Consider the following 72,089-nt stretch of genomic DNA (forward strand, 5'->3'; position numbering starts at 1 on the left):
ACTCCTCACTGTCTTTAAGTTCACTAAGCCAATCCAATAGATAGACATTTATCCCCCTCGAGCCCCCAATTTGTTATGGACCAGGGTTTAGTGAACCCCAAAGTGTATCATGGAGTTCACCTGACCCACAACATTTAATAGAATGTGGTAAGGGGAGCACACGGCCCACTCGACAGGTGTGGTACAGCAGAAATCGAAAATTATTTTTTTAAGGAAAACAATGTTTATTCTATGAACTCAAGTTAACTTTTTAAAAAAAACATACATTGAACATCTAACAACCATCAATTCAAATACAACCCCCAAAGAATACAACATTCTAAGTAATACTTAAACTTTCCTTTTAACATCCAAAATACTTTTTAAAAAAAACTTTTAACAGAAGCACATCAGGTTTAAATTCACTACTGAGAACAGTTATCATTCTGAATTCACCAAATGATCAAGAGATAGTCTTTACATGGCAGAGGGAACAACATTACACCTTCTGTGGCTGACTGCAGCTCCAACACTGAAAGCGAAACCAAAGAAAACACGGACACACTCAAGCTTTTCTCAAAGTGAAACTAAAAAGCAGAGCCAGAGCTCAGCTCCACCCACACTCTGACACCACTGCAGTAACATGACCAGACAAACATTTCTTAAAGTGACATTCTCATGACACATGCTTTCCCACCTATTTTAGTATCATCTGCAAATTTTGCTCTGTTACACACTGTCCCTGCTTGCAGATCATTTATAGATGGTAAACAGTTGGGGTCCGAGGACTGAACTCTTCGGCACCCCAGTGGTTACAGTTCGTCAGCCAGAGAAGGACTCATTTAACCAGACCCTCTGCTTTCTGTCAGTCAGCAATCCTCAATCCAATCTAGTATTCTACCTCCAAACCCCTGCGATCTCACCTTCTTGATTAGTCATTTATGAGGCATCTTGTCAAACGCCTTCTGGAAGTCTAGATATACCATATCCACTGGCTCCCCATTATCCACCTTGTTGCTTACATTCTCAAAGAACTCGAGCAACTTTGTCAAGCATGACTTACCCTTGGACTTCCGATGGCAGCCCTGGTGTGAGTAGTTGCACACAGATAGGCTCCTGCTTGAAGACGTAGAAAGGAGCTCTTTTTACCTGAAATTGGGGGCAACTTCAACAGAAAAGTGTAGCTGAAGGTCGGAGGAGAAGTTCCCCCTGGCTGTGGTATGTCTGCTGGTTACCAAACCCGGCAGAAGATTAAATACTTGGCCAAGGAGTTGGAAGAGACCTGTGGCGCAGCAGCCAGTGGAAGGATGACGGAGGGGGAAGAGCTAGTGCAAGTTGAAAGCCCCAGATGGAGCAGTTGATGGCCTTCATCAAGGAAGAATTCCACCAGCAGAGGAAGGAGATCCAGGAGGATCGACCGAAGGACCCTGAAGGGTTCGATGGAGAGGGTGGAGAAATGTTTGGAGGCACAGGGGTCGCAGATCCGAGAGAATGACAGGATGATGTCAGACTACAGCGATCGGGTGGTGGCATTGGAGGCAGAGGTGGGGCTCTTAGGAGACCTTTGCAAGACATTGAGAGCAAAGGTGGAAGGTAAAAGTGAAGTGTTCCCGGTGAATGAGTTGGGTTGGAGAGCCAATTCAGAGAGGGTGGCATTTCAGATGGCTAGAGACAGGTTTAGATACCTGAGGATTCAGGTAGCGCGGAATGGGCGATGCCTCATTCGTGGAATTCAACAAAACTGTGGAGGAGGCTAGGGGGGATCTCAAGAGGTGGGACATGCTGCACTTGATTTTGGCAGGGAGGGTCCAAATGGTAATGATGAACCTTCTGCCGAGGTTCCTGTTCATATTCCAGGCACTCCCGATCTTTATACCGAAGGCCTTCTTTCGGAATCCTTTAGGAGATCCAGTTTAAGGGCTATGGTGACAGCAGAATTGCCAATGCCACCGAGCAGATACTCAGGGAGCCTGGTGGTGCAGTCCACGGTGAAGATCCGGAACCATCTGAGGAGGCACTTTAGGACAGAAGGGATGTCGGTGTTAACGCCGTTATGTGAAAACCACGGATTTGTGCGGGGGGATAGATGGCACGTATAGTAAGTGGAGAGTAGGGGGGCTGGTTAAGGTGAAGGATTTGTATCTGGAAGAAGGGTTTGCCAGTATAGACGAATTGAAGGAGAGGGTAGAGCTCCCGAAAGGAAGTGAGTTTAGGTACCTGCAGGTAAGGGACTTCTCGCGGAAGGTTTGGAAAGAGTTTCCCAGTTGCCAGGTACACCCAGCTGGAGCAACTGTTGCTTCCGGATGTGGAAGGGGAGGGCAGGATCGGAGACATAGACAGGTGACTGGGAGAATAAGGAGGTGAGTGGTTGGTGAAGATTAAAGAGAAGTGTAAGGGGATCTGGGAGGGAAGATAAACTGGGGAGAATTAAGTGAGGCACTACGAAGGGTAAATGCGGCCCACTCATGCGCAAGGATGAACCTGATACAGTTCTAGGTCGTACACAGGGTACATATGACTCAGGCAAGAATGAGTGGGTTCTTTCAGGGGGTGGCAGACGAGTGTGAAAAGTGTGTGCGTGGACTAGTGAATCAGGCGCATATGTTTTGGGGCTGCGAAAATTGGAGAGATTCTGGGCGGGAGTGTTCGTGGTCCTAGCAAGGATTGTGGGGGAGGAGGTTGAGCTGGACTCTTTAGTGGCGTAATTTGGGATATCGGAGAAGCCGGAGCTGATGGAGGGGAGGAAGGCCGATGTTATGGCCTTCGTCTCTCTGATTGCCCGGTGACGCATTTCATTGGAGTGGTGGTCAGCAACGCCACCGGGGTTAGCGGCCTGGCTGGGTGACTTATATGACTTCCTTCGGCTGGAAAAGATCAAATACGGGCTAAGGGGTTCAGTGGAGGGTTTCGAGGCAAGGTTGGGGATGTTCGTGACTGTGTTTAAGGAGTTGTTCATCGCGGGGATTGGGGGAGGGGCAGGGCGAAAAAGGGAAAAAACTTGTACAAACTGTATAGTTGTTTGTTGGGAAGTTTGTTCCCGAATTGTTTGTATATTGTAACTTTTCATATGCGTTTGCAATAAAATACTTTTTTTAAAAAAGCATGACTTACTCTTCATAAAACCATGCTGACAATGGTGGATTCTTTTTAAATGTTCAGTCATCTCCTCCTTAATGATTGATTCCAGCAACTGCTCCACCACATAGGTCAAGCTAACCGGTCTATAGTTTCCTACTGTTTGCCATTCTCCCTTTTTGAATAGGGGAGTTACATTAGTGTGTTTCCAATCCACCGGGACCTTTTCTGAATCCAGGGAATTCTGAAATATCATGACCAATGCATCCACTATCTCTGCTGCCACCTCCCTCAATACCCTTGAGTGCAGGCTATTCGGTCCAGGAGACCTATCTGCCTTTAATCTTATTAATTTATTCAATACCTTCTCCCTAGTGATGGTTATTTCACTAAGTTACTCTGCATTAACTGCAGTTCTTGGAAAAGTTTTATTATCCTCTACTGTGAAGACAGAGGCAACATATTGGTTCAGTGCCTCCGCCATCTCTGTGTTCCTCATTATTACCTCACCGGTATCGTCTTCTAAAGGGCCAACATTTACTTTAGCTATTCTCTTCCTCTTTGGATACTTATAAAAGCTTTTGGTATCAGTGTTTATGTTTTCTGCTCGTTTCCTTTTTGTAGTTCATCTTAGCTTTTTTGCCTCCAATTTTAGAATATGTGTTCCACTCCAACAATGTTCCATCCTCTGGGATATTTTGATGCAGTCAGTGTAAGGTTTTGTACATGGCATGCCAAACTAAGCAGCACACACTCTTCATGAAAATATTAAAATTTGTTTGACCCAGGACATTGGGAGGTGCTGTTTAAGCAGACGCAGTCAGAAAATCTATATTACTCTGTCAACTCTGCCCATACCCAAAGTTAGCCTTAGTTTTATGTAATCTGCTGACCTTAGTGTTTGCTGCTGGTGAGCTAGAACTTCAACCCAAATACAAGTACGGTAAATCTTACTTTTCCACTATGGATAGCAACCAGCATCTCTCTCCTGCTCCTCACAGCTGCTATGAAGGTTTCATCGCAATTACTAGAACTGTTGTATTCATTGTTGGATTTTTGCCAATCGTTGAATATCACCCATCAGAGGTTTTAGACTGCATTTTAATTGCACTGGTGGCCAATAATTATTAAACTTGTTAGTGATATTGCAGGGAGCAACTACAGAATTGGAAAAACTATGTTTGCTTCAACACTTTTTGGCAGTCCTTCAACCGTTATAATTGTAGAGAGTTCCGTAATGCGCACGATGAGCCGACGCCGGGAAACACCATGCTATTGAACGGCAATTCGGGGAGATTGGGGCCTCAGCAGGGAACACGTGGCCGAAGCCACACTTCGTCCCGTTTTCTGCACTGAGGAGCTCTATGAAGTCCTGATCTCATGCCCCGCCTACGTGACCCCTGAACCCCCTGGGCCCGACCCCCGTCACAGGAAAAATGGCAGCCTGACATCCTGGCAGTGCCCCTGCCAACTGCAGTGCTATCTGGGCACCTTAGTCCAGGCTGGCACCCTGTTGACACTGCCAGGGTGCCACCCTGCCCAAAGGGCAAGCACCTGGGGCCTCCATTCCCCTGGGAGACCCCCTTGAGTGCCGTTTCATCTGGTCCCCATTTTTGGAGACCAACACTGACCAATGCTCGTCCTTGATCTGCAAGACGTGGTGGTTCGATCATGGGAAGCATATTTGAGCATGAGCAGCTGCCTGACTCTAATATGTAGAATTGCTAAATTGCGACATCTGGTTAGGTCTCGCGAGGCGTGGTGAGTCAGGTAGATCCTGGAAGAGGGATCACCTGGTATCTATCGGCTGTGCCGTGCCACGCTGCAATTTGGGCACAATGCAGCCGTTGGATATCGCCCAAGGTTTAACTCTACGGGCACGATCTAAAGGCATGCCGCGCTGGGCGCGAATCCGAGCGATCTGATTAACGGGAAAGATCTCATAGCCAACAGCCTCCCATGACCTACCCGGCTCCCCAGTGAGCAGTCACACAGGCACGAGGGGCTCACCGTCCACTGGCCTGCCACCCCCCCAGGTTGTGTATACCCATAGCAAGGGCACTTAAGCATCTGCCTGTCCGTCCTGCCGAACACCTCCAGGACAGAGCCACGTCCGGTGTATGTGGTGGTAATATCGTGCAGGCCACTTTAAGCCCCACTGACTATGCCGGCCTTTGGCCGCACAGCTGAAGGTTGGCAATGTTAACAATGTGAGCACTTCACAGCTCCCAAGCAGATTCTCATGGGTAGACGTGCCATGTCACAGGCGGGTGTGACTGCCCAGCATCCCAACCAGACTGTGAGGCCTGGACACTTTGCCTGAACACTGAAGGCTGCGCCATAGCAGCAGCAGCAGCCAATAATCAAATACCGTGGAGCTGTGCTGCAGGAATGGGGATACCCCTGCACCCAGAGGGTGGATTGAGAGGGAGGTACCTGAGCGTGGCCGCTGGGTTCGGTCCTAGGGGCCCATGCTGTCACCGGGGCTGCGTGTGCAGGGCAGGGTTCCACAGCATAACCAGCTTACTAGATGGCACCCTGAGAGATGGCAGGGAAAAGAAGGTTGGAGGAGGCTTGGGAGACTCAGGGATGCTGATGTGGAAGCCCAAAATGATTGTCGGTCTCTCCAATTCCTTACAGATACCACATTATGGATGATATTGTAGACCCTGCAGCAGCTGCCCTCGCAGTGGCGGTGGCAGTCCAGGTGGGACAACATCTGTGGGAACAAACTGAGAGCATTGTGAGCCGCATGCTTCACGCATCGGGAGGATGAGGGGGGCGGGGGGGGGGGGGGGGGGGCGGGGGGCGCGGCATGAGCCATTGGGAATGGATGGGATGTGCAGATGGGTGACTGGGTGTGTTGGAGCACAGGCATATTATTGTGCTGGGGGTGTGGGATGCAGTGCCAACCACAGGGCCGTTGAGCGGGAGTGGTGGTGGCAAGTGCAACTGGTGTGGGGAGTGATGCCAACTCACCCGTGAGGCCGGTCATTTAGCTTCTTGCGGCACTGGGTGAAGGTCCTCTTGGTGACACTCCCTACGCTGACGGCCACTGCCTAGCAGGTGGCATTGGCTGCCCTGTGGCTGACCGTCCCACTCACTTGGGGGAACAGGGTATCCCATCTGGACTCCACCACGTCCAATAGTCTGGCCATGGCTGCATGCTGCCTGGCGTTTGCTCTGCCGGGCTGGTCCAGGCGAATCAGCTGGTGGGACAGTCTTTTCCGGCGTGAAGCCTGTGGGGAGTAATGCCCTAATTAATGTTAGATACCGGTGACGGCCTAGCCAGGTCGGCCATCGAGAAAACACGTTCCTGTTCACGACCAAACTTAGAAACGCATCCGTTAGATTGTACCCTACATCCTGGTCCTAAAATAGAACTTATTTAAGTTTTAGTTAAGAATGGAATTAGTAAGATATGGATTTTTATCTCAACAATATTGTTTGCAAATTCTATGCTAAATACTTTGACTCAGTGAAGCACGTAACAACTTTGGCACTTGTGTCAGAAGTGCTATATTTTACATTTTTCACACATGTAATATTTTTGTTGGAATTTGTTTCCAGATATTAAGATATACTTCTGTAAAATTAATTTCAGTTTCTGCAGCGTGCCACCAGCCATATGGGTCCCATCACCTCTGCACCCCAGCCCTTACACTCCACCCCACCAATCCACAACCATGCCCCTACCCCTATCCCATCCTCTGCCTTACCACCCTCAACCGGCCTCCATCCACTGGTGGGCATCATCATGCAGCCCGCCCAAGGGCAACACCTTACAGGGGGTGGGGGGGGGGGGGGTGCCGCATTGGGGATGTGAAGCGTATTGCTGGCATGGGCGCGTCAGCTGATGGGATGCCTGGCAGCAGGGACGGGCGCCAACGTCAGAGGCCCGTACAGTGCTGGGAACTGACGGGGCCAGGATTGTGGGGATGGAGCGGGGGGACATGCGGGGGCAGGTTCCTCAGTGTCAGCCGCGGCCATCTTGTAGCTCGGTTGACCTGGTTGGGCATGGGGGTACGCACGATGCTAACATGTTGGCCTTTCACCCCATGCAGACAATGGATATTGGAATACAATCAGCAATGGTGGCCTTCCTCCTAGTCGCCGCAGCACTGGGGTAGGCACTGTGGCTGTACAAGCTAGATCTGCTCAAAAAGGAGGAAGCTGCAGAGGCAGAGCCTGCCCCAGAGGAACAGGAGGCAGCCGCTGAGGATGGAGATCTGGCCGCCCAACAGGTCGAGGAGGAAGTGCAAAGGAGGCGGCGCATGAGGCCTCGTGTGTACTGGCTGCACCTGTCATTCGAGGACCTGCCGGACAGGGCATGCCGTCGAAGACTCCAGCTGAGCAGGGGGACAATGTGACATATCTGCCCAATCATGGCACACCCGGCACCGCGGGGGAGGATACCCGTTTCCGGTGGCCGTCAAGGTGACGGTTGTCTTGAACCTTTACGCCACAAGATCGCTGAGTGGGGATATGTCTGGAATTTCACAGTATTTGGTTCACAGGTGCATTTACACCGTCACGGAAACCCTATATGCCCAGTTGGCACAAACATCTACAATACATCTATTTCAATATGGACCGAGCCCACCAGGTTCGCCACCGTCGCTGACATGCCCCGGGTCCAGGGGATGATCGACGGGAAGCATGTCACCCTACGAGCACCTGCAGATGACAGGCTGCTCTACAACAACTGGTGTGGGGAGTGATGCCAACTCACCCGTGAGGCCGGTCATTTAGCTTCTTGCGGCACTGTGTGACGGTCCTCTTGGTGACACTCCCTGCACTGACGGCCACTGCCTAGCAGGTGGCATTGGCTGCCCTGTGGCTGACCGTCCCACTCACTTGGGGGAACAGGGTATCCCATCTGGACTCCACCACGTCCAATAGTCTGGCCAGAACCCAACTGAAAGGGGTTCCCACTCAATGAACGTCCAGCTGGTGTGTGACCATCAGCTGTGCAGTGTGCACACGCCTTCATCCTGGCACACCCGATGGTTCCTGACCTCTTCAAGACCATAAGACATAGGAGCAGAATTAGGCCACACGGCCCATCGGGTCTGCTCCGCCATTCAATCATGGCTGATATTTTCTCATCCTCATTCTCCTGCCTTCTCCCCATAACCCCTGATCCCCTTATTAATCAAGAACATATCTATCTCTCTCTTAAAGACACTCAGTGATTTGGCCTCCACAGCCTTGTGTGGCAAAGAGTTCCACATATTCACCACCCTCTGGCTGAAGAAATTCCTCCTCATCTCTGTTTTCAAGATGCAGCCCCAGCTGAGGGGTTGATTCCGAGTGACAGTGTTTATCCGCTGCGGTCGTGGCTGATGACGCCTATCTGGAGGCCACAGACCCGCTACAACGATGGCCATGCAGCAACCGGGGCGTGATTCAGCAGTGCTTCGGCATCCTGAAGATGAGATTCAAATGCCTTGACCACTCTGGAGCGGCCCTTTGGTATGGCGCTGGGAAAGTCGCCTGCGCCGTGGCGGCCTGCTGTGTTCTCCACAACATCGCACAGCAGAGGGCTGACGTGCTGGAGTTGGGGGATGAACGTCAGTCCTCGTCCAACGAGGAAACTCAGGGGAGGGTGAGAATTTTCAGGACATGGAGCCTCGGCAGGCACGGGAGGCCACCAGGGCCAAGGTGCACGGGATACTTTGATTGCCTCCAGATTTACTGACCAAGCAGGGGACTGGCCAGGGGCTCGGGCACTGCATTCCCGGCCGACCACCCATCCGCCTGCAACCCGCTCTGTGATACATACATGCCGTATTACGGTGGGCCCTGGGTAGGCAGTAACAGCGGGTCTGGTTCATGGGATGGACGATGATGATAACCCCTCTGTAATGAGCTCTGATGCTCCGCATCATCTGACAACTCCTCCGGTGCTGGATGCTCGGCGACAACCCCTCATGTAGTCTCTGGCTCTGCGACTGCATCTCCAGGATCGATGGGACTGTCCGTTCCAAAAGCCTGAAACCCGTCTGGGCGGCAGCTAGTCCCTGGGGTCGGCCCGCCCTCTGATTGTCCGCCCCCTCGGGAGTTCCCACCTCCACCTGCTGTTCCGGCATGTGTGTGGTGCACACCAGATATTGCCCCAGGAGCTCTTCACTAATGTGCCCAACCGAGGTGAGTGTCTCTGGATGGTGGAGGCTGTTGGAGACAGCTGTGACAGGAAGGCACTTTCCACCTCGGACCCGAGCTCCAGGTTGTCCTGGGTCTCAGGTCTATGGCTCGTTTCCATGTTGGTGTCCCTGTCTCCGCTTGGTACTTGGGGCTCTGGCTGTGAATGTGGCTGGGGGCAGGGGGCACTAGAAGGATCTGCCCCATCACCAACAGCTTCTGCAACAAACAAGACCGGGGGGAGTGGCTGGTGGGGTTGGTGGAGTGGTAAGCGAGGGCGGTGTGGGTGTGAGGGTGGGTGTGGAGATAGTGTGGGTATGGGATTGGTGTGAGGGTGATGTAAGGGTGGTGTGGGTGACTGGGTGGTGGAGGTACGAGGGTGGTGTGGGTGGTGATGGGGGGGGGGAGAGGTGACACACATGTCACAGGGAACCGCAATTCAGCGGGGGCCTCACTTCCTCACCTGGCGCCGATCTCCACCCTGTCGTCTGCTGTTTCCTCGGGCCAGCCGACCATGTCCAGATCCCGTTGCTCTGCTGCAGTGAGGGGCCGCAAGTCTGGCAGTTACCCGCCAGTCTTCTCCCGCTGGTTATGGCCGGCCTTCACCTGCGGTGGGGGGGGGGGGGCGGGGAGGGGGGAGGGAAACAGAAAACGACAGTATTAGATAGCCATACAGTCCAGTAGGTGGGTAGCTGGTGGCTTCAGAGGCCAGGGCACCCATCTGGTGCAGGGTGGGGGTTTGGCCGGGTTGGGGAGGGGGGGGCGGGGGGGGCGGGGGGTAGCAGGTGTGTGGGATGGTGGTTGGTGCCAGTGTCAGGTGGATGTACCTTTAAGAAATGGGTGTTTATTAAATAGCTGCAGTGAAGTCAGTGTGTGGGTGGAGCTGGGCTGTCTATCTTTCACTTTTGAGCTGGGAGCTGCAGTGTGGTTTTAGTTTTGTTTTCAGAGTTGGAGAGAGCTGCATTCAAAGCAAGCAGCTATGTAATGATCTCTCTCTCTACAAGCTAAAGGATGTCTTCAGCTCATTGATGATTTCAAAGTAATACCTGTTTCTGTAGAGAATTTAAACCTGTTGTCTTTATTAAAAAAGGGTTTAACTTATGGATGTTGTTTGGGAAGTTATTAGGAGTTACCTACAGAGTACTGTATCGTTTGGGGGGGTGGTCAGGGTTGGTAGTTTATAAACTGTTTACTGTGTGTTTATAAAATGTTAACTGGATTCATAGAATAAACATTGTTTTTGTTTAAAAATACTTTTAGTTCTCTGTTGCATCACACCTGTAAAGTGGGGCCCTTGTGCCCCCATAACCAAAATCTATTTAAAGTTGCGGGTCAGGTGAACTCCATGGTATACTTTGGGGTTCTCTAAATCCTGGCCCGTAATACCAGGGACACAGTAATGTCTACTCACCCAGGCAGCGCTGAGGAGGTTGTGCAGTTTCTTTCTGCACTTCTGGCTGGTCTGGATGGTGTTGCTCACTGCACTTACAGCCTCTTCCACCTGCACCCAGACATGGCGAATGGGCCAGGATACAGAGTAGCCCCCTCTCCTCCACCACGTCCAGCAAGGTCTCGAGCTTGGCGTCCGTAAAGCGGGGTTCCGCTCTCCTCGCTGCCACCTTGTTGGCTGGGATGGTGTGTGTGGGGAGTGAAGTGTGTACATGTGGCTGCAGCTTGTCAGCCTGTTGAGTGTCAATCGCAAATCTGGCGAACCCTAGCACCATTTTTCATTGGAATAGAGTGTGTTTCTCCTGGCGCCGGTGCTAGCCCCTCAATGGTCATTGAATCGGTTCAGGTGCAACGCCCATTTTGCTGTCGTAGAAGTGCACAAATCCTTACCTCGTGTCAACACTTAGTCTCAGGGATGGAGAATTCTGCCGCATATCCCAATCGGGGTTTCTGTCCAGTATCTGAGCAACTGTTGTGGTCTACTCAAGGATTGTTATAGAAGAGCCATGTGCAAGCATGGAGACAGCTCCGAGCTTGAACCTTTTAGTGTATATATTTCCCCAATTCCTGTTGTTAACAAATGCATACAGTTAACTACTTAAGACTACGAAGACTTCATTAAGACCTACTGAATGGTATCTAGCATCCAACTATTTTTAATTGCCTTAATTCAGTGATCCTTCCCGAAAGGAGGCAATGCAGGGCTCTCTGCAATACCCCTGTTGCTTGCATTTAATACGCCTCACTGTGTCAGCATCTGAATGTGCATCATGCAGTTAGAGTGTGCTGGATTTGTTGTACGATGCATTCTTAAGATTTTGGTGGGACAACAGTTCTCAAGGCAAAAGATATCCTGTAAGACCATAAGACCATAAGACATAGGAGCGGAAGTAAGGCCATTCGGCCCATCGAGTCCACTCCACCATTCAATCATGGCTGACTTCAACTCCATTTACCCGCTCTCTCTCCATAGCCCTTAATTCCTCGAGAAATCAAGAATTTATCAACTTCTGTCTTAAAGACACTCAACGTCCCGGCCTCCACCGCCCTCTGTGGCAATGAATTCCACAGACCCACCACTCTCTGGCTGAAGAAATTTCTCCTCATCTCTGTTCTAAAGTGACTCCCTTTTATTCTAAGGCTGTGCCCCCGGGTCCTAGTCTCCCATGCTAATGGAAACAACTTCCCTACATCCACCCTATCAAAGCCATTCATTATCTTGTAAGTTTCTATTAGATCTCCCCTCAACCTCCTAAACTCCAATGAATATAATCCCAGGATCCTCAGACGTTCATCGTATGTTAGACCTACCATTCCTGGGATCATCCGTGTGAATCTCCGCTGGACCCGCTCCAGTGCCAGTATGTCCTTCCTGAGGCGTGGGGCCCAAAATTGCTCACAGTATTCGAAATGGGGCCTAACTAATGCTTTATAAAGCTTCAGACATACATCCCTGCTTTTATATTCCAAGCCTCTTGAGATGAATGACAACATTGCATTTGCTTTCTTAATTACGGACTCAACCCTGCAAGTTTACCTTTAGAGAATCCTGGACTAGGACTCCCAAGTCCCTTTGCACTTCAGCATTATGAATGTTGTCACCGTTTAGAAAATAGTCCATGCCTCTATTCTTTTTTCCAAAGTGCAAGACCTCGCACTTGCCCACGTTGAATTTCATCAGCCATTTCTTGGACCACTCTCCTAAACTGTCTAAATCTTTCTGCAGCCTCCCCACCTCCTCCATACTACCTGCCCCTCCACCTATCTTTGTATCATCGGCAAACTTAGCCAGAATGCCCTCAGTCCCGTCATCTAGATCGTTAATATATAAAGAGAACAGCTGTGGCCCCAACACTGAACCCTGCGGGACACCACTCGTCACCGGTTGCCATTCCGAAAAAGAACCTTTTATCCCAACTCTCTGCCTTCTGCCTGACAGCCAATCGTCAATCCATGTTAGTACCTTGCCTCGAATACCATGGGCCCTTATTTTACTCAGCAGTCTCCTGTGAGGCACCTTATCAAAGTCCTTTTGGAAGTCAAGATAGATAACATCCATTGGCTCTCCTTGGTCTAACCTATTTGTTATCTCTTCAAAGAACTCTAACAGGTTTGTCAGGCACGTCCTCCCCTTACTAAATCCATGCTGACCTGTCCTAATCCGACCCTGCACTTCCAAGAATTTAGAAATCTCATCCTTAACAATGGATTCTAGAATCTTGCCAACAACCGAGGTTAGGCTAATTGGCCTATAATTTTCCATCTTTTTTCTTGTTCCCTTCTTGAACAGGGGGGTTACAACAGCGATTTTCCAATCCTCTGGAACTTTCCCTGACTCCAGTGACTTTTGAAAGATCATAACTAACGCCTCCACTATTTCTTCAGCTATCTCCTTTAGAACTCCAGGATGTAGCCCATCTGGGCCCGGAGATTTATCAATTTTTAGACCTCTTAGTTTCTCTAGCACGTTCTCCTTTGTGATGGCTACCATATTCAACTCTGCCCCCTGACTCTCCGGAATTGTTGGGATATTACTCATGTCTTCTACTGTGAAGACTGACGCAAAGTACTTATTCAGTTCCTCAGCTATTTCCTTGTCTCCCATCACAAAATTACCAGCGTCATTTTGAAGCGGCCCAATGTCAACTTTTGCCTCCCGTTTGTTTTTAATGTATTTAAAGAAACTTTTACTATCATTCCTAATGTTACTGGCTAGCCTACCTTCAAATTTGATCCTCTCTTTCCTTATCTCTCTCTTTGTTATCCTCTGTTTGTTTTTGTAGCCTTCCCAATCTTCTGACTTCCCACTACGCTTTGCCACATTATAGGCTTTCTCTTTTGCTTTGATGCATTCCCTAACTTCCTTTGTCAGCCATGGCTGCCTAATCCCCCCTCTGATAACCTTTCTTTTCTTTGGGATGAACCTCTGTACTGTGTCCTCAATTACTCCCAGAAACCCCTGCCATTGCTGTTCTACTGTCTTTCCCACTAGGCTCTGCTCCCAGTCGATTTTCGTCAGTTCCTCCCTCATGCCCCTGTAGTTACCTTTATTTAACTGTAACACCTTTACATCTGATTCTACCTTCTTTCTTTCAAATTGGAGATTGAATTCGACCATATTATGATCACTGCCTCCTAAGTGCTCCCTTACTTTAAGATCTTTAATCAAGTCTGGCTCATTACATAACACTAAGTCCAGAATGGCCTGTTCCCTCGTGGGCTCCATCACCAGCTGTTCCAAAAAGCCCTCCTGTAAACATTCAATGAATTCCCTAATGAATTATTTACCCAGTCCACCTGCATATTAAAGTCCCCCATGATCACTGTGACCGTGCCTTTCTGACATGCACTTTCTATTTCGTGGTGCATTTTGTGCCCCTGGTCCTGACCACTGTTAAGAGGCCTGTACATAACTCCCATTATGGTTTTTTTGCCTTTGTGGTTCCTCAACTCTACCCACACAGACTCCACATCATCTGACCCTATGTCGTTTAGTGCTATTGATTTCATTTCATTCCTAATTAACAAGGCAACCCCGCCCCCTCTGCCCACCTCTCTGTCTTTTCGATAGGTTGTGAATCCCTGGATGTTTAAATGCCAGTCCTGAACCCCCTGCAACCATGTCTCTGTGATGCCTACCACATCATACCTGCCAGTCACAATCTGGGCCACAAGCTCATCTACCTTGTTCCGTACACTGCGCGCATTTAAATATAGCACCTTTAATTCTCTATTGACCGTCCCTTTTTGTTTTCTTAGTGTGGTGGACCTTGGTTTACTGAGCCTTTCCATACACTGTGTCATATTTTGTGGGATGGGGACAATCGTAACCACTCTTGAGTTTTGTCTGTTCGTGTTTTTTTGTATTCCTAAGCAGCTACGCTCCCCGCTGATTACTTCACCTCTTGGTTCCCTGGCTTTCCCTTCCCCCCCCAGTCTTTAGTTTAAAGTCCTATTGACCACCCTATTTACTCTTTTCGCCAGAACACTGGTCCCAGCTCGGTTCAGGTGGAGACCATCCCAACGGTATAGGTCCCCCCTGTCCCAAAACTGATGCCAGTGTCCCATGAAAAGGAACCCCTCATTCCCACACCACTCTTTCAGCCACGTGTTAACTTCCCTTATTCTTGCCTCCCTATGCCAATTTGCACGTGGCTCGGGCAGTAATCCAGAGATTATGACCCTTGAGGACCTGTTTTTTAATTTGAATCCTAGCTCTTTATAATCTCTGAACAGGTCCTCTTTCCTAGACTTGCCTATGTTGTTGGTACCGACATGGACCACAACAACTGGATCCTCCCCCTCCCTCTCCAGTATCCTTTCAAGCCGGTCAGAGATGTCCCGCACCCTAGCACCGGGCAGGCAACAGACCATGCAGGACTCTTTATCCTGCTCACGAAGGATTCTATCTATCCCCCTGATAATAGAATCCCCTACAACTACAACTTGCCTATTTACTCCCTCCCCTTGAATGGCCTGCTGAACCATGGTGCCCTGGTCAGCTGACTCATCCTTCCTGCAACCCTGTTCGCCATCCACACAGGGAGCAAGTGCCTCATACCTGTTGGACAGAGTCAAGGGCTGAGGCTCCTGAGTTCCTGACTGCTAGTTCCCTTTACCTCCCTGACTTGCAGTCACACCCTGCTGTCCCTGGCCACTGGCAGGATTTAAACTACTTACTCTGACAGGTGTGACTGAAACACAGTGTCCAGGTAAGTCTCCCCCTCCCGGATGTGCCTCAGTGTTTGAAGCTCAGACTCCAGCTCATCAACTCTGAGCCGGAGCTCTTCGAGCAGCCAACACTTACTGTAAGCGTGTATTGCTCCTGTATAGCCGTGCTCGATAAACATAGAAAATTTCAATGACAGCTTTTAAAGGGTGAGCAGGTTATGGTCTGCAACCTTTGAGCACATATTTTGTGGCAAGTATACTTGGGACAAATGATGAAGCAATCTGCTGGAGATCAGCTATTTTGTCATATTTTCTCATCATCTACACTTTCAGCCACTCTATCATCATGCACCATCCAGTTAGTACAAATGATTTTCCTAGGGAGGGCAAACCTCTTTGCCTCACTGCGTACATCAGCACAGTAGCATAGTGGTTAGCATAATGGCTTCACTGCGCCAGGGTCCCAGGTTCGATTCCCGGCTTGGGTCACTGTCTGTGTGGAGTCTGCACGTTCTCCCTGTGTCTGCGTGGGTTTCCTCCGGGTGCTCCGGTTTCCTCCCACAGTCCAAACATGTGAAGGGGTACGTGGATTGGCTATGCTAAATTGCCCTTAGTGTCCAAAAAGGTAAGGTGGGTTTACGGGAATAGGGTGTAAGTGTGGGGATAGGGTGGAGGTGTGGGCTTACGTAGGGTGCTCCAAGGACCGGTGCAGACTCGATGGGCCGAATGACCTCCTTCTGCACTGTAAATTCTGTGTTATGTACTAGTGTGCTTTCGGGAATTCTCTACTGGTGTGAAGTTATATGAAAGTCATCTGAAATTGAAGTTCAATTCATAGTCCGTGATTTTGCTTTCAAAATCATTCTTTCATTCATTTATTCAGTCTAGTTATTTAAATTATCAGGGGAAAACCTTAGATAATATAAAATAAAGCTGCAACTTGCTCACCATCACCTGCAAACTAATGAGGTGTTTTGTATACCTCATCATGTGCAATTTAAATCTTTATATTCTGTTTTACAATATAACATGTAGAGAAGTTGTGACCCTGGTATAGAGATTTAGCTGCAAGAATTTTAAAATTAATTTACGTGATGCGGATAGCGCTGGCTAAGCCAAAACCTGTTGCCCATCCCTAATTGCCCTAATTGAAGGTGGTGTTAAGCTGCCTTCTTCAATTGATAAGAGAATTAGGACAGAAAATACTGGCATTTTCTTGATTGAAACTTTAGGCCAGAATTACAAACTCGCAAAATTTATTCTTGAAGAAAGAGAACTCTTAGCATGATTACAATACAGGATGCTTTCGCTCATTATGCTCACAACGTGGTCATTTTTTACTTGAATGTCGGTAAAACTGCACTCAATTGCCTTTTTGTTTATTCTATTTATGATCACCCCACATGACATTTTCCGCCACTCATTTCTCATGATAATTGTTGAAAGTTGCAATATTTTTTGTTGGAAATTTTTCCTTATGTTGCACATAAACGTGCACACATGATGAATTTCCATCTTGTGCTACATTTTTTTTTGTTTTACATTTAAAGTGTCATTCTTTTTTCCAATTCAGAGGCAATTTAGCGTGGCCAATCCACCTACCCTGCATATCTTTGGGTTGTCAGGGTGAGACCCACGCAGACCCAGGGAGAATATGTAAACTCCACATGGACAGTGACCCAAGGTCGGGACCAAACCTGGGTCCTCGGCACTGTGAGGCAGCAGTGCTAACCACCGTGCCGCCCCTCATCTTGTGCGACATTGATCACTTTATAAATATTGTGTACTCAATATAACTGTTTGACCTCCCTAAATGCATTACTGCACACGCTTCTGTGTTAAAATCCATCTGCCACTTTGCCGTCCAATCCACCAAACCATCGATATAGTTTTGGAGAGCTTTTCTTTACACTATCCAACGTCAGAAGCAAGGGCACTCATTTTTCATCTCATATTAATCTTCTTTTTATTTTTCCCCTCCCTCTGCATTTGTATCTCTTATGTGTGTTTAGGTAGAGAGTGGGACGGGAGAAGAGGGGAGTAGTGGATTAGCTGGCCGTTATTCTATTATAATTATTTCATGTCTTGTCTCTATTTTTGTTATTGAAGAACAATTGTTGTGTTTCACTTACAAATCTGGTGACTGTAAGTCATTGGAGGAGTAAGCGCCAAAGATCTCAGAATTATACAAATTATTAGTTAATTAACACGTGTTGGGACTCTGGGGCCTGTGGGGCTGGAATTGACCGTGCACCAGCCCAGTGTGTCGTAATATAAATTGGGGACTTGTCCAGGAGTTATCAACTTTCAAAGATTCCAACCCTTGGAATACTTCCTCTCTCTTTATGATTCCCCCATCCAATATTTCACAGTGTTCCTCCTGGACTATATATCTGTATCATCCCTTTCCTTTGTAAATACAGAGACAAAATATTCACTTGAACCCTTCCCACAGTCTCTGCATCTATACACAAGTTCCCTTCTTCATCTCTGAGAGATCACACTTTTTCCTTAACTAGCCTTTTACTATTAATATATTGGTAAAACATCTTTGGGTTTTCTTTAACTTTACTTGCTAATCTATTTTAATGCCGTCTCTTTGACTGTCTTATTTATTTTTGCACTTTACAGAGGAGTATCTTCCACTTTAATTCTACGTATTTATTATATTTTCAGATATAGTAGAGGCCTACCAAGTTAAATTTTGGTCATTGTGTTATCCTCTGGTTGCTTGCCTATCCACCAGGAAAAATTAACATTTGCTGTACTGAGACAGGGCAAATAACTGTTGTAGATAGTTGAACTCTGGAAAGTAATTTCCATTCTTTTTCAAAATATATCTCAATTTGACAACTCAAGCTGACAAATGCTTTGACACTGTTGCTGGAGTTGATGTCAGTCGTAACTCATAGCATGAGATTGTTGCATAATTCATTTCTGCATGCAGATTGAATGAAGGAGGAATATTGTTAGGTTATCTACCTTAAGTGTAACCTTGCTCATTCTTCGATCACAGTTTAAATTCTACGTACAAAACTTTCTTACTAGCTGTCACAGTTTTTGAAATGTTTAATTTCCTGTTATTTGGCTCCCTCACTTGCTTCGCCGCCACACCAGTCGGGGGCCGTTGACAGCCACCCACCGGCGGTTCCCTGGGTTCCGATGGGCTGAGTGGCCGACGAGTTTGGCCCAGTCCCGCCGGTGTGGATTACTCACCTCACACATGGCGGGACCTGGAAGGTAAGTGTGCAGGGGGGGTGGGGGGGGGTTGCGGAGGGACGTGACCCCGGGGGAGGGGGGGGCCACGTCGGGCTGGCCCGCGATCGGGGCCTACCGATCGGCGGGCGGGCTGGTTCCGTGGGGGCCTACTTTACTCCGTGCCGGGCCCCTGTAGGGCTCCGCCATATTGCCCGGGGGCCGGCACGGAGAAGGGAACCCCCGTGCATGCGCGGAAGTACGCCAGATGTTCAGCGCATGCGCGAGATCACGCCGGCCGTTCTGCGCGTGCGTGGACCCGGCTCCGGCGGAGAATTAGCCCCCTAGAAAGGTGAAAATTCCTCACTTTTGGGGGCCGTTGACGCCGGAGTCGTTGGCACCAGTTTTCCCACTGGCGTGGGGACATAGCCCTATTTTTAGAGAATCCCGCCCTTGTTTCCCAAATGAGACAGCTAGTAAGAAAATGAACTTTTGGAAGAATACATTATTACATGATTCATGCTATGTTAAACTTTACAATACGGGATTGTAATTTTGTACCACTAAGTAATGAGTCTTAAGTTTCAGTTCCTACTGTTAACACTAGGTTTGTGACTCAAGTATATTGATGTTAATTCTGTGATAACTAGTTTGAAGGAATCAGGTATTGCACTATGACCCTTTTAGTTTATTGTTGAGTAATCTAGAAATATCATTGGTCTTTAAATATCTTATTTCCTGTACCACAGTAAAATGACTTGTACAGTTACACTTATGAAGTTCTATCTTGCTAAATTATTAATTTCATTTTTTTAGCTGGCCTTCAATCCTTTGTCCAGATAGTTTTACTGGAGAATATGTGATGTATGACGAAGATGGCTTTGTCGAACAATATCACACAGAGTTCTTGGGAAAGCCGCACACCAGAGCTTGGATTGCAGTGAGATATGTTGAGCCCTATTGCACAGGCAAATTGGTATGCAATATTTTGAAATTGTGGAGGCCTGAAAGACTAACTTAATTTACATATTTTTCATCTCCCCAGATATCAGTTTAAATTTGTTCAATGTTCTCTGAATCCAGGGTTTTAAATAATCAGAGTTTAGGAACAAGTAACTTTCAAAATTCAACATGTGTCGTTCGAAAGGTTAAAAATGGCAGTTTTAATGGATTTGTACCAGAAACATGGGGCAGGAATTTCCGATCCCATCAGCCATGGGTGTCAAAGCGGGCGGGAGGGAAAATGTAGATAAAAGCAAATTATTGCGATACTGAAATCTAGTCGAAAAGTCAGTTTCTCATTGACACAAAAATAGTTTCCAATTTTCTGTTCCCAACTTTCATAGTTTCAACTTTCCATGTTGAGAACTGCATTTGCACTCACTTGAATATCATGAAAACTCATTAAAAACCCAACTTACCAGAATTGCGTCCGCACTTCAGATCTCAAAAGGCCACATTGGCAGCTATTCAGACCGGTGTGATGCACTTAAAAAATATGTTGATTGAAAATGTTTAATTATAAACAAACTTATTCAAGTTGCAATGACAAAGAACACGACAAATAATCAAAAGCACAAATTAACTTAACCCCCCAACATTAAATTAAACCCCTTAACAACTGACAGTGACTAGCTCTTTAAAAAAGGAAATGAATGGCTATCATTTTAGGTAGGACCCTTCTACCAACCCCTCATGGTGTACTTGACCTCCTCCAAATGTAAGACTGACATGAGGTCACCCAACCAAGTCAGGCACTGGGCGGAGTAGGAGACCTCCACCAAGCAGAATTCGTCTCCGGGCTGTTAACGAGGCAACGGCGAGGACATCAGACTTCACCCCCGCCTGCAGCATCGGTGAGTCTGATACCTTGAAAATGGCCACCAGCGGACATGGCTCCAGATCAACATTAAGTATCTCTGACATGGTGTTGAAGAAAGAGACCCAACAGCTTACTGATTTGGGACAAGACCAGAACATATGAGTGTTGTTAGCTGGCTCCCGAGAACAACGCTCACACCTGTCCTCAAACCCAGAGAAAACTCTGCTCTTCCTCGCCCTGGTCAGATGAGCACCGTGCACCACCTTGAACTAGACTAAGCCGAGAACAAGAGGACATGGAGTTGATCCTGTGAAGAGCCTCACTCCATACCTCATCATCTAGAATAGGACCTAATTCATCCTCACATTTCACCTTTACCTCTTTCAATGAACCTCACTCTGCTGATAGGATCTGGCCGTAAATGCACAAAATAATCCCCCCCACCAGATCTGGCCAATAACAAAATCCTCTTCAGGGAAAGAGGAAAAAGCCTTTTGCAAAAAATCGTGGATCTAAAAGTGTCTAAAGTATCCAGGGACTTGAAATTTCTTCAAAAACTTAAAGCTGGCAAACCTTCCCTCCACGAACAAGTCCTCTTCAAACTCTTTCTCTCATTGTGTCTAAACTTGCTGGCAAAAAGAAGTGATTATTGCAGATAGGGGCCAGCAAAGACGTGGAACTAAGTTTAAAATGCTGTCTGAACTGCTTCCAGATTCTCAGGATGGACACCACTACTGGACTCAAGGAAAATCTTGCTGGAGAGAACAGCAGCGATGTGGTTACTAATGCAGGAAGACTAGAAGCCTCACAAGAACTCGCCTCCATTTTCCCCCATGGCGCACGTATCAACCCCCGCCTCCCATCACCACACCAACACCACCCTCATACCCAAACCAACCCCCCCCCCCCCCCCCCCCCACTACACCCCCCTCCCAAACACAACACCCTCCCACCTCCACTATACACCCCCACCACCCCCTGGACCCGCGATGCAATCATGCAACTTGTCTTGTGTCTTACAGGAGCTGTTGTTGATGGGGTAGGCCTGTCTGGTGTCCCCGATCCCAGCCACAGCCAGAACCTCAGGTGCTGACCAACAACGATGACAACTCCAACATGGGCGGGAGCCAGCGACCCGAATCCTAGGATACCCTGGAGCTCGAGTCCAGGGATGAGACTGCTGTCTCCAAATCTCATCCCAGAGGCGCTCATCTCGGCGAGGCACTTTAGTGAGGAGGCTCCTGAGAATCTATCTGGTGCGCACCACCCACATGCTCCGATACAGCAGGTGGATTTAGCAACTCATGAGAGTGCGGATAATCGGAGGGCGGGCTCACCCCAAGACTAGCAGCCGTCCAGACGGGTTTTGGGCTTCTGAAACGGACGGTCCCATCGATTGTGGAGATGCAGTCACAGAGCCAGTGACTACATGACAGGTTGTCGGTGAGCACCCAGCATCTGCAGGTGCAGTTGGAGGAGTCCAACCACATGCAGGAGCAGGAGGTGGTGCCGACAATGTGTGCCACGTAGGCCAACACTGCACGGGTGGCGTCTGCGGCGGAGGCCTTGGGGGCAAGGGTGTTTACCATGGCCAAGGCCTGGGGCACACTGTGCAAGCAGTGGCTGAGACCCAGGACAGGGCTGCCCTCTCACAGGCAGCCATGTGCCAGGCCCACCTGGAAGTTTCAGCGGCGCTCATCACATTGGCCAGTTACAGAGGGTATTGGCTGAGAGCATCGCCGGCATTGTCCAGGCGCTGGCCAACGTGGCACTGACACAGGGAGGTGGCCCAATCCCAGAGGGAGATGGCGCCATCACTGGCTGATGTAGCACAGGCCCAGAAGGTAGTAGCACAGTCACAGTGTGATGTGGCACTGTCCCAGAGGGAGCTGGTCCAGTCACTGTGCTCCATGGCTGCGAGCATGCAAACTCTGGTCAAGACGGCATCGGGCCTCCAGGATTGGCAGTGCCAGGTGGCGGGGAAGCCAGCTCTGCTCGCCCCCCCACCCCCCCACCCCGTCCCATGGAGTAGCCCTGGGCTGGGCTTCCTGAGGGAGGAGGAAGTGATGGGGCTCATGCCGGTGACTCCCGCAGTGGAGGTGGCGGAACACCGCAGCATCTTGGACTGCCCTCCTCCTGTTCCTGATGCATCTCATGGGTAGTGGGCAGAACAGGGTGGCATCATGCCACCTGAGACACCCGAGCAACCGCTGAGCCCATCCAGGCCTGGTCATCCCAGAAGACGGCCGGCAAAGGGGACCAGATTGCAGGGTGGAAATCACAGCAGGCTACCTCCACTCCTGATGTACCATCTGGGGATCCACCTAGGCATAGCTTTAGGGCCTGTAGGGCAAGAAAATTAGACACCCGTTAAGTTGGCCTGGCTACTGCCCGGCTGTCATGATGTTACTGTCCTGTTCTGCCCGCTGCCATGAGAGCAGTTTATCGATAGGGGCTAGGGCACTAATCTGTACATATGTTTTATTAAACACCTGTGCACAGAGTTACTACTTGCCTTGGTGCTCTGTCAGAAGGATGTGAGGGATCTAGGCATACAGGTGGCTCGAAACTGGGATGCCCTGCACATGCTTAACTTATCCCGGCTGGTAGAGCAGGTGGAGGGGGACTTTAAAAGGTGGGACATGCTCCCGCTTTCTCTAGCGGGGAGGGTGCAGACCGTTAAGATGACGGTCCTCCCCAGATTTTTGTTTGTCTTCCAGTGCCTTCCCATCTTCATCCCTAAGACCTTCTTTAAGCGGGTGAACAAGATCATTTCGGGATTTGTATGGGCAAATAAGACCCTGCGAGTAAAGAGACTGTTTCTAGAGCGCAGTCGTGGGGGGGTGGGGGGGGGGGGGCAGGTGGGCTGGTGCTGCCGAATGTTTGCAGCTACTACTGGGCGGCTAATATAGCCATGATTAGGAAATGGGTATTGGGGCAGGGGTCGACGTGGGAACGGTTAGAGGCGGCGTCATGCAGAGGCACCAGCTTAGGGGCACTCGTAACGGCACCTCTGCCATTCTCACTGGCGCGCTACTCCTCAGGTCCAGTGGTGGCGGCGGCACTAAGGATCTGGGGTCAATGGAGAAGGCACAGGAAGGTGGAAGGAGCCTCAGTTTGGGCCCCGATATGCAACAATCACAGATTTGTTCCGGGCAAGATAGACTGAGGGTTTCAAATCTGGCATAGGCCAGGTATTAAAAGGATGGGGACCTGTTCATAGATGGGACTTTGCACAGCTTGAAGGCGCTGGAGGAGAAATTTAATCTGTCCCCTGGAAATGCCTTCAGATACCTTCAGGTACGGGCCTTTCATAAAAAAAAAACAGGTGGTGGCATTTCCGTTGCTAGCTCCACGAAGGATACAGGATAGGGTGGTCTCTGGCACCTGGGTAGGGGAGGGGGAGGTGTCAGACATCTACCAAGAACTACAGGAGGCGGAGAAAGCCGCAGTGGTGGAAATAACGGGCAAGTGGGAGGAGGAGCTAGGCGGGGAGCTGGATGCGGGCCTATGGGCTGATGCCCTAAGCAGGTTTAATTCCTCCTAATCATGTGCCAAGCTTAGCTTAATTCAGTTCAAGGTGGTCCATCGGGCACACATGACGGCAGCGAGAATGAGCGAGTTCTTTGAGGATAGATGTGCGGGGAGCCCAGCGAACCATGTCCACATGTTCTGGGCATGTCCGGCTCTCAAAGCATTCTGGCAGGGATCCGCTAAGGCAATGTACACGCGGGTGGTGCCGAGTCCAGAGATAGCGATCTTTGGCGTGTCAGACGATCCGGGAGTTCAGGAAGCGAAGGAGGCCGATGTTCTAGCCTTTGCCTCCCTGGTAGCCCGGAGACGGATCCTTTTAATGTGGAGGGGCTCGAAACCCCCGAGTGTGGAGACCTGGGCCGGTGACATGGCTGGGTTTCTCAGTCTTGAGAAAATAAAGTTTGCCTTGAGAGGGTCCATGATGGGGTTCTCTCGAAGGTGGCAGCCGTTCCTTGACTTTCTAGGAGAGCATTAAAATGTCAGCAGCAGCAATCCGGGGGAGGGGGGAAGGTGGGGAAATATTTACTTTCTGCATATTATTTTTAAAATATATAATGTTAACGTTCACTTTGTTTTGTTAAATGTTATTAATGGTTATGTAAAATTTTTGTTTCGATAAAAACCTGAATAAAAATAATTTTTTTTAAAAAAGAAGAATGTGAGGGGTGGGCTGGTCTGGGCTGGCTGCAATGGGGCACGGAGGGTGGGGAGATAATGGGCTTGGCCCAGGGTCCGTGGTTCCAGTCCGTTCATATGAGCCAGTGCACAACGATCCGGTCTCCCACCCCAACCCCCCACTCCGACTCCACCTCTGCCACCCCAGGGATTCAATTGGATGTTGCAATGGAATGGCCAGCTCACATGCATGGATCACCCAGGTGAATGGTGGAAAGTGCTACCGTGGGAAGGAGTCAGGCGTCTGCAGCAGAGCTAATCGCAGAGTGGGTTGCCACCTGTGGTAGTCACCACTGTTTGTATAATATGTATATGAGAGGTAATACGATAAGGCTCCTGTACTACAGCTGCGTAGCTAGATCCGGATGCTGGCTCCGCCCAGTAGGCAGAGTATAAATGTGTGTGCTCCCGAGCTCAGCCATTTCGGCAGCAGCTGCAGGAGGCAACACATCTCTGCTTAATAAAGCCACGATTACTCTCATCTCGTAATTGATAGTGCATCAAATTATTAAGCAGAGATTTTACAGCAATGGAACTACACATCAAGCCAGATCGCCTACAGCTGCACCCTCAAGCAGACAACGCCACGCTGGCCTTCGACCATTGGCTAGCTTGCTTTGAAGCCTACACCAGATCAGCGCCAGAACAACCCTCAGAAGCACAGAAACTCCAGACCCTGTACTCACGGGTGAGCTCCGATATTTTTCCACTTATCCGGGATGCGCCCAACTACACTGAGGCCATGGCACTTCTGAAAGGGAACTACATCCGGCCGATCAACAAACTCAATGCCAGGCACCTCCTGTCCACGCGGCAACAACTCCCTGGTGAGTCATTGGACGATTTCTGGCGTGCCCTGCACATCCTGGTGAGGAACTGCGATTGCCAGGCAGTTTCGGCCGTTGAACATACTGAACTCTTAATCAGGGACGCTTTCGTTATGGGCATGGCATCGGCGTACATCCGCCAGCGCCTTCTAGAAGGGGGTGCGCTCGACCTCGCGGTGACCTCACTAACGGTAGCCTCCCGTAATGTACAATCGTACGCCCCCGACCGCACGGCGCCCCCCCCTCATGGACATCGTGGACCCCACCAGCGACCGCCCCCAGCCAACCCCAAGCCTGCGCCGTGCGGCAGCCAGCCATCCCCGGGGGGCCCAAGTGCTATTTCTGCGGGCAGACAAAGCACCCCCGGCAGCACTGCCCGGCGCGGAGCGTAATCTGCAAGGCCTGCGGGAAGAAGGGACATTTCGCTGCGATGTGCCAGGCCCGGTCGGTCGCCGCTGTATCCAGGCCCATTGTTCCTGCACACCCCACGTGCGACCCGTGGGAACCGCCATTTTCATCCCCGCAGCCAACGTGCGGCCCGTGGGCGCCGCCATCTTCCCCTCACCAGAACACGTGCGACCTGTGGGCGCCGCCATCTTCCCCCCATCAGACCTCGTGCGGCCCGCGGGCGCCGCCATCTTTACCGCCACCCGCCGTGGGCGCCGCCATCTTCGCCGCCATTTTGGACCGCCTCAGGACTCCTCGTCGGGCACTTCATCTGGCCACTCATCGCCCGCGACCACCGCCAACCAGCCTGGGGCCCATTAACACCAGCCACAGCTCGCCTCCATCACGCTCGACCAGTCCCGGCCGCGCAACCGCGACAACGACGGTGAAAGTCGATGGCCACAAGACACCTTGCCTTCTCGACTCCGGGAGCATGGAGAGCTTTATCCACCCTGCTACGGTAAAGCGCTGCTCCCTTGCGGTACACCTCGTTAACCAAAGAATCTCCCTGGCCTCCAGATCCCACTCTGTGGAGATCCGGGGGTACTGCATCGCCACCATCACCGTCCAGGACGTAGAGTTCAGCAACTTCCGGCTCTACGTCCTCCCCAACCTCTGCGCTGCCTTGCTACTCGGCCTGAACTTCCAGTGCAACCTCCAAATTCTAACTCTAAAATTCGGCGGACCTCTACCACCCCTCACCGTATGCGGCCTCACAACCCTTAAGGTCGACCCACCCTCCCTGTTTGCAAACCTCAGCCTGGATTGCAAGCCCGTCGCCACCAGGAGCAGACGGTACACTGCTCAGGACAGGACCTTCATCAGGACGGAGATTCAGCGGCTACTGCGGGAAGGCATCATTCAGACCAGCAACAACCCCTGGAGAGCCCAAGTGGTAGTTGTAAAGACTGAGGAGAAACACAGGATGGTCATTGACTACAGTCAGACCATCAATCGGTACACGCAGCTCGACGCGTATCCCCTCCCACGCATATCTGATATGGTCAATCAGATTGCACAGTACCGGGTCTTCTCTACAGTGGACCTGAAATCTGCCTACCACCAGCTCCCCATACGCAAGGTGGACCCCCAATACACTGCATTCGAAGCAGATGGCTGCCTTTACCACTTCCTTCGGGTTCCCTTCGGCGTCACTAATGGCGCCTCGGTTTTCCAACAGGAGATGGACCGAATGGTTGGCCGGTACGGACTGCGGGGCACCTTCCCGTACCTAGATAACGTCACCATCTGCGGCCACGACCAGCAGGACCACGATGCTAACCTTTTCAAATTTCTCCACACCGCCAAACTCCTGAACCTCACCTACAACAAGGAGACGTGCATGTTCAGCACCAACCGCTTAGCCATCCTTGGCTATGTTGTGCAAAATGGAGTTCTAGGGCAAGATCCTGACCTCTTGCGCCCCCTCACGGAACTCCCCCTCCCCCACTGCCCCAAGGGCCTCAAACGATGCCTGGGGTTCTTTTCGTACTATGCTCAGTGGGTCCCAAACTATGCGGACAAGGCCCTCCCACTCATACAGTCAACCCATTTTTCCCTGATGGCTGAGGCACAACAGGCCTTCGCCCGTATCAGAGCCGATATCGGCAAGGCCGGGATGCATGCAGTAGACGAGACACTGCCATTTCAAGTAGAGAGCGACGCATCAGACGTCGCCCTAGCCGCCACCCTCAATCAGGCAGGCAGACCCATGGCATTCTTTTCCCGCACCCTTCATGCCTCAGAAATTCAGCACTCATCTATCGAAAAAGAGGCCCAAGCTATCATTGAAGCTGTGCGGCATTGGAGGCATTGCCTGGCCGGCAGGAGATTCACACTCCTCACTGACCAATGGTCAAAGAGCAAAGAAAATTACAGCACAGGAACAGGCCCTATGGCCCTAGGTAGCCTTCATGTTCAGTAACACACTGCGAGGCAAGATCATGAATGATAAGATCTTGAGGTGGAGTATTGAGCTCTCCACCGACAATTACGAGATTTTGTATCGCCCCAGCAAGCTCAACGAGCCCCCAGACGCCCTATCCCAAGGTACATGTGCCAGTGCACAAGTAGACCGACTCCGGACCTTGCACGACAGCCGTTGTCACCCAGGAGTCACACGGTTGTACCATTTCATAAAGGCCCGCAACCTGCGCTACTCCGTCGAGGAAGTATGGACAACCACCAGGGACTGCCAGGTCTGTGCGGAGTGCAAGCCGCACTTCTACCGGCTGGACCATGTGCGCCTGGTGAAGGCCTCCCACCCCTTTGAGCGCCTCAGCGTGGATTTCAAAGGGCCCCTCCCCTCTACCGACCGTAACACGTATTTTCTCAGTGTGGTCGATGTGTACTCCAGATTCCCCTTCGCCATCCCATGCCCCAATATGACGTCTGCCACCATCATCAAAGCCCTCAACACAATCTTTGCTCTGTTCGGTTTCCCAGCCAGCGGACGTGGGCATTTCTCCGGACCTGGGATGTAGGGGATAGGGGGGTGGGGGAGAGGTGTTATGATCCTCTTGGGGGCCAAGGGTTATGCTCTGTACGATTCCCCCCTTTCACCTCAGAGTATGAACTCCCTGGTAATTGGGGGCGGGGTTTCTCCTTAACAGGGGGGAATCCTCTCAATATGTAAACCCTGACCTGGTTGCGGCTCGGGGTGGTGGCCCTTCGGAGAGAGGAGTTGTAGCTTTTGTAATTATTGTGTATATATCGTAATAATCCTTTGTTCATTCCTATCCTACTGTGCGTTCCTGCGTCTCTTCCATTGGATTCTACACTTCACATTTATTGATGCCTGCATCCCTTGGACTTAAGGATGCAGAGATGAGACCCACATCAACAGAACATTCAGGATGTGAGAGGGAAATGGTTTTAATGGGGAATAGGATTAAAAAGTGGAGGTGAGGACATTGTTAATCACATCAGTGCCAGGAATATTAGGTGCGATTTTCTGGCTTCTCCACAACGTGTTTCACGGTGTCAGGAGGTGGCCCACCATTGGCCGACGGCGGGATTTTCTGATCCTGCCATTGGCTATGGGATCCACCGTGCTCAGCTCCTTCATCACTTACCTGATGAAAGAGCTGCACTCTGAAAGCTAGTGATTTGAAACAAACCTGTCGGACTTTAACTTGGTGTTGTAAGACTTCATAATGTACCTTCTTACAGACAGCAATCCTATTCAGCATGCCTGAAAGTGCCTAACCTTGCCACCCCAGTCCAATGCCAGCACCTCCACATCATGTAAGAAGGTAAAATGAATGCGTTGGTGTATCCCAAGAGAGACACAGATCAAAGTTGTTATCTAAGAGGGAGTCAAGCCTGGAACAGCAGTAGAAGAAGGGAAGTTTTGGATTGAGTTTTGGGAAGCACCATTACTAAGAAAAGAGAAATGAAAAGAGTTGTGACTCGGAAGGAAACTGGGGGTGGGAAGAGAAAGTGAAAAAGATAAAGGAAAAAAGTAGCAATAGAAGTAATGGACTCGGACCCAGAGCAGCAGCAAAAATGCAGATGCACATGGACACAAAAAAGTTATATAGGCTTGGTTACGGCGCTCTTATGAGGATATATATAGCACGTGGAATACAAAGGAGACATGAGGAGGAAATCCAGAGTAAAAGTCAGATGTCCTTTGGTGGGATGGAGCATTAACGAACTGTTGTCCAATTTTGGAGAATGCCAGAAAGCGTTTGAGTGATGTCTAGAAGATTCTTGAAGGGCAGAGTACTGAAGGATGCGCTCACTGATGGAGGAATTTACGTGGGAATGAAGATGCAGGTGGTACGTAGAATTGGCTGTGGCACAGAAAAAATACAGTGCGAAGTTGGTTGTCACTATGACATCCAAAAGCATTGGAGAAACGTGCTTTATCCCAGGGCCGTGAAACTCCCACCAGTAACCACCTGTAGCTGAAGGACCTGTTAGCTAGTCACAGGCTCAGCAGTAAAGCAGGAGGGGACTGTAAATTGATCAAAGTTACATTAAAATTTAAGCAATTGAGTCTTAACAATGATATCTAATGCAGAAGTATAGTCTTGATATTCAGAGTTCAGGAATTTGAAAGCCAAATTAGAGAAAAGATCCAGAGTTCGCTGAGAAAAGTAGAGAGCATACATGGCAGGGAATGGGTATTGGCAATTTAAAATGACAATGAACTTGTATTTAAGAATAAAATCTACCGTAGTAATAGAGCCAGAATTATTTAAACAGTGGGAGAGGAGATTGGGGGATAAATGGCAAAAGATGGCCATGGAGAGAGGTGCAGAAGAAGGACTACCCGAGGGAGCTGACTACCTATAAACCATCTTGAATGCTAATCGACTGCAGAAACCCCAGCAAGATCTGGATGAGAGATCACCGATAGGTTGCCATTCAGATTTTCAAGTCCTAAGTGTCAAAAGAGATCCTATTCAAGGAGGAACCTAAGAGCATAAGGAAAATCAAGAATTCAGCAAATTCTTTCAGCCCAACAAAGACAACCCCTCTTGAATGCAAACCTTCCCATTAAACCATCCATTTGTATTTTGAATGATGTTATGCTTTTGGTTTCACAACCTGACAAATTATTCAAAGTATTTTTCAACTTTCAAGAACATTCTTCCTAAAATTTGCCATAAATTTACTTTCTTTTGATCTTAACTATGTCCTTTGCTCCAATTCTCCCGGCTTTAAAATATTATTAAGAGTTTATACCCATGTATTCCAACTATATTTTCTGTACCTCAATAAGGCCCTTCTTAACTGTTGCCTTTCAAAAATGTGTTTCTCCAGTCCCTCATACTCTATCGTGCTTACCCATAGGATCAGTCTTGTTGTTGTTTTCTGGAGCCCCTCTAATACTTAAGCCCTTTGTTAAAATGTTTAGAAACAAAATTATTTTTCTGATATTTTTATAATGAACCCTTTACTCCTACAGCCAGAAAGTTTAAAGAGAAGCAGACAGTGGTATAAAAGTGCTTTGGAAGAAGCAAAGATGTTGTCAGGACTTACTTCTGACGAAAGACTCAAAAAAGGGTGCCAGCTGAGCAACCAAGGTAAATCCCCCCCTGCAAGATGTTCACCAGGTATTAGAAATCAGATTCTGGGTAAATTTGGTTACAGAATATTGTACAGTGAAGCATCTATATAATCACAGTCCAAGGGGCCCGCTAGACTGACAAACAATTATATATTGAGACTTCTGCTCGATCACATCCCACTATATCTTAGCCTTGACACCACACTACATTTGCTACCTTGGGTGAAGCACAATAATATACATTAATAAAACAACTTTAAAACCTTTGGAAGTAGATGGAAATGGACAGCATGCCAAGAACTGTGAGATTAGAACCATAGACCATTGAACCATTGATACTCACAACACAGCTTCGACCCATCATTTCCGTTCCAGTTGTTTGATAGAATAATCTGAAAACAATCCCACTGCTCTGTCCTTCCCCAAAGTTTATTTGCCTGTTTCAAAGATTTATTTCCTTGTCCCTTAGAAGACATCTACTTGTCCCTTTGGCAAAATGTCGCTGTTCCACTAAGTTTCCAGCAAAATAGGTTAGCTTATTTGTATATCCTTTGGAAGATTTCCAGCACAAATACCTTCTAAAGCGGTAATAATTTGTATGGAAATTAAAATGCAATCTTTAGCCAAGTTTGGTTGACAATTGAAGCAGACTGGAACCAGCTGGAAAATTTGAAAGCGGATTACTGAGGTCACTTCAGGTAGCTGCACTGGAGTGGCTCTTTTCCCACACTTCAGCTTTGGAGAACAAAAACCTGTAGTTTCTTTAGAAATATTCCTTTAATTTCAAAATTAAACCAGGAAGCATTCTGAAAGAGAGTAATTGGACTTGCCAGCGAGCGTTTTAATTCCGAGAAATGGCCATGTGGCCTGAGGTTGCTATGAAAGTTAAAATGCAAAAAGTAAATAGACAGCTAATTGAGAGGTCAAATTAGAGCTTGTCTCAGAATCTGCAATTCAGAACAGAGCCTGGTGAAAGCAGGGGGAGGATTCTGAGCATAGAGCAGGGTTTGTGTTACTGTTTATGTTATACAATTGGAAAGGATAGAGGGTTGAAGACAAGGAGAGCAAGAATTGTGGATTGGACATGTCCTGCTCTGCTGACGTCTCAGCAGTCAACCGGACCGTGCCATAGGGTTGGAGAAGAATATCTATGAGGATTCTGTGCCATCACAGAGGCTATCTGGGGAGATTCTGCAGCAAGGTACTTGCAATGCGGGGAGCCGAAAAAGCAAATCCTGTCAAGTTTGCTTGTAACTGCTTGTAGGGAGTGGGTGAGGTGTTGGGGGGGGGGGGGGGGGGGGTGGTGGTCCCTTGTTGTCAGACAGAAAGCACCTTCTATCCCCCCAGCCCTTGTTGCCAACCCAACTGATTCCCGAAAACTACACTGCTACCCGCATTCAGCAGGCATTCACTTTTGCTTAGGTCCCTTGACAATCCTGGGCTACTGGTGGTTACATTACCTATAGTTATTACTGCTATCCCAGTGGTACTGACAACAATACACAGCTGCCAACTTCTAGCAGCCCTTGGCGGATGGGATTTCCATCTCCAAGAGCCTTACATTTTGGGGAAGGCCAGCTACTGTTCTCCCAGATAATACTGCCCTAGTGGAAAAAGCTTATGACAAGCCAATAAGTTCTTCTGTATTTACTGATGGAGTAAATCAGGGTGCAGTAAATGATAGACATTTTCCACCTCGGGGTGAAGTGTCTCCATTTATGTCCAGTGGGCAGGCAAGTTGATTGTTATCCTTAGAGATACAAGAGAAACATCGATGGCAGGTGACATGAAATTATCGACAAACGGTTCAATGGATAAAGAAGGATATTGAGGAAAATAGTTTACCTATTCCTTTGTATGAGGTTAATTTAAAATGTGGCTTAGTTGTTGATCTAGCAAATGTTGGTTTTGTTCTTAATTTTCCAATTGGAGGGGTGGATTTCTTACTGGGAAATGTTTTGGCTACCAATATGGTTTTGATGTCTCTAGCAGGTTCAGGAAAGCCTACTGAGGCTGATGAAACTGAGATCTTGAAAAAAACAATTATTTTTTGTAAACCAGTTGTGAAAGTTGATGTTCTGACTGAAGATGTGTTAAAAGAATCAGAAAAGCGGTCTGCTAGTTTAAAAAGGATATTCGAGCATTGGGCAAAAGAGGAAAAGCTAATGGCATTGGAGAGGTTTTAATAATGCCTGAAATAAAAATGTAGAAAAAGCATGTGCAAGATGTAGCAAAGGAGATTGCAACGGTATTCAGAGGTAATGACGAAACAGGAAAAAGGCATGCTTTGAAAAAGTGGAAAATCTGAGTCCAGTGTTAACACTATAGATCTACAGGAAAGAATATGTTCAAGAACATTAATTAGAACTTCAGAAAGCGGCAATGGCAATAATTACCAAAATTGAATTGGACAAAGCTTGAGTACAATGGGATTTGGGAAACAGGAGGAGCTTAGGAGAATTTGTGAACTGAATTAGAAGTATTATCAAACTTCCTGAACTGAGCATCAGCATGACTTCAATGACTTAAAGCAGCTAAAGAACATTTAGCAGAAAAATGAACTGCTGACACAAAAGGAGTGTAGCTCCTTCATCAGGTGAGTCACCTAGTGCTGTAAGATGTCTTACTGTGCCCAAACCCTGGTCCAATGCCGGCATCTCAACATCATGTCACAAAAGGAAACAGTGTTAAACATGCTTTTCCTAAAATGAATAACAAAGAGTCAGGTTGTGGAAAATAACCTAAAGTAAAAGCTGATCTTGAATTTACACTGGATGAGAAGAATTCAATTGTCCTTCACAATAATTGAAGGATGTAGCAGATTACAGAGGGATATAGATAAGCTGCAGAGCTGGGCTGAGAGGTGGCAAATGGAGTTTAATGTAGAGAAGTGTGAGGTGATTCACTTTGGAAGGAATAACAGGAATGCGGAATATTTGGCTAATGGTAAAGTTCTTGAAAGTGTGGATGAGCAGAGGGATCTAGGTGTCCATGTACATAGATCCCTGAAAGTTGCCACCCAGGTTGATAGGGTTGTGAAGAAGGCCTATGGAGTGTTGGCCTTTATTGGTAGAGGGATTGAGTTCCGGAGTCGGGAGGTCATGTTGCAGCTGTACAGAACTCTGGTACGGCCGCATTTGGAGTATTGCGTACAGTTCTGGTCACCGCATTATAGGAAGGACGTGGAGGCTTTGGAGCGGGTGCAGAGGAGATTTACCAGGATGTTGCCTGGTATGGAGGGAAAATCTTATGAGGAAAGGCTGATGGACTTGAGGTTGTTTTCGTTGGAGAGAAGAAGGTTAAGAGGAGACTTAATAGAGGCATACAAAATGATCAGGGGGTTGGATAGGGTGGACAGTGAGAGCCTTCTCCCGCGGATGGATATGGCTGGCACGAGGGGACATAACTTTAAACTAAGGGGTAATAGATATAGGACAGAGGTCAGAGGTAGGTTCTTTACGCAAAGAGTAGTGAGGCCGTGGAATGCCCTACCTGCTACAGTGGTGAACTCGCCAACATTGAGGGCATTTAAAAGTTTATTGGATAAACATATGGATGATAATGGCATAGTATAGGTTGGATGGCTTTTGTTTCGGTGCAACATCGTGGGCCGAAGGGCCTGTACTGCGCTGTATTGTTCTATGTTCTATGTTCTATGAAACTCTTTTTAGGGACTTGAGCATTGCAAATTCTACACGCAGGGAAGAAAATGGAGATCAGGAATTAAAACCTGAGCAGATTTTTCCGCACCTGTTTTAAAAGAAGAAAGCTCTGGAACTCGCAACAAAGAAAATCTTGATGGTAGTCTGGTGTCTGGCTTTAAAGAAAAACAGGAGGAATTGCTGAAAACAGAAAGAAGCAGTATGATAAGGAATTTCTTCTTAAATTCTAATTCATAACTGTCAGTCTCCAAAAGCGAGATGGATTGCCGACAGTAAGCAAAGTGGTTTCCAACAAAGTTAGCCAGGCCAAACAAATTGTAAAATTTGTGGTCCCAAATGAATGCTATCACAGCATCCAGACTGTGCACAATCCTGCATAGATGCAAAAAAACAAGGGACACATAGTTAACACACAATCTTTGAAAATAGGGAATGACAAAACTGTAAGGACTATGCAGAATAGGAAAGAATGGGGGTGATTCTCTAATAATGGGGCTATCTCCCCACACCAGCGTGAAAACCGGCAGCAACGGCTCCGGTGTCAACGGTCCCTGAAAGTGAGGAATTCCCCCCGTCCTAGGGGGCTAGGTTGGCGCCAGAGTGCAACCCTGCAGCTCCAACCGGCTCGGAACGGCCGCGCGAGTTTGCGCATGCGCGGATTAGCCGGCGAATTTCCATGCATGCGCGGAACGGATGCCATATTTCCGTGCATGCGCGGGGGTTCCCTACTCCGCGCCGGCCCCCCGAGCAATATGGTGGAGCCCTACAGGGGCCCGGTGCGGAGTAAAGTAAGCCCCCACGGAACCAGCTCGCCTGCCGATCGGTAGGCCCCGATCGCGGGCCAGGCCACAGTGGGCTCCCCCCCCTCCCCTCCAGGACGGGCCCCGCATACTCACCTTCCAGGTCCTGCCGTGGGAGCTGAGTAATCCACGCCAGCCGCCTCGGTCAAACTCGTCGGACACTCGGCCCATTGGGGCCCAGAGAATCACCGGTGGGGCCGCTGTCAATGGTCCCCGACCGCCATGGTGGGAATCCCGCGGGCGCCTGAAAAAGAGTGCCAGAGAATGGGGAAGCCAGCGGCGGGGTGCGATTCACCCAGGGATTCTCCGACCCAGCGCCGGGTTGGAGAATCCCGGCCAATATCTCTCGAAAATGTTGAAAGAAAATGAGGAATATAGGGACAGGAGTAGGCCATTCAGTCTATTTGTAACAAATAGAGGATTTGGGAAATATTGGCTTCTAAATATTGGGACAATTTAAGGGTTAAAAACCTGGGTTTCTAGTGTGTTTGACTCCAGTGGTCATGCTTTTCAGAATGATTTTGTTTTGTAAAGGCCTGGGTGCTTCTAGGGGCTAGGTGGCGAAATAGACCAAACGAATGTGGTTTCTCAGTCTGGGCTAATGTACTATGGTTTGACTGGGGAAAGTCCCTGGGGAATTAATTTGTTTTTCAGCTTAGGGAGATGATGGAAATGCAGGATGGAGCCAAGGACTGCAGTGAGTCAGTTTTGGGGAAAACTTTGGAGAGAGAAGAGTCATGCAGTCCTTGGCTCTGTGACTGCATCTCCACGATTGATGGGACTGTCCATTCCAGAAGCCCGAAACCTGTCTGGGTGGCAGCTAGTCCCTCCGATAGTCCGTCCCCTTGGGTGTTCCTACCTCCACCTGCTGTACCGGAGCATCTGTGTGGTGATCACCGGATAGTGTCCCAGTAACCTATTCACTAACATGCCCAACCGAGGTAAGAGTCTCTGGGATGGTGGAGGGTGTTGGAGACAGCTGTGAAGAGAAGTCACTGTAGTCCTCCGACCTGAGCTGCAGGTCTCCTGAATCTCGGACGGAGGGCTGGTGCTGGAGCTGCTCCTATTGCTGCTCGGCTCACGGCGGGGCTACAGCTGTGGCACTGGCTGTGGGCGGGGGACACCAGATGGACCCGCCCCAGCACCAGCAGGTCCTGGAAGACACAAGACGACGCAGGATTAGACTGCGTGGTGGGGGAATAATGGGGTGGGGGTGGTGTAGCGTGAGGGTGGTTCAGAGGTGAGGGTGGTGTGTGGTTGCGGGTGTGAGAGTGGTGTTGGTGGGGGTTGACACACGTGACATGGGGAACCGCAACTAAGCGGGGTCTCACCTCCTCGCCCACAGCTGAACTCCACCTCGACGACCTCCCTTTCCTCTGCGCCATCAATCGCATCGTGGGCCTTCTGCTCTGCCACAGTGAGGGACCGCAGGTCTGGCAGTCCCCCTCCTGTCTTCTCCCACTCCCGGCGGTTGTGTGCGGCCTTATCATGGGGGGGAATGGCATGCTGAAAACGACAGTGTTAGACAGTCTGATGCATGCAGCCTAGGGTGTGGGTAGATGGTGACCTCGGTGGCCAGAACATACAGTCATGGTGGCCGGTAAGGGCGCCAGCATGTGGTGCAGGGTGGAGGTTTGGCCGCCCTCCAGGTGGGGGGAGGAGGTAGGGTATGGTGTGTGGGACAGGGGTTAGTGCCAGGGGCACATTGCTGCCTACTCACCCTGGCTGCCCTGAGTAGGTCGTGCAGTTTTTTACGGTACTGATGGTCTGGACGACATTGCCCACGGCGCTGACTGTCTCCGCCACCTGCGCTCAAGTATGGCGTACAGCGACGGTTGACAGCCTCCTTCCCGGCCCGGGGTACAGGGTCATCCTCCTCTTCTCCGCGGCGACTCAGAGTGTCTCGAACTCTGTGCCTGCGAAACGTGGGGCCGCACTCCTTGCTGCAATCTTGTTGGCAGCGATGGAGTGTGTTTGAGTGAAGTGTGTATATGTGGCTGCAGCTTTTCCGCCTCCTGGATGTCAATCGAGAAACCGGTGAATCCGGCACCGTTTTTCATTAGAATTGATTGTGTTCCATGTGGCGCCGATGCTAGTCCCTTCACAGCAGCAGAATCAGTCCAGTTTTGCTGTCGTAAAATTCCACAAATTCTGCGTTGCCGTCCACACATAGGGCTGGATTCTCCGATTTTGATGTCCGGAGGAAGTGTCTAGTTCTATGATGAAAAAAATCGGTGAGGCCCCAGCACCGACCCTCCGACCAGTGAGGGGCTAGCAGCCGCGTCACGTAAAACACACGGCCTTTATGAAATAAACGGCCGGAGAATTGCCAGGTCCGTGGCCACACATGTGCACGGTGATGGCCTGGAGCGGTCGCACCGTACACATGACACCGAGCTGCCAGATAGACCCCCACTGGGCACCCCCTTGCCACCCCCGGATCATCCCACTCCAGTCCCCCCAGCCCATGCCGAAGCACCCCGGTCAGCGGCATGGCCCCCCCCCCCCGACTGTGGTGCCGGTGGACATAGTCCGTAGCTGCCACGCCAGGTTCACGAAAAGTGAGAGCACTCGCGCCCCGCACTGTCGTATACTCGGCCCATCGGGGGCGGAGCATCGGGGGAAGGCCTTCAGGTAACTGTAATATTCCTTGCCTTGTTCTCCAAGATAGCCACATATGATGTGCGGGATTCTCTAATAATGGGGCTATGTTCCCACGCCGGCGTGAAAACCGGCACCAACGACTCCGGCGTCAATGGCCCCCGAAAGTGAGGAATTATTCCCTTTCTAGGGGACTAGGTTGGCGCCGGAGTGGTCCCCATAGCTCCAGCTGGCGTGGAACGGTTCGCGCATGCGTGGAACGGACGGCGTATTTCCGCGCACGTGCGGAATGGCCAGCATATTTCGCGTATGCGTGGGGGTTCCCTCCTCCATGCCGGCCTCTGGAAAATATGGCGGAGCCCTACAGGGGCCCGGCGCGGAATAAAGTAGGCCCCCACGGAACCAGTCCGCCCGCTGATCGGTAGGCCCTGATCGCGGGCCAGGCCACCATGGGGACACCCCGCCTCTCCCCACCCCCCCCCCCCCCCCCCCCCCGGGATCGGATCCCCCCTCCCCACCCACCAGGCCGCCCCCTGCACACACAACATCCAGGTCCCGCCGTGTGGGAGCTGAGTAATCCATGTCGATGGGACTCGGCCAAACTCGTCGGCCACTCGGCCCATTGGGGTCCGGAGAATCGCCGGGGGGGGGCCACTGTCAACGGCCCCCGATTGGCACGGCGGGAATCCCGCGGGCACCCAAAAAATGGCGCCGGAGAATGGGGAAGCTGGCGTCGTGGTGGCGGGGCGCAGTTCTGGCGCCCTCTGGGGATTCTACCACCCGGCACCGGGTTGGAGAATCTCGGCCGTAGTGTTTTTAAAAAAAAATTAGTATACCCAATTATTTTTTTCCAATTAAGGGGCAATTTAGCTTGGCTAATCCACCTACTCTGCACATCTTTGGGTTGTGGGATTGAAACCCATGCAGACACAAGGATGATGTGCAAACTCCACACGGAGGGTGACCCGGGGCCGGGATTGAACCCGGGTCCTCAGCGCTGTGAGGCAGCAGTGCTAACCACTGCACCACCCCAGATATGTAATGTTGACAAAGAATATAAAAATAAGAAGTCTGAATCAAAACAAATTTATTTTACACTACGAAACTTGATTAGGTGTGCACACTTTACTAAGTAACAGATAATAAACTAATAATACTGAATCTATAGTACAGTGATCAATATTCTCTCTAACTATTAAACTACACTATAACTCGACCTCGTACTATGTTTCTACAATGAAATCTCCCTCTGCTTTCTCATCAGCTTCTCATCATCTTCTCCCAGAATTCTTAGAGATGCTGTCTTATATACAATAACTTAGTAACGCCTTCTCGTGTTGAATTATACATAGTTTCTGTTGTTAACCCGTTACTACACTTGTACTGTACATATCATTACAGTAACGTCCTGAGGTCATCCCAACGGCATCTGGCGTACTCCCCGATGATACTGTTTTAGAGGGGCGGAGCATCCAAAAACAGACGGTGCCCCCAATTCAGTTGTATAAAGGGATTCTCCACCCAAACGGCGTCGGGGAACGGAGAATCCCGCCCTTAGTCTCAGAAACGGAGAATCCCGCCCATGGTTTCAGAAGTGAACTAAAGGCAACAATGGAGGTTCTGAAACCACCGATAGAGCTCAGTTTGGAGGACAATCTCGGCGAATACTGGAGGAGAGTCTGGCAGTGCTTTGGCCTGTACCTCACAGCAACGGGCAGTGATAAGAAAGACCTGCAGTATTACACCTTTCTTCATTTAGCAACCTTTTTCATGTAGCAGGAAGAAGTTCAGAACACATTCATGTTTGAAAGTGGTGAGAAACAAAATGACTTGAAAGAAATAATGGGAAAATTCAAAGCTTACTACTGCCGTGAGTAAAACATCACGTATGAAAGGTACACATTTCCTACGTGCACACAAGGCAGTGACATTAGTCAGTACATAACTGAGCTGAGGAATCAAGCAAAATCATGTGAATTTGGAGAGCTTGAAGAAATCCTCATCCAAGATAAAATAATTGTGGGATTGCAAATGATTCTCTGAGAAAATGGCTTTTAAGAAAAATGGATCTCATGCTGAACAAAGCAAGAAATATCTGCAGAGCGACAGGGACAACAAAATGCCAGATTAAACATGTAACAGAAGCTGATGTGCGCACACAGTCAAGCCTGAAGATAAAAAGAATAAAATGCTGTTCAAACATTTAAATGCAGTCAATGCGGAACAGAGTTGTCCAGCCTACGGAAAGAAAAACCCTAACCAACTAAATCACCTCGCTAAGATGAAAGTGCACATGAAGAAAGTGCACATGATTGCAGAAGATGATGCGGACAGTGAATTTGAGCTTTTTATCGGTGCAGTAACAGCAAATTTGAAAGAAGGTGAATGGAAGGTTGGTTTAAAAATTGCCAACATGATTGTGAATTTCAAGCTTTAAACAGGGGTACAAGCAAATGCCATTTTATAGGTCAATGTCATAAGATATACAAAGGGAAACAGTTAACAAAAACAAAATGAAGTCTACTTACACTTGTGAAGAAATTGCTGTCGAAGGTCAATGCACACTTAAAATGAACTACAAAAAAACAGTCTCAAGCGCTTGCATTTGTAATGGTGAAAATTACGCAACACCCATTGGAATCAAAGCTTGTGAACATCTGTAGCTAATCAAGAGAATATGATTGTCAACTCCAATGACATCCTGAGTGAGAACAAAGATGTGTTCAAGAGGGTCGGTTGCCTAAAGGGATAATACACCATTAACATTGATGAAAACGTGACACACAAAATACACCCACCCAGAAAAGTATCAGTAATGCTGAGAGACCGACAGAGTTGCAGAGTTGAATAGAATGGAGAAGCATCAAGAAAATTGAAGAACTGACAAAAGTGGATTCACCCTATTGTAATTATAGAAAAATCAGATGGGAACCTGTGAGTCTGTCTGGATGCCAGAAATCTAAACCAGGCAGTACAAAGAGAACTTGTTATGTATCAGAATACATTGAATTGAATCTGTTTCAGTGGCACATATACCAAGGTACAGTGAAAAGTGTTGTTCTGCATACAGTCCAGACAGATCATTCCAGACATGGTAAAACATAGGACATGCATAAATACACAATTTAAATACATATGCACAGTCATCGGGCGAGCATACGAGTGTAGCATTACTCAGTAGAGAAGATGTGTGAAGATAAAAGCAAATTACTGCGATGCTGGAATCTGAAACAAAAACAGAAAATACTGGACAATCTCAGCAAGTCTGACAGCATCTATGGAGAGAAATGGGGGCTAACGTTTCGAGTCTGGGTGACTCTTTGTCAAAGATGTTGAAAGAGATCGGTTCAGTCCATAAGAGGGTAATTTAGGAGTCAGGTAACAGCGGGGAAGAAGCTGTTTTTGAACCTTTTAGTGCGTGTTGTCAGACTTTTTGCCCGATGGAAGAAGTTCGAAGAGTGAGTAAGCCGGGTGGAAGGGTCGTTGATTATGCTGTCTGCGTTCCAGAGGCAGTGGGAGGTGTAGATAGAATTAATGGATGGGAGGCGGGTTTGCGTGATTGGCGACTCTCTGTAATTTCTTACGATCTAGAGCCGAGCAGTTGCCACACCAGGCTTTGATGCAGCGAGATAGGATGCTTTCTGTGGTGCATCTGCAAAAATTGGTAAGAGTCAATGTGGACATGCCGAATATCCTTAGTTTCCTGAGGAAATATAGGCGCTGTTGTGCTTCCTTGGTTGTAGCGTTGACGTGGCTGGATGAGGACAGATTGTTGGTGATGTGCACACTTCGGAATTTGAAGCTGCCAACCATCTCCAGCTTGGTACCATTGATGCACACGGGTGTGTGCGATACTTTGCTTCCTGAAGTCAATGACCAGATCTTTAGTTTTGCTGACATTGTGGGAGAGATTGTTGTTGTTACACCACGCCACTAGATTCTCTATCTCTCTCCTGTACTCTGACTCATCGCTGTTCGAGATCCGACCCACCACGGTCATGTCATCAACAAACTTGTAGACGGAGTTGGAGCCAAATTTTGCCATACAGTTATGTGTGTATAGGGAGTATAGTAGGGGCACGGTATTGAGGACTATAGTGGAGGAGGTTTATTCTTACTGATTGTGATCTATTGGCCAGGCAGTTGAGGATCCAGTTGCAGAGGCAGGAGCAAAGCCCGAGGTTTAGGAGTTTTGATATCAGTTTGACTGGGATTATGGTTGAAGACGGAGCTGTAGTCAATGAATAGGAGTCTGACGTAGGAGTCCTTGTTGTCGAGATGCTCCAGGGATGAGTGTAGGGCCAGGGAGATGACATCCTCTGTGGACCGGTTGTGGAGGTATGATATTGCGGTGGATCAAGGCATTCTGGGAGTATGAGATTGATGTGTCTTTTGACCAACTTCTCAAAGCACGTCATATGATAGACGTCAAGACTACTGGATGGTAGCCTTTGAGGCATGTGCCTGGTTCTTCTATGGCACTGGATTCATTCCTACTGGTTTAGCATCACGTGGTGTATAATGACTTCAGCAGAGTGTTTTCACGGGCTTTGGTAAGATCACCATCTTTGATTGTATGAACAACACCCCTTATTCAACCTCTCACTGTATTTTACAAGAATCTAGAGTGTGGGAACCTCCGTACCATATTCTTTGCGGCAACAACAAAAAAAGAAGAGAAAACTGGCGATGAGGATTGAGGCAGGCAATATCACTGAAGAAAAACGAATTTGTTGACTAACAGTGGGATGGTATCAGGAGGAATAGAGGATTCTCAGGATCGGGCTAACACACATACAACGTCGGGTGAAGAACTGGCACCGATGCGAAGGTTTAAAAAATTTTGTCAGCTGCAATTGTGAGTAAGAAGACTGACGGTCGGGGAAGACTTGTCCATATCATACACCATACTGATGGATGATGAAAAAGTTTGCTGACATCATGCTGCTGAGAAACATGCTGCATGAAGTGAGTTGGGTCCAGGTTACAGGGACCGCGCACATGGCAAAGCTAAACTGGCTGCGGCACAAGGATTTCTAAGTCTGTTGACTCTGCACAGGACACTACTGGGGGGAAAAGTTGAATTAGTCAGGCAAAATGGGAAAGAATTTCTAGTTGCTTGTCAGGGGGATCATTTATGCCATACTTTCATTAAAAATAAATGGGAGGAATTTGGAGGCAGTTTCGGCAGCACTTCGGGTTGGGGGCAAGGTCAAGGGAAATGCCATTCAGGGGAACCATGGATTTGAGCCAGGGAATTTTCGGAGATGGGAGGAGAAAGGAATTAAGACACTAAAAGATTTATTTCTTGGGGGTCGGTTTGCCGGATTGAAGGAGCTGGGGGCGAAGTATGGGCTGGAGCAGTGGGAAATATTTAGATACATGCAGGTTTGAGTCTTTGCCAGAAAGGAGATACAGAGCTTCCTGATAGAACCGGCTTCCACATTGCTGGAGGAGGTGTTTACGACAGGAGGACTGGAGAAGTGGGTAGTGTCGGCAGTCTACGGGGCTATTTTGGAAAAGGAGAAGTCACCGCTGGAAGGGATCAAGGCAAAATGGGAGGAAGAGTTGGAAGATGGTATGGAGGAGGGGTTCTAGTGTAACGTGCTCCGGAGGGTGAATGCCTCCATCTCGTGCGCGAGGTTGGGGCTGATACAGCTGAAGGTGGTATATAGAGCACACCTCACAAGGGCGAGGATGAGCCGGCTCTTTGAGGGGGTAGAAGATGTGTCTGAACGTTGCCGGCAGGGGCCAGCGAATCACGTTCATATGTTTTGGTCCTGTCCAAAGCTGGAGGATTACTGGAAGGAGGTTTTTAGGGTAACCTCTAAAGTGGTGCACGTGAAACTGGACCTGGGCCCTCGGGAGGCCATAATCGGGGTGTCGGACCAGCCGGGGTTGGAAACGGGTGCATAGGCCGATGTTGTAGCCTTCGCCTCGTTGATCGTCCAAAGGCGGATCTTGTTGGGGTGGAGATCAACCTCTCCAACCTGTGCCCTGGCGTGGCAGGGGGACCTGCTGGAATTCTTGACTCTTGAGAAGGTCAAATTTGAACTGAGGGGAGGATGGACGGATTCTGCAATTCGTGGGCGTTATTCATTATGCACTTTCGAGAATTGGATTATATCGAACATTTGGGAGAGCTGGGGGGAGTGGGACTGTATGTTTTAATGGTGACTATGGGTGATTCCTGATTCCTTTTTGTTATTTGTTTATGTTAACATGCGGGCTAATGTTTGCGGGTTTGGTGGGAGGATGAGATTGTTGTTATTGATATGGGGATTGACATCGCATTTGTTACTGATTATTATTTATTGTTGGGTGTTAATTTGGGAGAAAATGTGAAAAAGGGGAATAAAAAAATATTTTTAAAAATCAATGGAAGTGGAACTACAGAGCCCGGATCTAAAAATGTGAGGAAAAACTGGCAGCATGGGTGCATTTGATGTGGATAATGAGACTTGGAATTCACATGAAGCAAGATTCCAATTATCTCTCACACCAAATCAGACACTGGAGCACCAAAAGGTTGCTAGATTTCCCGGCTCAGTAAGGCGTAAAATATTTACGCTGCTACAAAATTTAGTTCAGCCAGCAAAATGAGGAGACAAGTCCTACGTTGAATTCGTTAAAATCTTAGGGAGACATTTCTCTCCTAAACCGTTATTGATTGCAGAAAGCTTTTGGCTCCATCGCCATAGCCAGGAAGAAGGTGGACGCATTTTACAGCCCATAGCGTCTTTAAGAAGGTTAGTTGATTACTCGGAGGCGAATTCTGATGAGCTGGGGACAGGCGACGCCATCTAGTGCCTCAGTGTGGCTAGGTGACTTGATGAGATTTTGTACCTCGAGAAGGTCAAGTTAACAGTGGAGGGCATCGGTCGATGTGTTCTACCGTAGGTGGTGGTGGCATATCATATTGTACTTTAAGGAATTGGTCACTGTTAGTGGGGGTTGTGGGGAGATAGTCAGAGAGAGGGGGGTTATTTGGGTTGTATTTCTGTTAATGGGGCAATTGTTACTGTTGTCGTTTGTAATCTTTTGATAATGGGCAGCACGGTAACACTGATTAGCACTGTTGCTTCACAGCGCCAGGGACTGGGGTTCGACTCCCGGCTTGGGTCACTGTCTGTGTGGAGCCTGCATGTTTTCCCTGTGTTCTGAGTGAGTTTCCCCCCACAAGTCCCGAAAGACGTGCTTGTTAGGTGAATCGGACATTCTGAATTCTTCCTCTGTGTACCCAAACAGGCGCCATGGCCACTAGAGGATTTTCATAGTAACTTCATTGCAGTGCTAATGTAAGCTGACTTGTGACAATAATCAAGATCATTATTATTATGTGTTTGTTTTGTAAATGTTTGATATAAGATGTTAAAAGTTCAACAAAAATCTAATTTTTAAAATGAATGTATGTCACTTCTAATAAATATAAATGAGCCAAGTTATCAAACAACAGAAAATGTTCTCCATTTAACTTATAAAACAACAGGAAATCCTCATTTGTGTGTTCACATTACTCTGTCCTTTAAGTAGATACTTCATTTTCCAAAAAAACAGTCCAAGGCTATTCTCAGTTCTTGATGGCTTGTTTCCTTTGTGCTTTTCCTTGACCAGCCGGATAACTTTTAATCCCTGAACAGACTTTCACAGCGAGGGACAAATTGGAGATTCTTCCCCCTTAACCAAGCTGGGCGAGTCTTCTAATTTCATTTAAACCCCCACCAGCTTGGTCTCTTCAAACTTTGTGCAAGCACCCACCTGTACTTAACATGGTGAATGACAGGGTCAGCAATTTCTCTGATTAAGGCGCAGGGCTCGCCGCTTCTATCTTTTTTGCTCTCCCATATTATTGCGGACTGACCTGTGAGGTTCAAGGAGTCAGTTCCGAAACATCTTGCAAACTTTATTTGTAAAATATATCATAAACAATAAGATATAAAATAAATTGTTATACTGAGCTCTGGTTAGGCCTCATCTTGTGTACTGCATCCAGTTCTGGTCACCACACTTTAGGACGCATCTGAGGGTGCAGAGGGGTTTTACCAGAATGGTTCCAAGCATTGAGCATTTTAGTTGCAAGATTAAATTGAAAAAGCTCGGGTTATTCTTGGAGCAAAGGACATTGAAGGGAGCCTTATAGAGATGTATAAGGTATGACAGGTTTGGATAAGATAGACAAGGAATATCTGTTCCGTTTAGCTGATGGTACAAAGACTAGGCAATAAAGATATATGGTGGAAAGATATACAGCGGAATTCTCCATTCTTGAGACTACATGTTGTCACGGGGACAGGATTTGTGGACTTCTATGGCAGCAAATCAGGCGGCGCACCTGGACCGATTCAACGACCGTTAAGGGACTAGCACCGGCGCCACATGGAACACAATCTATTCCAATGAGAAACGGTGTCGGATTCGCCAGGCGATTGACACTCAGGAAGCTGACAAGCTGCAGTCGCATATATGCACTTCTCTCCCCACACACACCATCCCAGCCAACAAGATGGCAGTGAGGAAAGCATCACCCTGTTTTACAGACACAGAGTTTGAGACCCTTCTAGACGCCATGGAGGAGGAGCAGACGATCCTGTACCCCTGCTCGGGAAGGAGGCTGCCAGCTACCACCGTTTACCGTGCCTGGGCGCAGGTGGCAGAGGCTGTAAGCTCCATGAGCAACACCATTCGGACTGGCCAGCAGTGCCGTAAGAAACTGCACAGCCTCCTCAGGGCGGGCAGGGTGAGTAGTCAGCACTGTGCCCCTTGCACCAACACCCGTCACACACACCCATAACCCTATCTCTCTCCCCGCCTCCCCACCCAGAGAGCGTTCAAACCTCCACCTTGCACCAAGTGCCGGTACCCATACTGGCCACCATGGCTGGATGCCCTGGTCATTGAAGCCATCAGCTACCCAACCCCTGGGCTTCATGCATTGGACTGTCCAACACTGTGCATTTTTTGTTTCCGCCCCCCCTCTCGCCTACTGGAGAAGGCTGCCCATAACCGCCGTGAGCGGGGAAAGACTGGAGAGGGATCACCGGACCTGTAGCCCTTCACCTGTTAACGCGCAGGCGGTGGCCAAGGCCCAGGACAGGGCTGCCCTCTCACAGGCAGTCATGTGCCAGAACCACCTGGACATTGCAGTGGCACTCCTGAACGTGGCCCAGTCACAGCGGGCCATGGCTGAGAGCATCGGCAGTATTGCCCAGGTGCCAGCCGACGTGGCACAAACACAGAGGGAGATGGCCCAATTCCAGCGAGAGATAGGCCCAGTTGCCCCAGAAGGTGCTCACTAAAGGGGACCCATGTCGCAGGGCGGGAATCACAGCAGGCCGCCTCCATTTCTGATGTACCATCCGGAGATCCACCTAGATGTAACTTTAGGGCCACAGTTTAGTGATAGGGGCTAGGGCATGTATCTGTAAATATTTGTGCACATTAAGCACCTGTTAACACCGTCACAACCTACCTCGGTGCACTGTTAGTAGGGTGTGAGGGGTGGGCTGGTCTGGGCTAGCCGCAGAGCGGCTGTAAAGATGGAAAGTCTTTTATTACACTCCTGTATCATCTTTTATTACACTTCTTTATATGTTTTGATATACTACTGAGTGTAATATGTGTTACTCAAACCTTGGTTGCTGATGAGGTTTTCTGAATCTTGATGAAGAAGACTTGAACTCAAAGAACAAAGAAATGTTCAGCACAGGAACAGGCCATTCGGCCCTCCAAGCCCGTGTCAACCATGCTGCCCGACTAAACTACAATCTTCTACACGTCCTGGGTCCATATCCCTCTATTCCCATCCTATTCATGTATTTGTCAAGATACCCCTTGAATGTCACTATCGTCCCTGCTTCCACCACCTCCTCCAGTAGTGAGGTCCAGGCACCCACTACCCTCTGTGTAAAAAACCTGCCTCATACATCTACTCTAAACCTTGCCCCTCTCACCTTAAACCTATGCCCCCTAATAATTGACCCCTCTACCCTGGGGAAAAGCCTCTGACTATCCACTCTGCCTATGCCCCTCATAATTTGTAGACCTCTATTAGGTCGCCCCTCAACCTCCGTTGTTCCAGTGAGAACACACCAAGTTTATTCAACTGCTCCTAATGCCCTCCATACCAGGCAACATTCTGGTAAATCTGTTCTGCACCCTCTCTAAAGCCTCTACATCCTTCTGGTAGTGTGGCGACCAGAATTGAACACTATACTCCAAGTGTGGCCTAACTAAGGTTCTATACAGCTACAACATGACTTGCCAATTCTTATACTCAATGCCCCGGCCAATGAAGGCAAGCATGCCGTATGCCTTCTTGACTACCTTCTCCACCTGTGTTGCCCCTTTCAGTGACCTGTGGCCCTGTACACCTAGATCTCTCTGACTTTCAATTACTTTTGAGGATTCTACCATTCACTGTATATTCCCTACCTGCATTAGACCTTCCAAAATGCATGACCTCACATTTGTCCGGATTAAACTCCATCTGCCATCTCTCCGCCCAAGTCTCCAAACAATCTAAATCCTGCTGTATCCTCTGACAGTCCTCATCGCTATCCGCAATTCCACTAATCTTTGTGTCGTCTGCAAACTTACTAATCAGACCAGTTACATTTTCCTCCAAATCATTTATATATACTACAAACAGCAAAGGTCCCAGCACTGATCCCTGCGGAACACCACTGGTCACAGCCCTCCAATTAGAAAAGCATCCTTCCATTGCTACTCTCTGCCTTCTATGACCTAGCCAGTTCTGTATCCACCTTGCCAGCTCACCCCTGATCCCGTGTGACTTCACCTTTTGTACTAGTCTACCATGAGGGACCTTGTCAAAGGCCTTACTGAAGTCCATATAGACAACATCCACTGCCCTACCTGCATCAATCATCTTAGTGACCTCCTCGAAAAACTCTATCAAGTTAGTGAGACACGACCTTCCCTTCACAAAACCGTGCTGCCTCTCACAAATACGTCCATTTGCTTCCAAATGGGAGTAGATCCTGTCTCGAAGAATTGTCTCCAGTAATTTCCCTACCACTGAAGTAAGGCTTACCGGCCTGTAATTCCCTGGATTATCCTTGCTACCCTTCTTAAACAGAGGAACAAAATTGGCTATTCTCCAGTCCTCCGGGACATCACCTGAAGACAGTGAGGATCCAAAGATTTCTGTCAAGGCCTCAGCAATTTCCTCTCTAGCCTCCTTCAGTATTCTGGGGTAGATCCCATCAGGCCCTGGGGACTTATCTACCTTAATATTTTTTAAGACGCCCAACACCTCGTCTTTTTGGATCTCAATGTGACCCAGGCTATCTACACACCCTTCTCCAGACTCAACATCTACCAATTCCTTCTCTTTGGTGAATACTGATGCAAAGTATTCATTTAGTATGCGCCCATTTCCTCTGGCTCCACACATAGATTCCCTTGCCTATCCTTCAGTGGGCCAACCCTTTCCCTGGCTACCCTCTTGCTTTTTATGTACGTGTAAAAAGCCTTGGGATTTTCCTTAACCCTATTTGCCAATGACTTTTCGTGACCCCTTCTAGCCCTCCTGACTCCTTGCTTAAGTTCCTTCCTACTTTCCTTATATATTCCACACAGGCTTCGTCTGTTCCCAGCCTTTTAGCCCTGACAAATGCCTCCTTTTTCTTTTTGACGAGGCCTACAATATCTCTCGTTATCCAAGGTTCCCGAAAATTGCCGTATTTATCCTTCTTCCTCACAGGAACATGCCGGTCCTGAATTCCTTTCAACTGACACGTGAAAGCCTCCCACATATCAGATGTTGATTTGCTCTCAAACATCCGCCCCCAATCTAGGTTCTTCAGTTCCCACCTAATATTGTTATAATTAGCCTTCCCCCAATTTAGCACATTCACCCTCGGACCACTCTTATCCTTGTCCACCAGCACTTTAAAATTGACTGAATTGTGGTCACTGTTCCCGAAATGCTCCCCTACTGAAACCTCTACCATCTGGCCGGGCTCATTCCCCAATACCAGGTCCAGTACCGCCCCTTCCCTAGTTGGACTGTCTACATATTGTTTTAAGAAGCCCTTCTGGATGCTCCTTACAAACTCTGCCCCGTCTAAGCCCCTGGCACTAAGTGAGTCCCAGTCAATATTGGGGAAGTTGAAGTCTCCCATCACCACAACCCTGTTGTTTTTACTCTTTTCCCAAATCTGTCTACCTATCTGCTCCTCTATCTCCCGCTGGCTGTTGGGAGGCCTGTAGTAAACCCCCAACATTGTGACTGCACCCTTCTTATTCCTGATCTCTACCCATATAGCCTCACTGCCCTCTGAGGTGTCCTCCCGTAGTACAGCTGTGATATCCTCCCTAACCAGTAGCGCAACTCCGCCACCCCTTTTACATCCCCCTCTATCCCGCCTGAAACATCGAAATCCTGGAATGTTTAGCTGCCAATCCTGCCCTTCCCTCAACCAGGTCTCTGTAATGGCAACAACATCATAGTTCCAAGTACTAATCCAAGCTCTAAGTTCATCTGCCTTACCAGTAATACTTCTTGTATTAAAACATATGCACTTCAGGCCACCAGACCCGCTGTGTTCAGCAACTTCTCCCTGTCTGCTCTGCCTCAGAGCCACACTGTCCCTATTCCCTAGTTCTCTCTCAATGCTCTCACCTTTTGACCTATTGCTCCCATGCCCACCCCCCTGCCATACTAGTTTAAACCCTCCCGTGTGACACAAGCAAACCTCGCAGCCAGGATATTTATGCCTCTCCAGTTTAGATGCAACCCATCCTTATATAGGTCACACCTGCCCTGGAAGAGCTCCCAGTGGTTTAGATAATGGAAACCCTCCCTCCTACACCAGCTGTTTAGCCACGTGTTTAGCTGCTCTATCTTCCTATTTCTAGCCTCATTGGCACATGGCACAGGGAGTAATCCTGAGATTACAACCCTAGGGGTCCTGTCTTTTAACTTTCTGCCTAGCTCCCTGAACTCCTGCTGCAGGACCTCATGCCCCTTCCTGCCTATGTTGTTAGTACCAATGTGTACAATGACCTCTGCCTGTTTGCCCTCCCCCTTCAGAATGCCCTCTACCCGTTTGGAGACATCCTGGACCCTGGCATCAGGGAGGCAACATACCATCCTGGAGTCTCTTTCCCGTCCACAGAAGTGCCTATCTGTGCCCCTGACTATAGAGTCCCCTATTACTATTGCTCTTCTGCGCTTTGACCCTCCCTTCTGAACATCAGAGACAGCCGTGGTGCCACTGCTCTGGCTGCTGCTGTTTTCCCCTGATAGGCTATCCCCCCGACAGTATCCAAAGGGGTATACCTGTTCAAGAGGGGGACAACCACAGGGGATTCCTGCACTGACTGCCTGCCCTTTCTGGTGGACACCCATTTCGCTGCCTGCACCTTGGGTGCGACCACATTTATATAACTGCTATCCGCCACCTGCAAGGTCCTAAGTGCATCCAATTGCTACTCCAACCGAACCATGCGGTCTGTGAGGCGCTCCAGTTGGGTGCACTTTCTGCAGATGTAGCTATCCGGGACGTTGGAAGCCTCCCAGACCTGCCACATCTCACAGTCAGTGCACTGCACCCCTCTAACTGACATTGTGTCAATTAATTAGTAAATTAAAGGTAAAAGTTTTTTAAAAACATTTTAAGTTACTGTTAACTATCTGTTTCCTCGCACTAGATTTCTACTATAAACGTGAAAGCTAAATATAGTACTCTCCGATCTCTGGCTTAGATACCCCTCTAAATTATAATGAAGTAACTATGTTTAATTAGTTACCAATGCTTAATTTTTAAAATTTAGTGTAGATTCCCAACCAGCCACTCAGGTCACAGCTTTTCTGTGATGTCACTTCAGTCCCACCCCCCCCCCCCCCCCCACACACACACACACTTACTTACCTTCTGAGGGTCTCAGATGTTCTCAGGTTCACTCCCTGATGATTAAAAGTTACAGGCCAGAAGAAAGAGAGAGAACAAAACAGTAGGGAAAAAGCACCTCCTCCCACTCTTCACCGAATTACCTCACTGCACCAAATTACCAAGTTTCAAATTCTCACTCTGCCTGTGTCTCACTCACTCAGGCTGTGTCTCCTTGACCTGCGCAACACTTACTAAGTGCGTTACTCGTCCAGTAGTAAGAAAAGGTTTATTGAGTAACTATAACAATAATTGCGTGAGCTCTTTACTTTGACATTGATAGTAGTGATAAGGTCAACTAGATCTAACTACAGTAACTATGCTTAACTACACTAACCATCTGAGCTAATCTTATACTCCTGTTCTGGTCACAGTACACCCAAAATAGAGAGAGAGGCACAATGCGGTTGCTTTTATATCCCTTTTGGTCTGGCCCTCCAGTGATCATCTGGCGCTACTGATTACACATTAACCCCTTATGTACATGCACATAGAGATCACTACATCCCCCTTTTTTTGTGTTACATATTTTCTGTATGTTGTAAAGAAAATTGAACAAACATAATGGATGCAGTTTGCAAATGCATTACATAAAATCAATGAGTTAATCAGTCAAATGTTAATACATTTAGCCTCTTTGGGGGGTTTTATTTCTTCCGTTTGCTTGTGGTTCAGTCCCAACAAGTCATCATGAGGTGTTCAAATGGTTGAATCACTTCGTTGTCTGATTTTGACTTTTTTTTTTCTCTGCTTGTGGTAGTGATTCTGTGTTACATTTCCCTTACAACTGTTTTGCTTCTTTGTCTTGGAGCAAATGCGATTTCGTGAAATTCGTTGTCATGCCATGTTATGTTTGTACTCTTGCCATTGTTTTGGACTGTGCTGTTACATTGTCCTTCATGTGCAGAGTTGTACCATTTTGTACAGGTCGTTGTTTCATTGTTGTTTTTGTTTCTGTCTTTGTTGTTTTTATTGTTCTTGTTGTTTTTGTCGTGCTTGTTGTTTCTGTTGTCTTTGTTGTGCTTCTTATTGTTGTTTATGTTGTGCTTGTTGTAGTTTTTGTTGTGCTCAATGACTTCCTTGTGGATAATTTGAGTCATTCTCAAAGTTATTGGTATCAGTGTCCTTTGTGATATCTGATGTCTCATTGAGCTTTTTGAATTTAAGTTTGTGTGAATGATCTGATGTTGCATTGATCTTGGTGACGTCAGTCATTTGCGGTTGATTTGATTCCTCTTTGCTTCCTTGGTGGTCCTCTTCTGGTTCATTTCTGGTTGATCTGCTTTATCTGTGACCTCTTGGTGCTCCTCTTCTGGAGTCATTTCAGGTTCATTTGAATCATCTTTGATTTCGTGGTGCTCCTCTTCTGGAGTCAAAACCTTCAAGATTTCATTTTCTTGTGGGTAGTTTAGAGTAAATGAGGTTTTAATTGACGTGGTCTCACTGGACTCAGGAGTAGTTTTACTTTGATTGTTTAAAAAATATATATATTTTATTCAAGATTTTTGGCCAAACATAACAGTACGTAGTGTTTCTTTTACACAACAATAAAGTGGCCAGTTTTAAACAAATAAACAAATAATATATAAACAAAAACAAAACCGAATGGCAACTGCCTTGTCCAAAATAAATACTCTCCAAAAATACACTCTAACAATCCAATATACAATTACCTATAACAAATACCTATACATATTATACGTATACAATAACATCTCTGAGAGTCCGTCCGATTCCCCCCCCCCCCCCCGGGTTGCTGCTGTTGTCTACTTCTTTTCCATTCCCTCTATCTTTCTGTGAGGTAATCGACGAACGGTTGCCACCGCCTGGTGAACCCCTGAGCCGAACCCCTTAACACGAACTTAATCCGTTCTAACTTTATAAACCCTGCCATGTCGTTTATCCAGGTCTCCACACCCGGGGGTTTGGCTTCCTTCCACATCAACAATATCCTGCGCCGGGCTACTAGGGACGCAAAGGCCAACACGTCAGCCTCTCTCGCCTCCTGCACTCCCGGCTCTTCTGCAACCCCAAATATAGCCAGCCCCCAGCTTGGTTCGACCCGGACCCCCACCACCTTCGAAAGCACCTTTGCCACCCCCACCCAGAACCCCTGTAATGCCGGGCATGACCAGAACATGTGGGTGTGATTCGCTGGGCCTCTCGAGCATCTCGCACACCTATCCTCTACCCCAAAAAATTTACTAAGCCATGCTCCAGTCATATGCGCCCTGTGTAACACCTTAAATTGTATCAGGCTTAGCCTGGCACACGAGGATGATGAGTTTACCCTACGTAGGGCATCAGCCCACAGCCCCTCCTCAATCTCCTCCCCCAGTTCTTCTTCCCATTTCCCTTTCAGCTCATCTACCATGATCTCCCCCTCGTCCCTCATTTCCCTGTATATGTCCGACACCTTACCATCCCCCACCCATGTCTTTGAGATCACTATATCCTGCACCTCCTGCGTCGGGAGCTGCGGGAATTCCCTCACCTGTTGCCTCGCAAAAGCTCTCAATTGCATGTACCGAAATGCATTCCCTTGGGGCAACCCATATTTTTCCGTCAGCGCTCCCAGACTCGCAAACGTCCCATCTACAAACATATCTCTCAGTTGTACTACCCCAGCTCTTTACCATGCTCCAAATTCCCCATCCATTCTCCCCGGAACGAACCTATGATTGTTTCTTATCGGGGACCGCACCGAAGCTCCCGTCCTTCCCCTATGCCGTCTCCACTGCCCCCAAATTCTCAATGTAGCCACCACCACCGGGCTTGTGGTGTATTTCTTTGGTGAGAACGGCAACGGTGCCGTCACCATTGCTTGTAGGCTAGTCCCCCTGCAGGACGCCCTCTCCAATCTCTTCCACGCCGCTCCCTCCCCTTCTCCCATCCACTTACACACCATTGAAACATTGGCGGCCCAGTAGTACTCACTTAGGCTCGGTAGTGCCAGTCCTCCCCTGTCCCTACTACGCTGCAAGAATCCCCTCCTCACTCTCGGGGTCTTCCCAGCCCACACAAAACTCATAATACTCTTCTCGATTCTTTTGAAAAAAGCCTTCGTGACCACCACCGGGAGGCACTGAAACACAAAAAGGAATCTCGGGAGGACCACCATTTTAACCGCCTGCACCCTACCTGCCAGTGACAGGGACACCATGTCCCATCTCTTAAAGTCCTCCTCCATCTGTTCCACCAACCGCGTTAAATTAAGCCTGTGTAACGTACCCCAATTCTTGGCTATCTGGATCCCCAAGTACCGGAAGTCCCTTGTTACCTTCCTCAACGGTAAATCCTCTATCTCTCTGCTCTGCTCCCCTGGATGCACCACAAACAACTCACTTTTCCCCATGTTCAGTTTATACCCTGAAAAATCTCCAAACTCCCCAAGTATCCGCATTATCTCTGGCATCCCCTCCGCCGGGTCCGCCACATATAGCAACAAATCATCCGCATACAGAGATACCCGGTGTTCTTCTCCCCCCCTGAGTACTCCCGTCCACTTCCTGGAACCTCTCCATGCTATGGCCAGGGGTTCAATCGCCAGTGCAAACAATAACGGGGACAGAGGACATCCCTGCCTCGTCCCTCTATGAAGCCGAAAATAGTCAGACCCCCGTCCATTCGTGACCACGCTCGCCATCGGGGCCCTATACAGCAACTGTACCCACCTGATATACCCATCCCCAAAACCAAATCTCCTCAGCACCTCCCACAAATAATCCCACTCCACTCTATCAAATACTTTCTCGGCATCCATCACCACCACTATCTCCGCTTCCCCCTCTGGTGGGGGCATCATCATTACCCCTAGCAGCCTCCGTATATTTGTATTCAGCTGTCTCCCCTTCACAAACCCAGTTTGGTCCTCATGAACCACCCCCGGGACACAATCCTCTATCCTCATTGCCATTACCTTGGCCAGAATCTTAGCGTCCACATTCAGGAGGGAAATGGGCCTGTAGGACCCGCATTGCAGCGGGACTTTTTCCTTCTTTAGGAGGAGCGATATCGTTGCCTCTGACATAGTCGGGGGCAGCTACCCCCTTTCCCTCGCCTCATTAAAGGTTCTCATTTGTAGCGGGGCCAGCAAGTCCATATATTTCCTATAGAATTCAAATGGGAATCCGTCTGGTCCCGGGTCCTTCCCCGCCTGTATCCTCCCAATCCCTTTCACTACTTCCTCCGTCTCAATCTGTGCTCCCAGTCCCACCCTCTCCTGCTCCTCCACCTTAAGAAATTCCAGCTGATCCAGAAAGCACATCATTCTCTCCTTCCCATCCGGGGGCTGAGCTTCATATAATCTTTCGTAAAATGCCTTGAACACTCCATTCACTCTCTCCGCTCCCCGCTCCATCTCTCCCTCCTCACTCCATCTCTCCCTCCTCATCTCTCACCCCCCCTATCTCCCTCGCTGCTCCTCTTTTCCTCAGTTGGTGGGCCAGCAACCTGCTCGCCTTCTCCCCGTATTCGTACTGTACACCCTGTGCCTTCCTCCATTGTGCCTCTGCATTACCCGTAGTCAACAAGTCAAATTCTACATGTAACCTTTGCCTTTCCAGTACAGTCCCTCCTCCGGTGCCTCCGCATATTGTCTGTTCACCCTCAGAAGTTCTTTCAACAACTGCTCCCTTTCCCTACCCTCCTGCTTTCCTTTATGTGCCCTAATAGATATCAGCTCCCCTCTAACTACTGCCTTCAGCGCCTCCCAGACCACTCCCACCTGTACCTCCCCATTATCATTGAGTTCCAAGTACCTTTCAATACACCCCCTCATCCTTAAACACACCCCCTCATCTGCCAATAATCCCATGTCCATTCTCCAGGGTGGACGCTGTTGTTTTTCTTCCCCTATCTCCAGGTCCACCCAATGTGGAGCATGATCTGAAATGGCTATAGGTGTACTCCGTCCCCGTCACCTTTGGGATCAGTGCCCTTCTCAAAACAAAAAAATCTATTTGTGAATAAACTTTGTGGGCATAGGAGTAAAACAAAAATTCCTTACTCCTAGGTCTACTAAATCTCCAGGGGTCCACTCCTCCCATCTGCTCCATAAAGTCCTTAAGCACCCTAGCTGCAGCCGGCCTCCTTCCGGTCCTGGACCTCGATCTGTCCAGCCCTGGGTCCAGCACCGTATTAAAATCTCCACCCATTACCAACTTCCCCACTTCTAGGTCCGGGATTCGTCCTAACATACGCCTCATAAAGTTGGCATCATCCCAGTTCGGGGCATACACGTTCACTAATACCACCGCCTCCCCTTGCAATTTGCCACTCACCATCACGTATCTGCCCCCACTGTCCGCCACTATAGTCTTTGCCTCAAACATTACCCGCTTCCCCACTAGTATGGCCACCCCCCTGTTTTTTGCGTCTAGCCCCGAATGAAACACCTGCCCCACCCATCCTTTGCGTAGTCTGACCTGGTCTATCAGCTTCAGATGCGTCTCCTGAAGCATAACCACATCTGCCTTAAGTTTCTTTAGGTGTGCGAGTACCTGTGCCCTCTTAATCGGCCCGTTCAGCCCTCTCACATTCCATGTGATCAACCGGGTTGGGGGGCTCTTTACCCCCCCCCCCCCACCCCTTGACGACTAGCCATTTCCTTTTTCAATCCAGCTCCTCACCCGGTTCCCACGTAGCCGTATCTCCCCCAAGCGCCCCCCCCCCCCCCCGCCCATACCAGCTCCCCCTTCTCCCCAGCAGCAGCAACCCAGTTACCACCCAAACAAAGAACAAAGAACAAAGAAATGTACAGCACAGGAACAGGCCCTTCGGCCCTCCAAGCCCGTGCCGACCATACTGCCCGACTAAACTACAATCTTCTACACTTCCTGGGTCCGTATCCTTCTATTCCCATCCTATTCATATATTTGTCAAGATGCCCCTTAAATGTCCCTATCGTCCCTGCCTCCACTACCTCCTCCGGTAGTGAGTTCCAGGCACCCACTACCCTCTGCGTAAAAAACTTGCCTCGTACATCTACTCTAAACTTTGCCCCTCTCACCTTAAACCTATGCCCCCTAGTAATTGACCCCTCTACCCTGGGGAAAAGCCTCTGACTATCCACTCTGTCTATGCCCCTCATAATTTTGTATACCTCTATCAGGTCGCCCCTCAACCTCCTTCGTTCCAGTGAGAACAAACCAAGTTTATTCAACCGCTCCTCATAGCTTATGCCCTCCATACCAGGCAACATTCTGGTAAATCTCTTCTGCACCCTCTCTAAAGCCTCCACATCCTTCTGGTAGTGTGGCGACCAGAATTGAACACTATACTCCAAGTGTGGCCTAACTAAGGTTCTATACAGCTGCAACATGACTTGCCAATTCTTATACTCAATGCCCCGGCCAATGAAGGCAAGCATGCCGTATGCCTTCTTGACTACCTTCTCCACCTGTGTAGCCCCTTTCAGTGATCTGTGGACCTGTACTCCTAGATCTCTTTGACTTTCAATACTCTTGAGGGTTCTACCATTCACTGTATATTCCCTACCTGCATTAGCCCTTCCAAAATGCATTACCTCACATTTGTCCAGGTTAAACTCCATCTGCCATCTCTCCGCCCAAGTCTCCAGACAATCTAAATCCTGCTGTATCCTCAGACAGTCCTCATCGCTATCCGCAATTCCACCAACCTTTGTGTCGTCTGCAAACTTACTAATCAGACCAGTTACATTTTCCTCCAAATCATTTATATATACTACAAAGAGCAAAGGTCCCAGCACTGATCCCTGTGGAACACCACTGGTCACAGCCCTCCAATTAGAAAAGCATCCCTCCATTGCTACCCTCTGCCTTCTATGGCCTAGCCAGTTCTGTATCCACCTTGCCAGTTCACCCCTGATCCCGTGTGACTTCACCTTTTGTACTAGTCTACCATGAGGGACCTTGTCAAAGGCCTTACTGAAGTCCATATAGACAACATCTACTGCCCTACCTGCATCAATCATCTTAGTGACCTCCTCGAAAAACTCGATCAAGTTAGTGAGACACGACCTCCCCTTCACAAAACCGTGCTGCCTCTCACTAATACGTCCATTTGCTTCCAAATGGGAGTAGATCCTGTCTCGAAGAATTCTCTCCAGTAATTTCCCTACCACTGAAGTAAGGCTCACCGGCCTGTAGTTCCCGGGATTATCCCTGCCACCCTTCTTAAACAGAGGAACAACATTGGCTATTCTCCAGTCCTCCGGGACATCCCCTGAAGACAGCGAGGATCCAAAGATTTCTGTCAAGGCCTCAGCAATTTCCTCTCCAGCCTCCTTCAGTATTCTGGGGTAGATCCCATCCGGCCCTGGGGACTTATCTACCTTAATATTTTTTAAGACACCCAACACCTCGTCTTTTTGGATCACAATGTGACCCAGGCTATCTACACCCCCTTCTCCAGACTCAACATCTACCAATTCCTTCTCTTTGGTGAATACTGATGCAAAGTATTCATTTAGTACCTCGCCCATTTCCTCTGGCTCCACACATAGATTCCCTTGCCTATCCTTCAGTGGGCCAACCCTTTCCCTGGCTACCCTCTTGCTTTTTATGTAAGTGTAAAAAGCCTTGGGATTTTCCTTAACCCTATTTGCCAATGACTTTTCATGACCCCTTCTAGCCCTCCTGACTCCCTGCTTAAGTTCCTTCCTACTTTCCTTATATGCCACACAGGCTTCGTCTGTTCCCAGCCTTTTAGCCCTGACAAATGCCTCCTTTTTCTTTTTGACGAGGCCTACAATATCATTCGTCATCCAAGGTTCCCGAAAATTGCCGTATTTGTCTTTCTTCCTCACAGGAACATGCCTGTCCTGTATTCCTATCAACTGACACTTGAAAGCCTCCCACATGTCAGATGTTGATTTGCCCTCAAACATCCGCCCCCAATCTATGCTCTTCAGTTCCCGCCTAATATTGTTATAATTAGCCTTCCCCCAATTTAGCACATTCATCCTCGGACCACTCTTATCCTTGTCCACCAGTACTTTAAAACTTACTGAATTGTGGTCACTGTTACCGAAATGCTCCCCTACTGAAACATCTACCACCTGGCCGGGCTCATTCCCCAATACCAGGTCCAGTACCGCCTCTTCCCTAGTTGGACTGTTTACATATTGTTTTAAGAAGCCCTCCTGGATGCTCCTTACAAACTCTGCCCCGTCTAAGCCCCTGGCACTAAGTGAGTCCCAGTCAATATTGGGGAAGTTGAAGTCTCCCATCACCACAACCCTGTTGTTTTTACTCTTTTCCAAAATCTGTCTACCTATCTGCTCCTCTATCTCCCGCTGGCTGTTGGGAGGCCTGTAGTATACCCCCAACATTGTGACTGCACCCTTCTTATTCCTGATCTCTACCCATATAGCCTCACTGCCCTCTGAGGTGTCCTCTCGCTGTATAGCTGTGATACTCTCCTGAACAAGTAGCGCAACTCCGCCTCCCCTTTTACATCCCCCTCTATCCCGGTTGAGGCTGTACTCATGTGTGCGGAACTTGGCTATAGGTTTCTGCTCGGCGATTCTGCGATGTCGCACGTCCTGAAGGCTGCGTTGGAGAATGCTTCCCTGAAGATCAGAGGCTGAATGCCCTTAACTGCTGAAGTGTTCCCCAACTGGAAGGGAACATTCCTGCTTGGCGATTGTCACGCAATGTCCGTTCATCCCTTGTCACAGCGTCTGCATGGTCTCACCAATGTACCACGCTTCGGGACATCCTTTCCTGCAGCATATGAGGTAGACAACGTTGGCCAAGTCGCACAAGTATGTACCGCGTACCTGGTGGGTGGTGTTCTCACGTGTAATGGTGGTACCCATGTCGATGATCTGGAATGTCTTGCAGAGATTGCCATGGCAGGGTTGTGTGGTGTCGTGGTCACTGTTCTGAAGGCTGGGTAGTTTGCTGCAAACAATGGTTTGTTTTAGGTTGCGCGGTGCGACAACGCAGAATCGGCGAACAGAAACTTATAGTCAAGTTCTGCACACATGAGTACAGCCTCAATCGAGACCTTGGATTCATGTTGCATTACATTCACCCTCCACCATCTGTCCTGAGCTTGCGAAATCCTAGCAACTGTACTGGCTTGAGACAATTCACACCTTATTAACCTGGGATTACCCCTCTCTCTGGATCTGTAAAGACTTAATTACCTGCAAATGCTCGCATTCAAAGTATCGTCTTGCATCTTTGACTGTTTCTGGAACCGACCTCTTCATTCACCTGAGGAAGGAGCAGTGCTCCGAAAGCTAGAGATTTGAAACAAACCTGTTGGACTTTAACCTGGTGTTGTAAGATTTCTTATTGTGCTCACCCCAGTCCAATGCCGGCATCTCCACATCAGAGTATTCTTCTTTTTCTTTTAAAATATGTTTTTATTAAGAATTTTTCAACAATATTTTCCACCTTGCAAACACCGCCCCCCCCCCCCCCCCCCCCCCCCCCCGGGCTGCTGCTGCTGCTGTCCGACCTTCATCTAACGCTCCGCGAGATGGTCTCGGAACGGTTGCCACCGCCTGTAGAACCCCTGCGCAGACCCTCTCAAGGCAATCTTTATCCTTTCCAACTTGATAAACCCAGCCATAACATTTATCCAGGCCTCCACGTTGGGGGGCTTCGCCTCCTTCCACATTAGCAAGATCCTTCGCCGGGCTACTAAGGACACAAAGGCCAGAATGCCGGCCTCTTTCGCCTCCTGCACTCGTGGCTCGTCCACTACTCCAAATAGTGCTAGCCCCCAGCTTGGCTTGACCCGGACTTTCACCACCTTAGATACTGTTCCCGCAACTCCCCTCCAGAACCCCTCCAGTGCCGGGCATGCCCAAAACATATGGACATGGTTCGCCGGAGTTCCTGAGCACCTCCCACATCTGTCCTCCACCCCAAAGAACCTACTTAGCCTCGCCCCCGTCATATGCGCTCTATGAACCACCTTAAATTGTATCACGCTAAGCCTGGCACATGAGGAAGAGGAATTAACCCTACTTAGGGCATCAGCCCATAGCCCCTCCTCAATCTCCTCCCCCAACTCCTCCTCCCATTTACCCTTCAGCTCCTCTACCAAAGCCTCCCCCTCTTCTTTCATCTCCTGGTATATCGCCGACACCTTGCCCTCTCCAACCCATCCGCCCAAAATCACCCTATCTTGAACCCCCTGTGCCGGGAGTAGCGGAAATTCCCTCACCTGCCGCCTCACAAACGCCCTCACCTGCATGTACCTGAAAGCGTTTCCCGGGGGTAGCCCAAACTTCTCCTCCAGCGCCCCTAAGCTCGCAAACGTCCCGTCAATGAACAGGTCCCCCAATCTTCTAATCCCTGCCCGATGCCAGCTCTGAAACCCCCCGTCCATCCTTCCTGGGACAAACCGATGGTTGTCTCCGATCGGGGACCACACCGAAGCTCCCGTCGCACCCCTGTGTCGTCTCCACTGCACCCAGATCTTTAGCGTTGCCGCCACCACCGGGCTCGTGGTGTACCTTGTCGGCGAGAGCGGCAGCGGTGCCGTCACCAGCGCCCCCAGGCTCGTTCCTTTGCAGGACGCCATCTCCAACCTCTTTCACACCATCCCCTCTCCCTCCATCACCCACTTACGGATCATTGCCACGTTGGCTGCCCAATAGTAACCACCCAAATTCGGCAGCGCCAACCCTCCTCTATCTCTGCTACGCTCCAGGAACCCCCTCCTTAGCCTCGGGGTCTTGCACGCCCACACAAATCCCATGATGCTCCTGCTTACCCTCTTAAAGAAGGCCATAGTAATCACAATTGGGAGGTATTGGAATACAAAAAGAAACCTCGGGAGGACCACCATTTTAACTGACTGTATCCTACCCGCCAGCGAGAGTGGCAACATATCCCACCTTTTAAAATCCTCCTCCATCTGTTCCACCAGCCGCGTCAAATTAAGTTTGTGCAGTGCCCCCCAGCTCCTAGCTACCTGAATCCCCAAGTGTCGAAAGCTCCTTTCCGCCCTCCTCAATGGTCGGCCGTCTATCCCTCTTCCCTGGTCCCCCGGATGGATCACACAGAGCTCACTCTTTCCCACATTGAGTTTATAGCCCGAAAAGTCTCCAAACTCCCGTAGGATCTGCATTACCTCAACCATCCCCTCCACTGGATCCTTCACATACAGCAACAGGTCGTCTGCGTACAGCGGCACTCGATGTTCCTCTCCCCCTCAAACCACCCCCTTCCACTTCCCCGACTCCCTTAACGCCATGGCCAAAGGTTCAATTGCTAATGCAAACAGCAGAGGGGGCAGGGGGCACCCCTGCCTTGTCCCTCGATACAGCTGGAAATACTCCGACCTCCGCCGGTTCGTGACCACACTCGCCACCGGGGCTTTATACAGGAGCTTAACCCAACTAATAAACCCTCCCCCGAACCCAAACCTCCTCAACACTTCCCAGAGATACTCCCACTCTACCCGATCAAAGGCCTTCCCGCGTCCATGGCTGTCACTATCTCCGCTTCTCCCTCCACCGATGGCATCATTATCACATTTAGGAGCCTTTGCACATTAGTGTTTAACTGCCTACCCTTTACGAATCCCATCTGGTCCTCGTGAATCACCCCCGGGACATAGTCCTCAATCCTCATGGCCAACAGTTTTGCCCGCAACTTAGCATCTACGTTAAGGAGCGAGATCGGTCTATACGACCCACATTGCAGTGGGTCCTTATCCCGCTTCAAGATCAAAGAGATCATCGCCTCCGACATTGTCGGGGGCAGGGTATCCCCCTCCCTTGCTTCATTGAAGGTCCTTACCAGCAACGGGGCTAACAGGTCTACATATTTCCTATAAAACTCCACCGGGAACCCATCCAGCCCCGGGGCCTTCCCTGCCTGCATGTTCCCCAGTCATTTGACCAGCTCCTCCACACCAATTGGTGCCCCCAAACCAGCCACCTCCTGCTCCTCCACCTTTGGGAACCTCAATTGGTCCAAGAATCGCCGCATCCCCTCTTTTCCCCCTGGGGGCTGGGACCTATACAGCTCCTCGTAAAAGGCCTTAAAAGCCTCATTCACTTTCCACGCACTCCGCACCGTAGTTCCCCTGCCATCTTTGATTCCGTCTATTTCCCTCGCTGCCATCCTCTTATGGAGCTGATGTGCCAGCATCCGACTCGCCTTCTCCCCATATTCATATATCGCCCCCTGTGCCTTCCTCCACTGTGCCTCTGCCTTCCCTGTGGTCAACAGGTCGAACTCGGTCTGGAGACTTCGTCTCTCCCTGAGTAGTCCCTCATCTGGAGCCTCTGCATAGCTCCTGCCCACCCTTAGAATCTCCCCTACTAACCTCTCCCTTTCCCTGCCCTCTCTCTTCACCCTATGAGCCCTGATGGAGATTAACTCTCCCCTGACCACCGCCTTCAGCGCCTCCCATACTACTCCCACCTGCACCTCCCCGTTGTTGTTGGCCTCCAGATATCTTTCGATACCCCCCCCGCACCCTCCCGCACACTTCCTCGTCTGCCAGCAGTCCCACATCCAACCTCCACAACGGGCGTTGGTCCCTCTCCTCCCCCAGCTCTAGCACCACCCAATGCGGTGCATGGTCTGAAATGGCTATGGCCGAATAATCCGTTCCCTCCACTTTCGGGATCAATGCCCTGCCCAGAACAAAAAAATCTATCTGGGAGTAGGCCTTATGCACGTGGGAGAAAAAAGAAAATTCTCTGGCCAAAGGCCTGGCAAATCTCCACGGATCTACTCCCCCCATCTGGTACATGAACCCCCTAAGCACCTTGGCCGCAGCCGGCCTCTTCCCCGTCCTAGATCTAGCGCGATCTAATGCTGGGTCCAGCACCGTATTAAAATCCCCCCCCATTATCAAGCTCCCTTCCTCCAGGTCTGGAATACGCCCCAACATCCGTTTCATAAATCCAGCATCGTCCCAGCTCGGGGCATATACATTCACCAGTACCACCTCCGTCCCCTGCAACCTACCACTCACCATCACGTATCTGCCTCCCTTGTCCGCTACTAGGCCTCAAACGACACCCGCTTTCCCACCAGTATTGCCACCCCTCTATTCTTCGCATCCAGCCCCAAATGGAACACCTGTCCTACCCATCCCTTCCTTAACCTGACCTGATCTGCCACCTTCAGATGTGTCTCCTGAAGCATGGCCACGTCTGCCTTCAGTCCCTTTAGGGCGGGTACGTTGCACTGACCCAATGGTCAACCGGAGTCTTCGACGGCATGCCCCGTCTGGCAGGTCCTCAAATGACAGGTGCTGCTGGTACATGTAAGGCCTCATGCGGAGCCTCTTTTGCACTTCCTCCTTGCCTGTTGGGCGGCCGGCTCTCTCTCCATCCTCAACGTTTGCCACCTGGTCCTCTGGGCCACGCTCCGCTCTTGCAGCATCCTCCTCCACGAACAAGATCCAGTTTGTACAGTTTCAGTGCACCTCCACAACTGCGGTGACTCGGACAAAGGCCACCATTGCTGGTTGATTTCCAATATCTATTATCTGCAGGGGGTGAAAGGCCGATATGTTAGCATGGTGCATATCCGCATGCCCAACCAGATCCTACAGGCTACACAGTGACCCCAGTTGGCACTGCGGACCCTGCACCCGCTTGGCCCTGTACCTCTGGCCCATCGCTGCCTGGGTCCGCGGAGGCCCCTGGCCTCTGGCCCTGCTGCCGGTTCCAGCTGCCAGGGGTACCATTGGCTGGCACTGCCCTTACCAGCGGTACGCTCCGCGGCTCATGTCCTGTGCCTCCCTGTCAAGGCTACTGTGGGCATTGCCCTTGGGTGGGCTGCGTGATGCCCTACTAGTGGGCGGCAGCAGGTCGGGGGGGTGTTGGTATGGTGGGTTGTGGGAGTGGTGGGGTGGGACAGTGGGGGCTGGGGTGTGTGGAGGCTGAGGTGAGGGGTGGGAGCGCACATACGGCCAGTGTCACTCTGCAGGACCAGGGGCCAAGGTGGGTGGTCATTAGGGTGTGCAGCAGGATGGCTGCCTTGCAGGCCATGCAGTGTCAGTCCCCTGCCTGGATACCACCCCAGTCAGTGTCCAGCCCGGCAGCCCCAGGTTGCACCTCTCCGTGTCTTACCTTCTCTCTCTCCCTCATCAGCCCCGGTGTCCGTTTCTCGATTTTTAAAAGCACAAGTGACACTCGCCGTGGGGAATTTCCCCCAGTGGGGGCAGAGAATCGCAGTGGCTCCGGAGAACACCGGGTCAGAACCGCGAATGATATGCAAATGCTGCTGACTCTACATGTAGAGTGGGATGCATTGATGCACTGTCGTGGCACCAGAGGATTGCAATTTGGCATGAAACCAGAGTCCGCCACGATTTTGGCGTCAGAACCGATTCTCCACCCAATCACGTTTCTTGATTCCGACGTCGGCCGACGGAGAATCATGCTCATAATATTTTGAAAAAGTGTTGAAGAGGAAATGCAAGAACAAACATTTTTACACAGCAAATGATAGGGGGCGGGATTCTCGGACCCTCCGCGCCAAAATCGCGTACAGCGGTGGGGGGCGGGGAATGGTTGTTTACCTTAAAATCGGGACCGGAGAGTTGCTCGGGTATCCCTCGTGCTCGTGGGTAGAGGGCCATTGACAGAACCTCCCCCAGGATTCTCCGCGCAAAACTGGCCGAGTTCCCGATGGCGTGGTTCTAACCACGTATCTGCCGTCAGGAACCTCGGGTGGGGCGTGGGGGGATCGATCACCGGGGGGGGGGGGGCCTCATGAATGGCCGGGGGTGCCCTCATGGATGGCCAGTGGTGCGATCGGGCGGCATGGACCCGCGGGCGCGCGTGATCACTGGGGGGGGCCCTACATTATTGATGATGGCCCATGGTGCGAGTCCACCATGTCGCACGCCGCAGCCGCGGCCGTGCGCATGCACTGACTCCTGACCAGAAATGCGGGGCCCGACTTCCGGTTGCGGTGATGCCGAGCTAGCCGCACGTTTCGGCGGCTCCAGCTCCGACGGACCTTCGGGCTCTTTTAAGAGCCCCAACGGGGAATTTTTTGTCGACCCAGCCCGGTGTGGGAGAAGGGAGTCCCCCCCAAACGAAGGAGGAAAAAACCGGCGGCGGCGGCTGCAGCCCGAGGAATCATCGACCAAAAGGTCAGAGGGAGAGAAGTTCAAGATGGCGGCGGAGAAAGCGCAGGCGACATGGGGGCCTGAGCAGGATGAAATCGTGAGACGGTGCGTGGAGCTGCTGAAGAGGGAGGTGCTGACCCCGATGCTACAGGCAATTGAGGGGCTCAAGGAGACATTAAAGACCCAGGAGACAGAGCTTCGCGTGGTGGAGCAGAAGGTGACAGATATTGAGGACGAGATCCTGGGCCTGGCGGTTAAGACTCAGACGCACGACGCACTTCATAAAAAGTGTACTGAAAGGATCGAGGCCCGAGAAAACAGAGCGCGAAGGAAGATCCTTAGGATACTTGGTCTCCCTGAGGGTGTGGAAGGAGTGGACTGTGGAGCGTACACAAGTACGATGCTGAGCTCACTGATGGGTGCTGAGGCCCCTACGGGCCCCATGGAGGTGGAGTGGGCAAATCGGATTCCGTCGAGAAGACCAAAAGCGGGAGAACCACCGAGGGCGATAATCGTGCGATTTTACCGCCTTAAGGACAGAGAAGAGGTCCTGAGATGGGCTAAAAAGGCGCGGAGTAGCAGATGGGAGAATGCTGTGGTACGGATATACCAGGATTGGAGTGCGGAGGTGGCGAGAAAGAGGGCGAGCTTCAACCGAGCCAAAGAGGTGTTGCATAAAAGGAAGGTGAAGTTTGGGATGCTGCAGCCGGCAAGACTATGGGTCACGTATCAGGAGAGACACCATTATTTCGAGATGGCGGAGGAAGCATGGTCCTTCATCAAAGAAGAGAAATTGGATGGGAACTGAGGGACTGATGCTGCAGGAAATGTTATTGTTATTGATTTTGTTAATGTTATGGGTGAAGTTAATTGAGAAGCAAACTGGGAAGGGGGGAGACATTGGGGAAATGTGGGCGCCGGTGATGGGGGAAAGACGGGACACAGTCGGAGAATGGGGAAGGGGAGGGGGAGGGGAAGGGAGCTGCGCCATAAGAGGCGGGTCAGGTAGACGGATGTTCCCGCGCCAGAAAGAATAATGCGGGAAGACAGGCGCAAGGCGGATGGGAGTTCCCCCACACGGGGGGGGGGGGGGGGGGGGGCTCGAGGAGTGAGCAGGAGTAGCCGGGGTCAGTTGAAGTCAGCTGACTTACGGAAGTGACATGGGGGGAGCAATCAAGCTAGATAGGGATCTAGCGGGAGGGGGGGGGGGGGGGAGGGGGACAACTGGGTTGCTGCTGCGGAAATCCAAAAGGAAATGGCTAAAGAGTGGGTGGGCGGGGATGGTGTGCGACGCTGGGGGAGCGAGCGGGAGCGTGGAGGCGGGATATGGGACTGGCCTAGAAAAGGTAATGGCTAGTCGACACGGGAGGGGGGCAGGTAGCCCCCTAGTGAGGTTGATCACGTGGAACGTGAGAGGCCTGAACGGACCGATAAAAAGGGCCCGAGTGCTCGCGCATTTGAAAGGACTAAGGGCAGACGTGGTTATGCTCCAAGAGACGCACCTAAAGGTGGCGGACCAAGTTAGGCTAAGGAAAGGATGGGTGGGACAGATGTTCCACTCAGGAATGGACGCAAAGAACAGAGGGGTGGCCATTTTGGTGGGGAAACGGGTAGCATTTGAAGCAAAGAACATCGTAGCAGATAGCGGAGGTAGATATGTAATGGTGAGTGGCAGGCTGGAGGCAATGGAGGTCGTGTTGGTTAATGTGTATGCCCCAAATTGGGACGATGCGGGATTTATGAGACGGATGCTGGGGCGTATACCGGACCTGGAGGTAGGAAACTTGATTCTAGGAGGGGACTTTAATGCGGTGCTAGACCCGGGGCTAGATAGATCCAGCTCAAGGACCGGAAGGAGGCCAGCAGCGGCCAAGGTACTTAAGGGGTTTATGGACCAAATGGGGGGAGTGGATCCATGGCGATTCTTAGACCTAGGGCTAGGGAGTTTTCCTTCTTCTCCCATGTCCATAAAGTGTACTCCCGGATAGATTTTTTTGTTTCGGGAAGGTCGTTGATCTCTAGGGTGGAAGAAGCTGAGTACTCAGCCATAGCGGTTTCGGATCATGCCCCACATTGGGTGGACCTGTGTGGTAGTATGTATTAGGGGTCATGTGGGACTGGAAACCCTAATGTCATTGGCTGACAGATCCCGGGTCCTGGTTGGCCGTTGACCTCTAGCTCTGCCCTGAAGGCGGAGTATAAGAAGCCGGAGTCCTCCCCCGCAGGCCATTCTACAATCGAGCTGCGGGGGAACAGACACGCTTAATAAAGCCTCATCGACTTCACTCTATTCGTCTCACGGAGTCTTTGTGCACTACAATTTATTAAGCGTGCCTAAAAAGGACTATGGAGCTCAGGATCATTCCGGAATGCCTGAGGATCAGCCCCCACGCAGTGAACGCGGCAGCAGCCTTCAAGCACTGGCAGACTTGTTTCGAGGCCTACCTCAGAACGGCCACCGGCCGGGTCACAGAAGACCAAAAACTACAGGTCCTGCACTCGAGGGTGAGCACGGAGATCTTCTCCCTCATCGAAGACTCGGAGGATTTTCAGACGGCGTTCGCAGCACTGAAAAGTCTCTATGTCCGCCCAGTTAACCAAATCTACGCTCGCTACCAGCTCGCGACGAGACGGCAAGGTCCCGGAGAATCGATGGACGAATTCTACGCCGCGCTGCTGATTTTGGGACGAGCCTGCAGCTGCCCTTCGGTGAACGCAAATGAACACACGGACATGTTAATGCGCGATGCTTTTGTGGCAGGTATGAATTCCTCCCAAATCCGCCAAAGACTCTCAGAGGTCCGGGCCCTAGCAGCCTCCCGAGACGTGGCCGCGCGTAATACCCGCGCCTACGGCCCCGACCGCGCAGCAGCCCATTGGGCTCCGTACGTACCCGTCGCGACAAACCCACCCCACCCCCGGACACCCCACAGGCTTGCGCGGTCCAAACGCCAAGTCGCACCGGGGGCGCCCGCTGCTATTTCTGCGGCCAGGCGAAACACCCCCGACAGCGCTGCCCGGCCCGCGCAGCTATCTGCAAGAGCTGCGGGAAAAAGGGCCATTTCGCGGTTGTGTGCCGGTCCCGCGAGGTCGCCGCTGTCCCGGGACAACAGGGAGCCCTGCAAGCCGTTTACGCTCCCCAACCCCCCCAGCACGCCATGTACGACCCGCAGGCGCAGCCGCTCTGGGTCCCGACCACCGCGGTCCCGGGAGAACAGGGAGCCCTGCACGCCGCTTACTCTCCCCAACCCCCCCCCCCCCCCCCCGCACCCCATGTATGACCCGCCGGCGCTACCGCTTTGGGTCCCGACCACCACTCTCCACGGAGAAGAGGGCGTTCTGCGCGTCCCTAACGCCCCCCTAACCCCCCCCCCCCGCCCCACGTCTGACCCGCCGGCGCTACCAACTTGGGTCCCGACCACCGCTGTCCCCGGTGAGGGAGCTCCGCGCGGTCCTAACGCTCCCCAGCCCCCCCAGCGCTCCATGTGCGACCCGCAGACGCCGCCATTTTGGGTCCCGGCCACCACGATGGGAGGAAGGGCGCCGCCATCTTGGACCACCCCAGACCTGTACGACGCGTGGGGGCGGCCATTTTGTCCACCCCCGCCGCCATCTTGTGACCCCCAGCCACGTGCGATGTATGGGGGCGGCCATTTTGTTCATCCCCGACGCCATCTTGGACGGCAACAACGGACCCCACTCCACTACTACAACCACATCTCGCTTCAATTACGCTCGATCAAGCTCGGCCCCGGACACTCCAGACGACGACGACAACGGTGCTAATAAACGGCCACGAGACACCATGCCTAGTCGACTCCGGGAGCACGGAGAGCTTTATCCACCCCGACACGGTAAGACGCTGTTCATTGACCACCTATCCCAGCGCACAAAAGATTTCCCTAGCTGCAGGATCCCACTCCGTACAGATCCAAGGATTCTGCATAGTTACCCTAACGGTGCAGGGGAGGGAGTTCAAAAACTACAAACTAAACGTCCTTCCCCAACTCTGCGCCCCCACCTTACTGGGATTAGATTTCCAATGCAATCTACAGAGCCTGACGTTCAAATTCGGCGGCCCAATACCCCCACTCACTATCTGCGGCCTCGCAACCCTCAAGGTGCAAACCCCGTCCTTGTTTGCGAACCTCACCCCGGATTGCAAACCCGTCGCCACTAGGAGCAGACGGTACAGCGCCCAGGACCGGACCTTCATTCGGTCCGAAGTCCAGCGGCTACTAAAGGAAGGCATAATCCAGGCCAGCAATAGTCCCTGGAGAGCACAGGTGGTAGTAGTGAAGACAGGGGAGAAACAAAGGATGGTCATAGACTATAGCCAGACCATCAACAGGTACACATAACTAGACGCGTTCCCTCTCCCCCGCATATCCGACATGGTCAATCGGATTGCCCAATATAAAGTCTTCTCCACCGTGGACCTCAAGTCCGCCTACCATCAGCTCCCCATCCGCCCAAGTGACCGCAAGTACACAGCCTTCGAGGCAGACGGGCGATTATACCATTTCCTAAGGGTCCCATTTGGCGTCACAAACGGGGTCTCGGTCTTCCAACGGGAGATGGACCGAATGGTTGATCAACATGGGTTGCGGGCCACGTTCCCGTATCTCGACAATGTAACCATCTGCGGCCACGACCAGCAGGACCACGACGCCAACCTCCAAAAATTCCTCCAGACCGCCAAAGCCTTGAACCTCACGTACAACGAGGACAAGTGCGTTTTTAGCACCAATCGGCTAGCCATTCTGGGCTACGTAGTGCGCAATGGGATAATAGGCCCCGACCCCGAACGTATGCGCGGCCTCATGGAATTTCCCCTCCCGCACTGCTCCAAAGCCCTGAAACGCTGCCTGGGTTTTTTTTCATACTACGCCCAGTGGGTCCCCCAGTACGCAGACAAGGCCCGCCCCCTAATACAGACCACGACCTTCCCTCTGTCGACAGAGGCTTGCCAGGCCTTCAGCCGCATCAAAGCGGATATCGCAAAGGCCACGATGCGTGCCATCGACGAGTCCCTCCCCTTCCAGGTCGAGAGCGACGCCTCCGACGTAGCTCTAGCTGCCACCCTTAACCAAGCGGGCAGACCCGTGGCCTTCTTCTCCCGGACCCACCACGCCTCAGAAATCCGCCACTCCTCAGTGGAAAAGGAAGCCCAAGCCATAGTGGAAGCTGTGCGACATTGGAGGCATTACCTGGCCGGCAG

The sequence above is a fragment of the Scyliorhinus torazame genome, chromosome 6 (assembly GCF_047496885.1).
Source record: "Scyliorhinus torazame isolate Kashiwa2021f chromosome 6, sScyTor2.1, whole genome shotgun sequence".
NCBI lineage: Eukaryota > Metazoa > Chordata > Chondrichthyes > Carcharhiniformes > Scyliorhinidae > Scyliorhinus > Scyliorhinus torazame.